General features: G+C 48.8%; 2 protein-coding genes across 2 annotated transcripts; both read right to left on the minus strand.

Annotated features, from left to right (window-relative positions):
- Window positions 1–4,088: 4,088 nt before the first annotated feature.
- PRODH2 (proline dehydrogenase 2) lies at window positions 4,089–18,904 on the minus strand. The gene is made up of 10 exons (XM_064401838.1): window positions 18,734–18,904; window positions 16,744–16,934; window positions 14,770–14,890; window positions 13,925–14,005; window positions 13,423–13,503; window positions 12,399–12,551; window positions 11,792–11,931; window positions 10,119–10,229; window positions 7,010–7,086; window positions 4,089–4,258 (listed from the first exon to the last, which is right to left on the minus strand). Exons 1-10 carry the CDS (start codon window positions 18,902–18,904, stop codon window positions 4,089–4,091), a joined length of 1,296 nt encoding a protein of 431 aa, XP_064257908.1.
- A 2,766-nt stretch (window positions 18,905–21,670) lies between these two features.
- On the minus strand, window positions 21,671–49,836 carry LOC135288447 (eukaryotic translation initiation factor 3 subunit C-like; the record flags this gene model as incomplete). The annotated part of the gene is given in 17 exon segments (XM_064401839.1): window positions 21,671–21,981; window positions 22,913–23,075; window positions 24,502–24,589; window positions 25,604–25,669; window positions 27,131–27,291; window positions 32,598–32,978; window positions 34,719–34,878; window positions 35,624–36,028; window positions 36,112–36,118; window positions 36,469–36,522; window positions 36,703–36,882; window positions 39,927–40,020; window positions 41,383–41,508; window positions 45,131–45,272; window positions 47,821–47,924; window positions 49,656–49,763; window positions 49,765–49,836. Coding segments are annotated over 17 exon segments (2,391 nt in total), but the record flags the coding sequence as incomplete, so codon positions are not given.
- Window positions 49,837–51,685: the final 1,849 nt, after the last annotated feature.

The raw sequence follows: 51,685 nt of genomic DNA on the forward strand, positions 1-51,685 counted from the left end.
AAACCAGTTTGGACCGGTATGGACCAGTACGGACCAGTAAAAACTAGTTTGGAGCAGTAAAAACCCAGTATAAACCAGTTTGGACCAGTATAAACCAGTTTGGAGCAATAAAAAACCAGTAAAAACCAGTTTGGACTGGTACGGACCAGTGCGGACCAGTATAAACCAGTTTGGACCAGTAAAAAAACTGTTTGGAGTGGCACGGACCAGAATAAACCAGTATAAACCAGTATGGGCCAGTTTAGACCCAGTATAGACCAACGTAGACCAGTCTGGACCAGTATGAACCAGTTTGGACTGTTATGGACCAGTATAAACCAGTTTGGAGCAGTTTGGACCAGTAAAAACCAATATGGACCAGTCTGGATGATTATGGACCAGTATAAACCAGTTTGGACCAGTATGGAGTGGTACGGACCAGTTTACACCCAGTATGGACCAGTAAAAACCAGTTTAGACCCAGTATAAACCAGTGTGGGTCAGTACAGACCAGTAACACCAGTACGGACCAGTAACACCAGTAAAACCAGTATAGACCAGTAACAGGAGCCACAGCGGTGTCGCCATCGCTCCCAGTGCTCCCAGTAACGGCTCCCAGTGCTCCCAGTAACAGCTCCCAGTGCTCCCAGTTACAGCGCCCAGTGCTCCCAGTAACGGCTCCCAGTGCTCCCAGTAACAGCTCCCAGTTACGGCTCCCAGTGCTCTCAGTAACGGCTCCCAGTGCTCCCAGTAACGGCTCCCACTGCTCCCAGTAACGGCTCCCAGTGCTCCCAGTAACGGCTCCCAGTGCTCCCAGTAACGGCTCCCAGTAACGGCTCCCAGTGCTCCCAGTAACAGCTCCCAGTGCTCCCAGTAACGGCTCCCAGTAACGGCTCCCAGTGCTCCCAGTAACGGCTCCCAGTGCTCCCAGTAAGGGCTCCCAGTGCTCCCAGTAACAGCTCCCAGTGCTCCCAGTAACGGCTCCCAGTGCTCCCAGTAACGGCTCCCAGTAACGGCTCCCAGTGCTCCCAGTTACAGCTCCCAGTGCTCCCAGTGCTCCCAGTACAGACCCATACTGGTGTCCCCATCACCCCAGTGCCACCAGTAACAGCTCCCAGTGCTCCCAGTGCTCCCAGTACAGAGCGTCACCAGTGTCCCCATCACTCCCAGTGCTCCCAGTACCAGCTCCCAGTGCTCCCAGTAACAGCACCCAGTGCTCCCAGTAACGGCTCCCAGTGCTCCCAGTAACGGCTCCCAGTGCTCCCAGTGCTCCCAGTACAGAGCGTCACCAGTGCCGCCATCACTCCCATCACTCCCAGTGCTCCCAGTGCTCCCAGTACAGACCCACACCGGTGTCCCCATCACGCCCAGTGCTCCCAGTGCTCCCAGTGCTCCCAGTACAGAGCGTCACCAGTGCCGCCATCATTCCCATCACTCCCAGTGCTCCCAGTACCAGCTCCCAGTGCTCCCAGTGCTCCCAGTATAAACCCACACCGGTGTCCCCATCACTCCCAGTGCTCCCAGTGCTCCCAGTACCAGCTCCCAGTGCTCCCAGTGCTCCCAGTACAGAGCGTCACCGGTGTCCCCATCACTCCCAGTGCTCCCAGTACCAGCTCCCAGTGCTCCCAGTGCTCCCAGTAACAGCTCCCAGTGTCACCAGTGCTCCCAGTATAAACCCACACCGGTGTCCCCATCACTCCCAGTGCTCCCAGTCCAGCCCCTCAGCCCTCCCAGTGCTCCCAGTACCAGCTCCCAGTGCTCCCAGTGCTCCCAGTCCCAGCCCCACCCCCGCCGTCCCCCACCCCCCCCAGTCCCTCCCAGTCCCTCCCAGTCCCTCCCAGTCCCCCCAGTCCGAGCCTCCCCCCACCCCCACAGCAGCCCCACCCCCCCTCCCCCCCCACCCCTCCCCCATCCCCCCCCCCCCAGCGCCGCCCCTCCCCCCACCTGGAAGATGAAGCTGCTCCAGTTCGCGGGGTCCATCTCGCGACCGAATCGCGACCGAATCGCGACCGAATCGCGGCCGGGGAGGAGGAGGAGGAGGGGGGAGGGGGAGGGGGAGGGCTGGGGGGAGGGGAGGGGGTGGGGGAGGGGAGGGGGGATCGGGTGGGGGGAGGGGCGGGGGGGCTCTGAGGGGAGGGGGGGGAGGGAGAGCGGCGTGAGGGGAGAGGTGGGCGGGGCCCCGGGGGGGGGGGCGTGGCCGGAGGCGAGGCGCTGATTGGAGGAGGCGCGCCCGCGGCGGGCGATGATTGGGCGGGGCGATTTGGCCACGCCCCTCTTTCCCCGCCTCAGGGTTTGCCGCCGCCGCGCGCCGCAAAATGGCGGCCCGCCCCCCTCGGCTCCCCTCAGGAAAGGAGGGCGCTGATTGGTGGGGGACGCGCCCGCGAGGAGAGGGGGGAGCCAATCAGGAGGCAGCGCGGCCGAGGCGCCATGTTGGGGGAGCGTTGTCATGGCAACCGCGGGGCGCGGCGTTGCTCGGGTGAAAGGGGGGGAGCGAAACCACGCCCCCTTCATCAATAAAGCCACGCCCTGTTGATTAATTGGGGAGTAATTAATTATTAATGGGGCTCCCGCGGTGTTGTGGGCACGCCCTGCCCGGGGCTCCGCCCCCGTCACGCCGAGCCACGCCCACCCCGCCGTTTTCCCCGCCATTTTTGCTCCCCCTCAGGAGCCGCCGCCATTTTGAGCCCCCCCGGCCCCTCCCGCAACGGCGCCAAAATCGCTCAAAATTCACCCAAAATCCACCAAAAAAAATCACCCAAAATTCACTTAAATCCCACAAATCCTCACCGGCAACCCCCAAAAAGGGGTTTGATCCCAAAAATTCCCCCTTTGTGAGCCAGAAATTGGATTTTTTCCCCCCCAAAATCGCCTTTTTTTGCCCCCAAAATCCAATTTTTTTACCCCAAAATTCATTTTTATTACCCAAAATTCATACTTTCCCCACAATATTTGATTTCCTCCCCGAAATCTTATTTTTTTATGTCAAAACTCACTTTTTTTGTCCCAAAATCATCATTTTTCACACCAAAATCTGCATTTTCCCCACAAGATCTGATTTCCTTTCCCAAAATCTTCCTTTTTTCCCCAAAAAAATCCCATTTTTCACCCCAAATCCTTTTTTCCCCCCTCATTCTTTTCCCAAAAATTCCGACTTGGGAAAAAAATCGGGAATTTTGGGGAGAAAATTTTTTGGAATTTGGAAAATTTTTGGGCATCTATCCCAATTTTGGGACATTTTTAATGGAATTTTTGTTATTTTTGGGTAGAAATTCCAGGGGATTTTGTGAATTTTTGGGGAATTTGGGGGAATTTTCCTCCTATGGGCGGAGCCTCCACTGAGGCCACGCCCACATCCACACCCACTTCCATATATGGGCACATCCGGGTGGTTTTAATGCAAAATTTTTAACTCAATTTTGGGTGTTTTAAACGGGATTTTTTTTATTTTTGAGTACAAATTTCATGATTTTTTTGGGAATTTTGATAATTTTTGGGGTAATTTCGGTAATTTTTTGGGGTTCAGCCCCAGGGGCGGAGCCTCCACCAAAGCCCCACCCACTCCATGTTTTTACCTCAATTTTGGGTGTTTTTAACGGGATTTTTTTTATTTTTGAGTAGAAATTTCAGGGTTTTTTTGGGGTAATTTCGGGAATTTTTGGAATTCAGTCCCGGGGCGGAGCCTCCACAGAAGCCCCGCCCACTCTGGGGTTTTACCTCAATTTTGGGTGTTTTTAACGGGATTTTTTCTATTTTTGAGTGCAAATTTCGGGATTTTTTGGGGGAAATTTTGGGGTTCAGGCCCAGGGGTGGAGCCTTCACCAAAGCCCCGCCCACAGCCCCGCCCACTCTGGGTTTTTACCTCATTTTTGGGTGTTTTTAACGGGATTTTTTTTATTTTTGAGTAGAAATTTCAGGGTTTTTTTTGGGTAATTTCGGGAATTTTTGGAATTCAGTCCCAGGGGCGGAGCCTCCACAGAAGCCCCGCCCACTCTGGGTTTTTACCTCATTTTTGGGTGTTTTTAACGGGATTTTTTTTATTTTTGAGTAGAAATTTCGGGATTTTTTTGGGGAATTTCGGGATTTTTTGGGGTAATTTCAGGAAATGGGGTTCAGCCCCAGGGGCGGAGCCTGCGCCGGAGCTCCGCCCACATCAGCTGCCGCTCGCGCCTGGCCCCGCCCAGGGCCCCGCGGTTCTCGGCCGCGCGCCGCGCCAGGTACGGGATCGTCACCTCGGGGGGCCCCAGCGCCACCGACTTGTACACGGGGAGGCCCCCGGCGCCTGCCGGACACAGCGCGGTCACTCGCGGTCACTCGGGGTCATTGTGGTCACTCAGGGGTCACTCAGGGTCACTCAGGGTCAGTTTGGGGTCATTTAATGGGATTTTTAGGGGTTTTTTTGAGAATTTTGGGATTTTTTGGGGGGATTTGGGGTCACTCGCGGTCACTCAGTGGTCATTGTGGTCACTCAGGGTCACTCGGGGTCACTCGGGGTCACTCGGGGTCACTCGCGGTCATTTGTGGTCAGTTTGGGGTCATTTAATGGGATTTTTAGGGGATTTTTTTTGAGATTTTGGGATTTTTGGGGGGATTTGGGGTCACTCGTGGTCACTCAGGGGTCATTTGGGGTCACTCAGGGGTCACTCAGTGGTCGTTGTGGTCACTCGGGGTCACTGGGGGTCATTTAAAGGAATTTTGGGGGATTTTTTTTATTTTTAGGGATTTTTTTTTGAGAATTTTGGGAATTTTGGGGATTTGGGGGGGTTTTGGGGGATTTGGGGTCACTCAGGGGTCACTCAAGGGTCATTTGGGGTCAATCAGGGTCAGTTTGGGGTCATTTAAGGGAATTTTTGGGGATTTTGGGGGATTTTTTTGGGCATTTTTTTGAGAATTTTTGGGATTTGGGGAGAATTTTTGGGGATTTCTTTGGGAACTTTTGGGGATTTGGAGTCACGCAGGGTCACTCAGTGGTCACTCAGGGTCACTCAGTGGTCACTCAGGGTCATTGTGGTCACTCAGGGGTTCATTTGGGGTCACTCAGGGTCAGTTTGGGGTCATTTAAGGGGATTTTTAGGGGTTTTTTTGAGAATTTTGGGATTTTTGGGGGATTTGGGGTCACTCGTGGTCACTCAGGGGTCATTGTGGTCACTCAGGGTCACTCGTGGTCACTCGGGGTCACTCGTGGTCACTCAGGGGTCACTCAGGGTCATTTGAGGGATTTTGGGGGATTTTGGTGGATTTTTTTGAGAATTTTTGGGATTTGGGGAGATTTTTTGGGGATTTTTTTGGGAACTTTTGGGGATTTGTGGTCACTCAGGGTCACTCACTGGTCACTGAAGGGTCACTCACTGGTCACTTGGGTCACTCAGGGGTCAGCTTGGGGTCATTTAAGGGGATTTTGGGGGATTTTTTTTTGGAATTTTGGGGGTTTTTTATTGGGGGGATTTGGGGTCACTCAGTGGTCACTCAGTGGTCACTCAGTGGTCACTCATTGGTCAGTGGTCACTCAGTGGTCACTCAGTGGTCACTCACAGTTCATTGGTCACTCAGTGGTCACTCAGTGGTCACTCAGTGGTCACTCAGTGGTCACTCTCAGTTCATTGGTCACTCAGTGGTCACTCAGTGGTCACTCAGTGGTCACTCAGGGGTCAGTGGTCACTCAGTGGTCACTCTCAGTTCATTGGTCACTCAGTGGTCACTCAGGGTGGGTCAGTGGTCACTCAGTGGTCACTCATTGGTCAGTGGTCACTCAGTGGTCACTCTGTGGTCACTCTCAGTTCATTGGTCACTCAGTGGTCACTCAGTGGTCACTCATTGGTCAGTGGTCACTCAGTGGTCACTCTCAGTTCATTGGTCACTCAGGATGGGTCAGTGGTCACTCAGTGGTCAGTTGGTCACTCACCCAGGGCCAGGCTCAGGTGCTCGCCCATCCCCTGCAGTCACTCAGGGGTCACTCAGTGGTCAGTGGTCACTCAGTGGTCACTCAGTGGTCACTCACAGTTCATTGGTCACTCAGTGGTCACTCAGTGGTCACTCAGTGGTCACTCAGTGGTCACTCTCAGTTCATTGGTCACTCAGTGGTCACTCAGTGGTCACTCAGTGGTCACTCAGGGGTCAGTGGTCACTCAGTGGTCACTCTCTCAGTTCATTGGTCACTCAGTGGTCACTCAGGGTGGGTCAGTGGTCACTCAGTGGTCACTCATTGGTCAGTGGTCACTCAGTGGTCACTCTCAGTTCATTGGTCACTCAGGATGGGTCAGTGGTCACTCAGTGGTCAGTTGGTCACTCACCCAGGGCCAGGCTCAGGTGCTCGCCCATCCCCTGCAGTCACTCAGGGGTCACTCAGTGGTCAGTGGTCACTCAGTGGTCACTCAGGGTGGGTCAGTGGTCACTCAGGGTGGGTCAGTGGTCACTCAGTGGTCACTCAGTGGTCAGTGGTCACTCATTGGTCACTCAGTGGTCACTCAGTGGTCAGTGGTCACTCAGGGTGGGTCAGTGGTCACTCAGTGGTCACTCAGTGGTCACTCACCCAGGGCCAGGCTCAGGTGCTCGCCCATCCCCTGCAGTCACTCAGGGTGGGTCAGTGGTCACTCAGGGGTCACTCAGTGGTCACTCACAGTTCATTGGTCACTCAGTGGTCACTCAGGGTGGGTCAGTGGTCAGTGGTCACTCAGTAGTCAGTGGTCACTCAGTGGTCACTCAGGGTGGGTCAGTGGTCAGTGGTCACTCAGTGGTCACTCAGTGGTCACTCAGGGTGGGTCAGTGGTCAGTGGTCACTCAGGGTGGGTCAGTGGTCACTCAGGGGTCACTCAGTGGTCACTCACAGTTCATTGGTCACTCAGTGGTCACTCAGGGTGGGTCAGTGGTCAGTGGTCACTCAGTGGTCAGTGGTCACTCAGTGGTCACTCAGTGGTCAGTGGTCACTCAGTGGTCACTCAGTGGTCACTCAGGGTGGGTCAGTGGTCACTCAGTGGTCACTCAGTGGTCAGTGGTCACTCAGTGGTCACTCAGTGGTCACTCAGTGGTCACTCACCCAGGGCCAGGCTCAGGTGCTCGCCCATCCCCTGCAGTTGCCCGAAGCAAACGGAGCCGGGCGGGACCCGCGGCAGCCTGGGGGGGTTTGGGGGGAAATCGGCAGGGTTTGGGGCTGCCACAAAATCACCCCCAAATCACCCCAAATCACCCCAAAATCACCCCAAAATCACCCCAAAATCACCCCAAAAATACCCCAAAATCACCCCAAAATCAGCCCAAAATTAACCCCAAAATTGCCTCAAAAATACCCCAAAATCACCCCAAATCACCCCCAAATCACCCCAAAAATCACCCAAAATCACCCCAAAATCACCCCAAAAATACCCCAAAATCACCCCAAAATTAACCCAAAAATTGCCTCAAAAATACCCCAAAATTAACCCCAAAATCACCCCAAAAATACCCAAAAATTAACCCTAAAATTACCTCAAAAATACCCAAAAATTCACCCAAAATTAACAAAAACCACCCCAAAATTACCCAAAAAAACCCCCAAATTCACCTCTAAATTAACAGAAATCACACCAAAATTATCAAAAAAACCCCAAAATTAACCCCAAATTACCCCCAAAATTACCCTAAAATGACCCCAAAATTAACAAAAATTAACCCAAAATCACCCCAAAAATACAAAAAAATACCGAAAAGTTAACCCAAAAATTCACAAAAATTAACCCAAAAATACCTAAATTTCACCCCAAAATTAACCCCAAATTAGCCCCAAAATTACCCTAAAATCACCCCAAAATTAACCAAAATTACCTCAAAATTACCCCAAAATTAACCCAAAAATTCCCGCCAAAATTAACAAAAATTACCTCAAAAATACCCCAAAATTAACAAAAACTACCCCAAAAATTCACCCCAAAATTAACAAAAATTAACCCAAAATCACCATACAATTAACAAAAATTAACCCAAAATCACCCCAAAAATACCCCAAAATCACCCCAAATTTAACCCAAAAATTGCCTCAAAAATACCCCAAAATTAACCCCAAAATCACCCCAAAATCACCCCAAAAATTAACAAAAATTAACCCCAAAACACCTAAAAGTTAACCCAAAAATACCCAAAAATTAACCAAAAAATACGCAAAAATTCACCCCAAAATTAACAACAATTACCTCAAAAATACCCAAAAATTGACCACAAAATCACCCCAAAATTAATAAAATTAATCCAAAAGTATGCAAAAATTAACCCAAAAATTCACCCCAAAATTAACAGAAATTACTTCAAAAATACCCAAAAAGTCACTCCAAAATACCCAAAAATTAACCCCAAAATCACCCCAAAAATACCCCAAAAAATTCACCCCAAAATACCCAAAAATTCACCCTAAAAATAACAAAAATTAACCCCAAAATTACCCCGAAATCACCCCAAAAATACAAAAAAATTCACCCCAAAATTAACAAAAATTAACCCAAAATCCCCATTTTTTGCCCAAAATCCCCATTTTTCGCCCCATTTTTACCACCGCAGCGCTTCCAGCACCGATCCCTCGTTGTGTGAGGCCACCATGAGCCGCAGGCCAAAATCCCCAAAAAATGTCCCCAAAATCCCCATTTTTTGCCCCCAAAGCCCCAAAATCCCCATTTTTTGCCCCAAATCCCCATTTTTTGCCCAAAATTCCCTTTTTTTGCCTCATTTTTCACTGATCCCTCGTTGTGTGAGGCCACCATGAGCCGCAGGTGAAAACCCCCATAAAATGCCCCAAAATTCCCATTTTTTGCCCCAAAATCCTAATTTTTTGCCCAAAATTCCCACTTTTTGCCCCAAAAAGCCCCAAAATTCCCATTTTTCACCCCATTTTTCACCACGCCCTCGTTGTGTGAGGCCACCATGAGCCACAGGCCAAAATCCCCATAAAATGCCCCAAAAATGCCCCAAAAATGCCCCAAAATTCCCATTTTTTGCCCCAAATCCCCATTTTTTGCCCCAAATTCCCATTTTTTGCCCAAAATCCCCATTTTTTGCCCAAAATCCCCATTTTTCGCCCCATTTTTACCACCGCAGCGCTTCCAGCACCGAGCCCTCGTTGTGCAAGGCCACCGTGAGCTGCAGCCAAAAACCCCCATAAAATGCCCCAAAAATGCCCCAAAATCCCCATTTTTTGCCCCAAAATCCCCATTTTTTGCCCCAAATTCCCTTTTTTCGCCCCATTTTTCACTGATTCCTCGTTGTGTGAGGCCACCATGAGCCACAGGGGAAAATCCCCATAAAATGCCCCAAAAATGCCCCAAAATCCCCATTTTTTGCCCAAAATCCCCATTTTTCGCCCCATTCTCACCACCGCAGCGCTTCCAGCACCGAGCCCTCGTTGTGCGAGGCCACCATGAGCCGCAGGCCAAAAACCCCATAAATTGTCCCAAAAAAAGCCCCAAAATCCCCATTTTTTTCCCAAAATTCACATTTTTTGCCCAAAATTCCCACTTTTTGACCCAAAATCCCCATTTTTTGCCCCATTCTCACCATCCTCGTTGTGCGAGGCCACCATGAGCCGCAGGGGAAAATCCCCATAAAATGCCCCAAAAATGCCCCAAAATCCCCATTTTTTGCCCCAAATCCCCATTTTTTGCCCAAAATTCCCTTTTTTTGCCTCATTTTTCACTGATTCCTCGTTGTGTGAGGCCACCATGAGCCGCAGGAGAAAATCCCCATAAAATGCCCCAAAATTCCCATTTTTTTACCCAAAATTCCCATTTTTTCCCAAAATCCCCATTTTTTGACCCAAAATCCCCATTTTTTGCCCAAAATCCCCATTTTTCGCCCCATTTTTACCACCGCAGCGCTTCCAGCACCGAGCCCTCGTTATGCGAGGCCACCATGAGCCGCAGCCAAAATCCCCAAAAAATGTCCCAAAAAAAGCCCCAAAATCCCCATTTTTTTCCCAAAATTCACATTTTTTGCCCAAAATTCCCAATTTTTGACCCAAAATCCCCATTTTTTGCCCCATTCTCACCATCCTCGTTGTGCGAGGCCACCATGAGCCGCAGGGGAAAATCCCCATAAAATGCCCCAAAAATGCCCCAAAATCCCCATTTTTTGCCCCAAAATCCCCATTTTTTGCCCAAAATCCCCATTTTTCGCCCCATTCTTACCACCGCAGCGCTTGCAGCACCGAGCCCTCGTTGTGCGAGGCCACCATGAGCCGCAGGCGCGAGCCCGGCCGCGCCAGCGCCGCCAGGACGAGCCGCAGGCAGCGCTCGTAGCTGGGGAGACCCAAAATCGGGGGAATTCACCCCAAAAATCAGAGGAAATTCAGCCAAAAATATATCCGAAATTCAGCAGGAATTCACTCAAAATCGGCCTGAAATTGGCCCAAAATCAGGGGGAATTCACCCAAAATCAGTGGAAATTCACCCAAAATCTGCCCAAAATCAGAGGAAATTCACCCAAAATCAGCGGAAATTCACAAAAAAATCAGTCTGAAAATGGAGGAAATTCACCCAAAAATCATCAGAAATCAGCACAAAATTCATCAGAAATTCAGCCCAAAATCTGCGGGAATTCACCCAAAATCAGCAGAAATTCAGCGCAAAATTTACCCAAAATCAGCAGAAATTCACCCCAAAATCTGCCCGAAATTCAGCAGAAATTCACCCAAAAATTCACCCCAAAATTGGCCCGAAATCAAAGGGAATTAACCCAAAAATCTGCCCGAAATTCAGCAGAAATTCACCCAAAGATCAGCCCAAAATCAGAGGAAATTCACCCAGAAGCCAAAAATCACCCAAAAGTAACACAAAATTCACCCAAAAATCACAAAAAATTCACCTAAAAATCATTAAAAAATCATCCAAAAATCACAAAAAAATCACAAAAAAATCACCCAAAAATCACCCAAAATTCACCCAAAATTCACCCAAAAAATCACCCAAAATTCACCAAAAAATTACCCAAAATTCACCCAAAAATCACAAAAAATTCACCCAAAAATCACGAAAAATTCATCCAAAAATCACAAAAAATTCACCCAAAAATCATAAAAAAATCATCCAAAATTCATCCAAAAATCACAAAAAATCACCCAAAAATCACCCAAAATTCACCCAAAAATCACCAAAAAATCACCCAAAAATCCTCCAAAATTCACCGAAAAATCACCCAAAAATCACCAGAAATTCACCCAAAAATCACCCAAAATTACTGCAAAATTAACTCAAAAATCACCCAAAAATCACCAAAAATCACCCAAAAATCCCTCAAAATTCACCCAAAAATCACAAAAAATCACCCAAAAATCACCCAAAATGAACGCAAAATTAATCTAAAATTAACCCAAAAGTCACCCAAAATTACTCTAAATTTAATCCAAAAATCACCCAAAAGTAACACAAAATTCACCCAAAAATCACTCAAAAATCACCAAAAAATCACCAAAAAATCACGCAAAAATCACCGAAAATTCACCCAAAAATCACTCAAAAATCACCAAAAAATCACCAAAAAAATCACACAAAAATCACCCAAAATTCACCCAACAATCACTCAAAAATCACCAAAAAATCACCAAAAAATCACGCAAAATTCACCCAAAATTCACCCAAAAATCCCTCAAAAATCACCAAAAAATCAAAAAAAATCACGCAAAAATCACCCAAAATTCACCCAAAAATCACTCAAAAATCACCAAAAAAATCACCAAAAAATCACGCAAAAATCACCAAAAATTCACCCCAAAAATCCCCCAAAATTAACCCAAAATTCACCCAAAAATCACCCAAAAATCCCCAAAAAATCCCCAAATCCCCCAAATCCCCCCGGTTCTCACCTGGCCGAGGTGTGCTCAGGTGAGTCCCAGGTGGGGCCGCGCTCCTGCTCCAGGTACGCCCCCCGCACCAGCTTCACCCCGCAGCTCAGCCCGGCCCCGCCCGCCTGCGCCAGGTGCGCGCCCAGCCGGGCCTCGGTGTCCTGGGGGGGGACAGGTGTGCTCAGGTGTGCCCAGGTGTGCCCAGGTGTGCCTAACATACCCCCAGGTGTGCCCAGGTGTGCCCAGGTGTGTCTAACATACCCCCAGGTGTGCCCAGGTGTGCTCAGGTGTGCTCAGGTGTGCCCAGGTGTGCCCAGGTGTGCCCAGGTGTGTCTAACATACCCCCAGGTGTGCCCAGGTGTGCCCAGGTGTGTCCAAAATACCCCCAGGTGTGACCCAGGAACCCCAAAATGAGGCTCAGGTACCCCCCCACGTGTGCCCAGGTGTGCCCAGGTACCCCAAAATGTGGCTCAGGTGTGCCCCAGGTGTGTCTAAAGTAGCCTCAGGTGTGCCCAGGTGAGCTCGGGTGTGCCCAGGTACCCCAAAATATGACCCAGGTGCCCCCAGGTGTGCCCAGGTACCCCCAGGTGCCCCCAGGTGTGCCCAGGTGTGCCCCAGGTGCGCTCACCCTCAGGTAGGCCTGCCAGGTGTTCCAGATGTGGGGGCGGGGCCCGCGGCGGTTGTGGCGCCACATCAGCCCCCAGGTGAGGCAGGTGAGGGCGGGGTTCAGGTGAGAGAGCTCGGCGTCCACCAGCACCTGCACAGCCCCGCCCACTGCCGCCTGCGCAGGGGAGAGACACGGGAGACAGGTGAGACAGGTGAGACAGGTGAGAGACAGGTGAGAGAGGTGAGAGACAGGTGAGAGACAGGTGAGAGACAGGTGAGAGACAGGTGAGACAGGTGAGAGACAGGTGAGACAGGTGAGACACAGGTGAGGGACAGGTGAGAGGTGAGACAAGTGAGAGACAGGTGAGACAGGTGAGAGACAGGTGAGACAGGTGTGCACAGGTGTGCCCAGGTGAGCTCAGGTGTGGCTCAGGTGTCCCCAGGTGAGCTCGGGTGAGTCCCCAGGTGTGTCCAGGTGTGCCAAGCTACCAAAAAATCTGACCCAGGTAACCAAAATATGCCCCAGGTGTGCCTCACCTGCGCCACCCTCTCCAGCCCCCTCAGGCCCCGCCCCCTCCCCTGAGGCCCCGCCCCCTCACCTGCGCCACCCTCTCCAGCCTGCTCAGGCCCCGCCCCCTCAGGCCCCGCCCCCTCATCTGTGCCACCCTCTCCAGCCCCCTCAGGCCCCGCCCCCTCAGGCCCCTCCCCCTCAGGCCCCGCCCCCTCAGGCCCCGCCCCCTCACCTGCGCCACCCTCTCCAGCCTGCTCATGCCCCGCCCCCTCAGGCCCCGCCCCCTCAGGCCCCGCCCCCTCACCTGTGCCACCCTCTCCAGCCTGCTCAGGCCCCGCCCCCCCAGGCCCCGCCCCCTCACCTGCGCCACCCTCTCCAGCCTGCTCAGGCCCCGCCCCCTCAGGCCCCTCCCCCTCAGGCCCCGCCCCCTCAGGCCCCGCCCCCTCACCTGTGCCACCCTCTCCAGCCTGCTCAGGCCCCGCCCCCTCAGGCCCCTCCCCCTCAGGCCCCGCCCCCTCAGGCCCCGCCCCCTCACCTGCGCCACCCTCTCCAGCCTGCTCAGGCCCCGCCCCAGGTGCTCGTTCTCGGCCGGGCTGAGCCAGGGCAGCTCCGGCACCTGCGGGGGGCGTGGCCAGGGAAAGGGGCGTGGTTTAGGTAAAAACGAGTGTGGTTTGGGTAAAAATGGGCGTGGTTTGGGTAAAATGGGCGTGGTTCTGGTAAAAAGGGGCACAGTTTAGTTAAAAATGGGCGTGGTTTGGGTAAATGGGCGTGGTTTTGGTTAAAGGGGGCGTGGTTTAGTAAAAAGGGGGCGTGGTTCATGTAAAAGGGGGCATGGTTCGAGTAAAAGGGGCGTAGTTTGGGTAAAATTGGGCGTGGTTCATGTAAAAATGGGCGTGGCCATGTAAAAGGGGAGTGACCCAGGGAAAATGGGCGTGGTTTAGGTAAAAAGGGGCGTGTCCAGGTAAAAGGGGCGTGGTTTGGGTACAAAGGGGCGTGGTTTAGGTAAAAGGGGCGTGGTCAATTCAGGGAGGGGTTACCTGGCCGCCCAACATGGCCGCCACTTGTTCTGGGTTAAGCCCCGCCCCTTCCGGCTCGGCCAATCGCAGTGAGATTTTCTCCTGGGGGGCGTGGCCAGAGAGGGGACGGGCTGAAAATCTGCCCCACACACCCGAAATCTGCCCCAGGGACCCCAAATCTGCCCCACAGATCCCAATCCTGCCCCACGGACCCCAAATCTGCCCCAGGGACCCCAAATCTGCCCCACAGACCCCAAATCTGCCCCAGGGACCCCAAATCTGCCCCACAGATCCCAAATCTGCCCCAGGGACCCCAAATCTGCCCCACAGACCCCAAATCTGCCCCACGGACCCCAAATCTGCCCCAGGGACCCCAAATCTGCCCCACAGATCCCAAATCTGCCCCACGGATCCCAAATCTGCCCCACAGATCCCAAATCTGCCCCACATCCCCACAGACCCCACAGCCCCACAGATCCCAAATCTGCCCCACAGATCCCAGCCCCACAGACCCCACAAACCCCACAGACCCCACAGACCCCACAGACCCCACAGATCCCACCCTCTAAATTCCTGCCCCACAGACCCCACTGACCCCACAGACCCCATAGATCCCACCCCATAGACCCCATAGACCCCACAGACCCCACAGATCCCACCCTCTAAATTCCTGCCCCACTGACCCCACAGACCCCATAGATCCCACCCCATAACCCCACAGACCCCACAGACCCCACAGACCCCACAGCCCCACAGACCCCACAGCCCCACTGACCCCACATCCCCACATCCCCACATCCCCACAGACCCCACAGACCCCACAGCCCCACAGACTCCACAGCCCCACAGATCCCAGCCCCACTCACGCAGAGCCGCTGGCTCAGCAGCGCCGTCACCTTGAGCTGCATGGCGGGCTCGGGGCCCGCGGCGGCCGCCAGCCCCACACACTGCAGGGCTGCCCCACAGTTCTGCTCGAACCAGGCCTCGCTGCCCCACGGGGACCCCAAAACCATCAGTGACCCCATCAGTGACCCCACACACTGCAGGGCTGCCCCACAGTTCTGCTCGAACCAGGCCTCGCTGCCCCACGGGGACCCCAAAACCATCAGTGACCCTAAAACCCCATCAGTGACCCGAAAACCCCATAAATTACCCCAAAACCCCATCAGTGACCCCACACACTGCAGGGCTGCCCCACAGTTCTGCTCGAACCAGGCCTCGCTGCCCCACGGGGACCCCAAAACCATCAGTGACCCCAAAACATCACATGTGACCCCATAAGTGACCCCCAAACCCCATCAGTGACCCTTACACCCCATAAATTACCCCAAAACCCCATCAGTGACCCCCAAACACTGCGTTACCCCATAAGTGACCCTAAAACCCCATAAATTACCCCAAAACTGCCCCATAAGTGACCTCCACACCCCATAAGTGACCTAAAAGTGACTCCAGACCACAAGAACGCCGTAAGTGACCCCAAACACCACATGTGACCCCATAAGTGACCCCCAAACCCCATCAGTGACCCACAAGTGACCCCAAAACCCCATCAGTGACCCCACACACTGCAGCACTGCCCCACAGGGAACCCGAACCATCAGTGACCCCAAACATCACATGTGACCCCATTAGTGACCCCAGAACTCCATAAGGGACCCACAATGACCCTAAAACCCCACAAGTGACCCACAAGTGACCAAAAACCCCATCAGTGACCCTAAAACTTCATCAGTGACCCACAATGACCCTAAAACCCCATCAGTGACCCCAAAACTGCCCCATAAGTGACCCCCAAACCCCCGTATGTGACCCACAAGTGACCCTAAAACCCCACAAGTGACCAAAAACCCCATAAGTGACCCTAAAACCCCGCATGTGACCCCGTAAGTGACCCCAAACACCACGTGACCCCATAAGTGACCCTAAAACCCCATAAATTACCCCAAAACCCCCAAAGTGACCCTAAAACTGCCCCATAAGTGACCCCCACACCCCATAAGTGACTCACAAGTGACCAAAAACCCCATAAGTGACCCCAGAACTCCATAAGGGACCCACAAGTGACCCTAAAACCCCATTAATGACCCCAGGACTGCCCCATAAGTGACGACCACACCCCATAAGTGACCCCCACATCCCATAAATGACCCCAAAACCCCATAAGTGACTCCAGAACTGTTCCATAAGTGACCCCCATACCCCATAAATGACCCCAAAACCCCATAAATGACCCCAAAACCCCATAAGTGACCCCAGAACTGCCCCATAAGTGACCCCAAAACCCCATAAGTGACCCTCACCACACATAAATTACCCCAAAACCTCACAAGTGACCCCACATCCCATAAGTGACCCCCAAACCCCATAAGTGACCCACAAGTGACCCCAGGACACCATTAGTGACCCTAAAACCCCATAAGTGACACTAAAACCCCATAAGTGACCCACAAGTGGCCCTAAAACCCCATAAGTGACCCTCAAGTGACAAAAAATCCCCATAAATGACCCCAGAACTGCCCCATAAGTGAGCCCCAAAACCTCATAAGTGACCCCAAAACCCCATAAGTGACCCCAAAACTGCCCCATAAGTGACCCCCAAAACCTTGTAAGTGACCTAAAAGTGACCCCAAGACACCATGAGTGACCCTAAAACCCCGTAAGTGACCCCGGAACTGCCCCATAAGTGACCCCCACACCCCATAAGTGACTCACAAGTGACCCCAGGACTGCTCCATAAGTGACCCTAAAACCCCATACGTGACCCCCACATCCCATAAATGACCCCAAAACCCCGTAAGTGACCCCATAAGTGACCCCCAGAGGTGACCCCAGCTCACCCCTCGCCGTCGGGTCCCTCGCCCTCGATGGGCAGGGCCAGCAAAGGGCGCAGGCCACGCGCCCGGAGCCGCTGGCCCAGCTCCCGCACGGCCGCCGGGCTCCGGCCGACCGCAAACTGTCCCCAGAGGGACACGGAGAGAAGGGCCCGCCACAGGCGGGCACCCAGGACCCGGCGGGATGCCCGCAGGAGCTGCGGGGAATGGCGGGAGGTCGGGGTGGGATGGGAAAATGGCGGGGGTGCGTGAGGGGGAAAGGGCGGGAAAGTGTGAGGGGAGAAAATGGCAGAGTGTGAGGGGGGAAAATGGTGGGGGAGTGTGAGGGGGGAAAATGGTGGGGGAGTGTGAGGGGGGAAAATGGTGGGAAAGTGTGAGGGGAGAAAAGGGCAGGAAAATGTGAGGGGAAAAAAAGGCGGGAAAGTGTGAGGGGAAGGAAATGGGGGAGTGTGAGGGGGAAAAATGGTGGAGGAGTGTGAGGGGAAAAAAAGGCGGGAAAGTGTGAGGGGAAGGAAATGGGGGAGTGTGAGGGGGGAAAATGGTGGGGGAGTGTGAGGGGGGAAAAGGGCGGGAAAGTGTGAGGGGAAGGAAATGGGGGAGTGTGAGGGGGGAAAATGGTGGGAAAGTGTGAGGGGAGAAAATGGTGGGAAAGTGTGAGGGGAGAAAAGGGCAGGAAAATGTGAGGGGGAAAAAAGGCGGGAAAGTGTGAGGGGAAGGAAATGGGCGAGTGTGAGGGGGGAAAATGGTGGAGGAGTGTGAGGGGAAAAGGGCGGGAAAGTGTGAGGGGAGGAAATGGGGGAGTGTGAGGGGGGAAAATGGTGGGGGAGTGTGAAGGGGGAAAAGGGCGGGAAAGTGTGAGGGGAGAAAATGGTGGGAAAGTGTGAGGGGGGAAAATGGTGGGAAAGTGTGAGGGGGGAAAATGGGGGAGTGTGAGGGGAAAAAGGCTGGGAAAGTGTGAGGGGAGAAAGTGATGAGGGAGTATGAGGGAAAAGAAATGGCAGGAAACTGTGAGAGGAAGAAAATAGGGGAGTGTGAGGGGGAGCAGGGTGGGAAAGTGTGAGGGGAAAAAGGCTGGGAAAGTGTGAGGGGAGGAAATGGTGGGGGAGTGTGAGGGGGGAAAATGGTGGGAAAGTGTGAGGGGAAAAACCAGTGAGAAGATGAGGGAAGAAAATGTTGGGGGAGTGTGAAGGGAGAAAATGCAGGGGAAATGTGAGGGAAAAATGGACAGGAAACAGTGAAGGGAGGAAATGGTGAGAAAATGTGAGGGGAGGAAATGGGGGAGTGTGGGAGAGGAAATTGAGGGAAATGGTGAGGGGAGAGAATGGTGAGAAAGTGTGAGGGGAGACAAGGGCAGGAAACTGTGAGGGGAAAAAAATGGAGCGAAACTGAGGGGAGAAAATAGTGGGCAAATGTGAGGGGAGGAAATGGGGGAGTGTGAGGGGAGAAAATGGCAGGGGAGCGTGAGGGGAGGAAATGGAGGGGGAGTGTGAAAGGAAAAAAGAGCGGGAAACTGCAAGGGGAGGAAATGGCGGGAAAATATGAAGGAAGAAAATGACAGGAAACAGTGAGGGGACAGGAAGAAAGAAATCCCTAAATGGATAAAAAGGCCTGATATGTGAGGGAAGAAAATGAGGGAGCCATGAGGGAACAGGATGAAGGGGATGCCCCACTTTCCCCCAACAGCTGCTCCAGAGGGACACAGCCCAGGACCCGCCATGACTGTGAGGAGCGGGGGTGAGTTTTGGGGTTCACTTATGGGGTTTGGGAGCAGGTTATGGGGCAGAGACTAGGGGTGGGTTTGGAGATTTAGGGGTCACTTATGGGGCTGGGGGGGATTATGGGGCAAGGGAGGGGTTTGGAGGTCACAGTTTGTGAGGGCAGAAAATGGTGGGAAGCCCTGAGGGTGCCTCTATGTTGTTATGGGGGGGGAGGTCTCTATGGGTCAGGGGTCTCTAATTGGGGTGGGGGTCCCCCATTTTTGGGGAGGGGGTCTCACCGCCTCGGGGTCCTGCTGCAGCCGGGGGTGGGAGCAGAGGGCGAACACCAGCAGGCCCCGGAGCAGCTCCCACCATCCCAGGGCCGCCAGGGCCCGGCCGTCCCTCACCTGCGCCTCCACCTGCTCCTGCAATGGCGACCCCTCCCCGCCTTCTGAGTCCCCCTGCCCCATAGATCCCCCCAGAGACCCCTCCTGCCCCACGGATTTACCCCCAGGATTCTCCTGCCCCACAGAACTTCCCTGCCCCATGGATCTCCACAGGGACCCCCTCCAAACTTTGGTCTCTCCCTGCCCCATAGATCGACCCTCAGAGCGCCCCTGCCCCAGAGATCCCCCCATAAATCCTGCCAGGGATCTGCCCTGCCCCATAGATCCCCCCATAACTGCCCCCAAGGATCTCCCCTGCCCTACAGATCCCCCCCAAAATCCCCCCAGGGATCTGCCCTGCCCCATAGATCCCCCCATAAATGCCCCCAAGGATCTGCCCTGTCCCATAAATCCCCCCAAGGACCTCCCCTGCCCCATAGATCCCCTCATAAATCCCCCCAGGGACCTCCCCTGCCTCATAGATCCCCCCATAAATGCCCCCAGGGACCTCCCCTGCCCCATAAATCCCTCCAAGGATCTCCCCTGCCCCATAGATCCCCCCAAGGACCTTCCCTGCCCCATAGATCCCCTTATAAATGCCCCCAAGGACCTCCCCTGCCCCATAGATCCCCCCAAGGACCTTCCCTGCCCCATAGATCCCCCCATAAATCCCCCCAAGGATCTCCCCTGCCCCATAGATGCCCCCATAAATGCCCCCAGGGACCTCCCCTGCCCCATAAATGCCCCCAAGGATCTCCCCTGCCCCATAAATCCCCCCAAGGATCTCCCCTGCCCCATAGACCTCCACAGGGACGCCCCCTGCCCCATGGCGGCCCCAGGAGGACCCTGAGGGAGGTGGGGGAGAGATGAATTTATCCCCCAACCCCCGCTTCAAGTCATTCATTAACGGGGTTAATTAGTGAGGGATTAATGAGAGGCAAAGCCGCCCCTCCCCCCAGCCTCGTCACTCATTAACGAGGGTTTTTTTTTAATGAGTAATTAATGGCTGAATGTTTTTTGGGGCACTGTCATGGGGGAGGGTGCATCCCCTTGTTGCTCATTAACAAGGGTTGATTGATTAATTAGTAATTTGAAGGAATTAATTCATGTTTTCATCTTTCAATTAATTAATTTTATCAAAATGGGGAGTTATGGGAGAGGTTATGGGACAGATTATTGGGCGGGGAACACCCCCTTGCTGCTCACTAAGAAATTGTAAATTACTAAGTAATCATTTAATTAATTCACAATTTTATCACTCCATTAATTCATTTTATTAAAATGGGGCAAAATCTCTGGAGAAAACTGCAGGGCAGGGGATACCGTTAATTAATGAGGGATAATTAATTATTTAAGGATTTAAAGTAATTTTTTTTTTTTAATTAGGAGTTATGGGGTAGAATCTGTGGGTCACACAGAGGGGAGAAAATGGAGGGAAGCTGTGAGGGGACAAAATGGAGGGAAGCTGTGAGGGGAGAAAATGGGGAGAAACTGTGAGGGGAGAAAATGGGGAGAAACTGTGAGGGGAGAAAATGGAGGGAAGCTGTGAGGGGAGAAAATGGAGGGAAGCCGTGAGGGGAGAAAATGGAGGGAAGCCGTGAGGGGAGAAAATGGAGGGAAGCTGTGAGTGGAAAAAAATGGAGGCAAGCTGGGAGGGGACAAAATGGCAAGAAACCGTGAGGGGAGGAAGAGGTGGAGCAGCCATGAGAGGACAAACTGAAGGGAAGCCATGAAGCGACAAAAATGCAAGAAATTGTGAGGGGAGGAAATGGTGGAAAACTGTGAGGAGACAGGGAGAAGGGAAGCCATGAAGGGGACAAAATGGTGGATAATTGTGAGGGGACAAAATGGTGGAAAACTGTGAGGGGACAGGGAGAAAGGAAGCCATGATGGGACAAAATGGGGGGCGCCATGAGGGAACAAGGAAATGGAGCAGCCGTAAGAGAAGAAAATGGTGGAAAATTGTGAGGGGACAAAATGGTGGAAAACTGAGGAGAGAAAATATCCACATCCCTGAGAGCAAAAAATGTTTGGAGCCATGAAGGAAAAATATTAAGATGGAGAAGAGGGCGGCCATGAAGGGACAGAGTGAATGGAGGCCATGGTGGGAAAAAAAAGTGGGAAAATATGAAGGAAAAAAAAATGTCAAAAAACGTGAAGGAGAAAAAAGGTGGGAAAACGTGGGGGGAGAAAAGGGTGGGAAAACGTGAGGGGAGAAAAAATGGCAGGAAAATGTGAGGGGGGAAAAAAGGCGGGAAAGCGTGAGGGGAGAAAAAAGGTGGGAAAACGTGAGGGGAGAAAAAGGCGGGAAAACGTGAGGGGAGAAAAAAGGCGGGAAAACGTGAGGGGAGAAAAAAGGGCGGGAAAACGTGAGGGGAGAAAAAGGCAAGAAAACATGAGGGGGAAAAAGGCGGGAAAACGTGAGGGGTGGAAAAAAAGGCAGGAAAATGTGAGGGGACAAAAAAAGGCGGGAAAACGTGAGGGGAGGAAAAAAGGCAGGAAAACATGAGAGGACATAAAAGGTGGGAAAACGTGAGAGGAGAAAAAAAGGCGGGAAAACGTGACGGGAGAAAAAAAAGGCGGGAAAACGTGAGGGGTGGAAAAAAAGGCGGGAAAACGTGAGAGGACATAAAAGGTGGGAAAACGTGAGGGAAGAAAAAAGGCAGGAAAATGTGGGGAGAAAAAAAAGGCGGGAAAACGTGAGGGGTGAAAAAAGGCGGGAAAACGTGAGGGGAGAAAAAAGGCGGGAAAACGTGAGGGGAGACGCTTTGGGGTCACTGACGGAGCAGAGCGAGAATCTATGGGGCAGGCCCTGCCCCGGCACTCATTAACGCACCAATTAACACCTCATTAACGCACTCTTTAATAATTCATTTATTGCTTTCCGACCGGCGGGACCCTCGATGTAACAGGTGAGGGATCTGTGGGGCAGGGGAGGGATCTGTGGGGCAGGTGAGGCCTCTGTGGGGCAGGTAATGGATCTATGGGGCAGGTAATGGATCCATGGGGCAGGTGAGGTCTCCGTGGGGCAGGTGAGGGTCCCGCGGCGGGCCAGGTGTGTCTCTGCTCCCCAGGTGTGCCTCAGTAGTTGCTGCGCTCCTGCCGGAAGCCGCCGCGCCGCAGGTAGCCGTCGCCCTTGCGGTATCCGCCATCTTTCTGGTCTGGAGGGAGGGATGGGACAGGTGAGAGCAGGGTGGGGCTCAGGTGGGCCCAGGTGTCTCCAGGTGTGCCCTGGACACCTCCATGTTCCCCCAGGTGTGTCCCTGAGTAACCCAGGTGTGTTCCGGTGTGTCCCACCCCGCTCAGGTGCATCCAGGTGTATCCAGGTGTGCCCAGGTGTATCCAGGTGTACCCAGGTGTGTTCCTGAGTAACTCAGGTATATCCAGGTGTATCCAGGTGTACCCAGGTGTGTCCCTGAGTACCTCAAGTGTATCCAGGTGTACCCAGGTGTGCCCAGGTGTGTCCCTGAGTACCTCAGGTGTATCCAGGTGTGCCCAGGTGTGTCCCTGAGTACCTCAGGTGTATCCAGGTGTGCCCAGGTGTGTCCCTGAGTAACTCAGGTGTATCCAGGTGTATCCAGGTGTGCACAGGTTTGTCCCTGAGTAACCCAGGTGTATCCAGGTGTGCCCAGGTGTATCCCAGGTGTGTCCCTGAGTAACCCAGGTGTGCCCAGGTGTGTCCCACCCCCCTCAGGTGTGTCTGTGAGTACCTCAGGTGTATCCAGGTGTGCCCGGGTGTATCCCAGACACCTCCACCACCCCCAGGTGTGTCCCTGAGAACCCCACGTATATCCAGGTGTGCCCCAGGTGTGCCCAAGTGTATCCAGGTGTATTCAGGTGTATCCCACCTCCCTCAGGTGTATCCCTGAGTACCTCAGGTGTATCCAGGTGTGCCCAGGTGTATCCAGGTGTGCCCAGGTGTGTCCCATCCCTCTCAGGTGTATCCCTGAGAACCCCACGTGTATCCCTGAGGACCTCAGGTGTATCCAGGTGTGCCCCAGGTGTGTCCTATCCCTCTCAGGTGTATCCAGGTGTGCCCCAGGTGTGTCCTATCCCTCTCAGGTGTATCCAGGTGTGCCCAGGTGCGCTCACCTCTGAAGTAGCCCCCGTAGGCGCCCTGCCGCTGGTCCAGCACCCGCTCGTTGTTCTCCACCAGGTTCCCCAACTTCTCGGCCAACTGCAGCGCCAGGTTCTGCGTGGCCGTCGGCTCCGTCCGGTGCATCATCACCGTGGCCGTGGGCTGGTCCAGCGAGGCCTGCAGGTGGGCACAGGTGAGCTCACCTGGGCTCCAGGTAACCCCAAAAAACCCGCCTAAAATGGCCCCAAAATGGCACCAAATGGGCCCAAAATGGCGCCAAACCTGCCCCAAATGGACCCAAATTACCCCAAAATGGCCCCAAACGGGGTCTCCCCATCATCACAGGTGTGCACAGGTGAGCTCACCTGGTCTGCAGGTAACCCCAAAAACCACACATGGATCCTGCCCAAAATGGCGCCAAACAGGCCCAAAATGGCGCCAAACCTGCCCAAAATGGCCCCAAGTGACCCCAAGATGGCCCCAAACGGGGTCTCCCTATCATCAGAAGTGGGCACAGGTGAGCTCACCTGGGCTCCAGGTAACCCCAAAAAACCCGCCTAAAATGGCCCCAAAATGGCGCCAAACGGGCCCAAAATGGCGCCAAACCTGCCCAAAATGGCCCCAAATCACCCCAAAATGGCCCCAAACGGGGTCTCCCCATCATCACAGGTGTGCACAGGTGAGCTCACCTGGTCTGCAGGTAACCCCAAAAAAACTGCCTGAAACCGGCCCAAAATGGCCCCAAATCTCCCCCCAGGTGAGGTCACACCTGTCCCAGTTGAGGTCACGCCTGTCCCCACGTGCCACCACACCTGGCCACACAGGTAACCCCAAAACTGCCCCAAAATGACCTTAAATTGACCCAAAATGGCCCCAAATCACCCAAACTGATCCCAAATCTCCCCCCAGGTGAGGTCACACCTGTCCCAGGTGAGGTCACACCTGTCCCCAGGTGAGGTCACACCTGTCCCCAGGTGAGGTCACACCTGTTCCAGGTGAGGCCACGCCCCCTGTCCCAGGTGAGGTCACACCTGTCCCAGGTGAGGTCACACCTGGCCACACAGGTGAGGTCACACCTGTCCCAGGTGAGGTCACACTTGTTCCAGGTGAGGCCACGCCCCCTGTCCCAGGTGAGGTCACACCTGTCCCAGGTGAGGTCACACCTGTCCCCAGGTGAGGTCACACCTGTTCCAGGTGAGGTCACACCTGTTCCAGGTGAGGCCACGCCCCCTGTCCCAGGCGAGGTCACACCTGTCCCCAGCTGAGGTCACACCTGCCCCCAGGTGAGATCACACCTGCCCCCAGGTGAGGTCACACCTGTCCCCAGCTGAGGTCACACCTGTCCCAGGTGAGGTCACACCTGTCCCAGGTGAGGTCACACCTGTCCCCAGCTGAGGTCACACCTGCCCCCAGGTGAGGTCACACCTGTCCCCAGCTGAGGTCACACCTGCCCCCAGGTGAGATCACACCTGCCCCCAGGTGAGGTCACACCTGTCCCCAGCTGAGGTCACACCTGCCCCCAGGTGAGATCACACCTGTCCCAGGTGAGGTCACACCTGTCCCCAGGTGCCACGCCCCCCGTCCCAGGTGTCCCCGCGCTCACCATCAGCTCCTCGTTGATGATCATCTTGCTGATGATGCCGTGCACCGTGGGCAGGTCCAGCTCAAACATGGCCGCCAGCGTCTCCATGCTGGGGAACCCAAATTTCACCTTTTTTAACCCAAAATCTGCTTTTTTTAATTAAAAGTAATTTTTACCTTAAAATTCCTAAGTTTCTAAGTAAAAAATTCACAATTCTTACATTAAAATTCGCCATTTTTTGTCTCAAAATTCAGAAATTTTTACCTCAAAATTCAGAAATTTTTAAGTAAAAAATTCACGATTTTTACATCAAAATTCACCATTTTTTAAACTAAAATTTGCCATTTTTTATCTCAAAATTTGTAATTTTTTAGGTAAAAAATTCACAATTTTTACGTCAAAATTCACGGTTTTTTATACCAAAATATGCCATTTTTTACCTCAAAATTCAGAAATTTTTACCTCAAAAATTCCCAATTTTTACCTAAAAATTCTCAATTTTTTACCTCAGATTTCATGTATTTTTACCTAAAAATTACTAATTTTTATCTCAAAATTTCTGCTTTTTTACCTCAGAAATTCACAATTTTTTAGTTCAATATTCACAATCTTTTATTTCTAAAAGTCCCAATTTTTACCTCAAAATTCCTGATTTTTCCCTCAAAAATTCAGAATTTTTACCTCAAAATTCCCAATTTTTTACCTCAAAAATTCCCAATTTTTACCTCAAAAATTCCCAATTTCTTAGTTCAAAAATTCCCAATTTTTACCTCGAAAATTCACTATTTTAACCTCAAAACTCCTGATTTTTTTACCTCAAAAATTCCCAATTTTTTTACCTCAAAAACTCCCAATTTTTACCTCAATTTTTTTCCCTCAAAATTCCTGATTTTTTCCTCAAAAACTCACAATTTTTTACTTCAAATTTCACACATTTTAAACTCAGAATTCTCATTTTTTTTCCTTCAAATTTCACCTATTTTTCCCTTAAAAATCCCCAATTTTTACCTCAAAACTCCCGATTTTTTACCTCAAAAATTCCCATTTTTTACCCCAAAACTCGCCTTTTTTTTTCACCTCCCAATTCAGGGGTTTTTGCCCCAAATCCGCGTTTTTTGCCCACCTGATGGAGTCGTAGACGCTGCTGTAGGTGAACAGGTACGTGCGGAGCGACTCCTCCTGGATCTTCCTGCGGAGGGACACGGGGGTCACCCCTGGCACGCCAAAAACCCCAAAATCACCCAAAATTGCCCCAAAATAACCCAAATATGGCTGAAAATGACCCAAAAATGGCTGAAAATGACCCAAAAATGGCTGAAAATGGGCCCAGAAACCCCCAAATTCCCTTACCTGGGCACCCCGAAAAACCCAAAATCACCCAAAATAACCCCAAAATCACCAAAAATTACCACAAAATAACCCAAAATCACCCAAAAATAACCCAAAATAACCCAAAAAATTGCTGAAAATGACCCAAAAATGGCCAAAATGGCTGAAAATTGCCCCAAAATGGCTGAAAATGGCCCCAAAATGACACAAATTCCGTTACCTGGGCACCCACAAAAAAACTCAAAATGGGCCCAAAATAACCCAAAAAATGGCTGAAAATGGCACAAAACGATCCAAATTCTCTTACCTGGGCGCCCCCAAAAGCCCAAAAATAACCCAAAATATCCCAAAATGGCCCCAAAATAACCCAAAATGGCTGAAAAGGGGCCCAATTTGGCCCCTAAGTGACCCCAAATGGTCCCAAAATGGCTGAAAATGGCCCCAAAATGACCCAAATTCCCTTCTCTGGGCACCCCAAAATCCCCAAAATGGCCCCAAAATAGCCCAAAAAATTGCTGAAAATGGGCCCAAAAATGGCAGAAAATGGCCCCAAAATGGCTGAAAAATGGCCCCAAAATTGCTGAAAATGGCCCCAAAATGGTGGAAAATGGGCCCAAAATGGCTGAAAATGGCCGCAAAATAACCCAAAATGGGCCCAAAAATGGCGGAAAATGGTCCCAAAATGGCCTAAAATGGGCCCAAAACGGCTGAAAATGATGCCAAAATAACCCAAAAATGGCCCCAAAATAGCCCCAAAATAGCCCCAAAATGGCCCCAAAATGGCCAAAAATGGGCCCAAAATGGCCAAAAATTGGCCCAAAATGGCAGAAAATGGCTGAAAATGGAGGAAAATAGGCCCAAAATGGCCCCAAAATGGCCGAAAATGGCCCCAAAATGGCCGAAAATGGCCCAAAAATGCCCCAGATTGTTTCACCTGCCCAGGTGAGACTTACCTGAGACTCACCTGGACACCCCAAATCCTCATTTTTTACCCTAAATACCCCCAAAAATCCACATAAAAACCCCAAAAAGTCACCCTAAAATGACCAAAAGAAGACCAAAAATCACCCAAAAATGGCCCAAATTTTCCCAAAATCCCTAAATTTTTTACCTGCCCAGGTGAGACTCACCTGAGACTCACCTGAGCACCTCAAATCCTCATTTTTAACCCTAAATAACCCCCAAAAATCCACATAAAAACCTCAAAAAATCACCTAAAAACCCCCAAAAATCACCCAAAAATCTCCAAAAAATCCCCAAAAATCGCCCAAATTTTCCCAAAATCCCCGTTTTTCGTTACCTGTGCCCAGGCGGGGCTCACCTGACGAGCATGGCGCGCACCTGGTCGGCCTCGGGGAACAGGTCCCACACTTTGCCGTTCATCTTCTCGTTGACCACGAAGCGGTGGCAGCGGCGCCAGTCGCCCGTCTTCATGGCCTTGGAGGCGGCCACCACGTGCTCCCGCATCGACTCGGGGGGGACCTGGTGCGGGGGACGAGGTTTTGGGGTGAAAAACGCCAATTTTGGTAAAAAAAAAAAGTCAATTTTGGTAAAAAAAAATGGAATTTTTTGGGATTAAAATGGGATTTTAGAGGTCACAAAATGGCGGATCTCCAGGACTTGAGAGGGCCTGGGACAGGTGGGACACAGGTGACACAGCTGGGGACAGGTGAGAAGGTTTTGGGGTGAAAAATGCCGATTTTGGTAAAAAAAAAAGGACTTTTGGGGAAAAAAATGGAGTTTTTGGGAAAAAAATGGAATTTTTTGGGATTAAAAATGGGAGTTTTGGAGGTCACAAAATGGCGGCCACCACCAGCAGGTCCATGGTGGACTCGGGGGGACCTGGGATGGGGGACGAGGTTTTGGGGTGAAAAATGGCGATTTTGGTAAAAAAATGGAGTTTTTGGGCAAAAAAATTGAGTTTTTGGGCAAGAAAATGGAGTTTTTGAGACTAAAATGGGGTTTTGGAGGTCACAAAATGGCCGCCACCACGTGCTCCCGCATCGACTCGGGGGGACCTGGCACCAGGTTTTGGGGTTGAAAAACGGCGATTTTGGTAAAAAAATTGAGGTTTTGGGCAAAAAAATGGAGTTTTTGGGCAAGAAAATGGAGGTTTTGGGAGTAAAATGGGGTTTTGGAAGTCACAAAATGGCCGCCACCAGGAGGTCCAGGGTGGACTTGGGGGGACCTGGGACAGGTGAGAAGGTTTTGGGGTGAAAAATGGTGTTTTTGGTAAAAAAAGGTCAGTTTTGGTAAAAAAATGTTAATTTTTGGTAAAAAAATGTCAATTTTGGGGATTTTGGAGGTCACAAGATGGCCGCCACCACGTGCTCCCACATTGACTCGGGGGGACCTGGCGCGGGGGACGAGGTTTTGGGGTGAAAAACGCCGGTTTTGGTAAAAAAATGGAGTTTTCAGGCAAAAAAAATGGAGTTTTTGGGCAAGAAAATGGAGTTTTTTGGGATTAAAAGGGGATTTTTAGAGGTCACAAAATGGCGGCCACCACCAGCAGGTCCATGGTGGACTCGGGGGGACCTGGGATGGGGGACGAGGTTTTGGGGTGAAAAACGGCGGTTTTGGTAAAAAAATGGAGATTTTGGGTAAAGAAGGGGAGTTTTTGGGCAAGAAAATGTCAATTTTTGGCACTAAAAATGGGGTTTTGGAAGTCACAAAATGGCAGCCACCACGTGCTCCCACAGGACTCGGGGGGACCTGGGACCAGGTTTTGGGGTGAAAAACGGCGATTTTGGTAAAAAAATGGAGTTTTTGGGCAAGAAAATGTCAATTTTGGAGGTCACAAAATGGCAGCATCTCCAGGACTTGAGAGGACCTGGGACAGGTGGGACACAGGTGACAACCCCGAGCACAGGTGAGAAGATTTTGGGGTGAAAAACGGCGATTTTGGTAAAAAAAAATGGAGTTTTTGGTAAAAAAAATGGAATTTCTAAAATTAAAATAGGGATTTTTGGAGGTCAGAAAATGGCAGCCACCAGCAGGTCCAGGGTGGACTTGGAGGGACCTGGGACAGGTAGGACATGGGTGAGAAGGTTTTGGGGTGAAAAAAGGCGATTTTGGTTTAAAAAATGGAGGTTTTGGGCAAAAATATGGAGTTTTTGGGGCTGGAAATGGCATTTTGGAGGTCACAAAATGACCTGGGACAGGTGGGACACAGGGGACACAGCTGGGGACAGGTGAGAAGGTTTTGGGGTGAAAAATGCCTATTTTGGTAAAAAGATTTCAATTTTGGTCCAAAAATTCCTATTTTTGGGACTAAGGAAGCGAATTTTGGGTGAGGAGACCCAAAAATCCCAAATTTTGGAGTGGAGGCACCAAATCAAGAGTGGATTAAGGTAATTGTGGACCTCAAGAAGAAAATTTTGGGTCAAAATTCCTGGATTTTGGTCAAAAAGGGCTCATTTTGGGCAAAAAAATAGATTTTGGACTGAGGAACATCAGAAAGATCTAAAACCGCCATTTTAAGAGATAGAAACACCAAATAAAAACTGAATTAAGGTAATTATGGACCTCAAGAACCCAATTCTGGGTCAAAATCCCCCGATTTTGGTCAACAGAACCAACTTTGGTGTGAGGAACATCAAGAAGCTCTAGAAACTCCATTTTAAGAGATAGAAACACCAAACCAAGACTGAATTAAGGTAATCACGGATCTCAAGAACCCGATTTGGGTCAAAATCCCCAGATTTTCCTCAAAAGCACCAATTTTGGTCTGAGGAACATCAAAAACATCTAAAACCCGCCATTTTAAGAGATAGAAACACCAAACCAAGACTAAATTTTGATAATTATGGACCCCAGAACTCCATTTTTGACCTCAAAACCCCCAAATCTCAACCTAAACCACCCAAATTTTGACATAAAATCCCCAAATTTTGGGTCAAAATCTCAACATTTTGGTCAAAACCACCAACTATGGTCTGAGGAACCCCAAGAAGATCTAAAACCGCCATTTTAAGAGATAAAAAAACCAAACCAAGACTGAATCAAGGTAATTATGGACCTCAAGAACACAATTTTGGGTCAAAATCTCAACATTTTGGTTAAAACAACTAATTTTGGTCTGAGGAACATCAAAAACATCTAAAACCGCCATTTTAAGAGATAGAAACACCAAACCAAGATGGAATTAAGGTAATTATGGACCTCAGAACTCCATTTTTGACCTCAAAATCCCCAAATCTCAACCTAAAACACCAAAATGTTGACATAAAATCCCCAAATTTTGACGTAAAATCCTCAAATTTTGACGCAAAACTCCCAAATTTTGACCTAATACCCCAAATTTTGGTTCAACCCCCCGAATCTCGCCGTACCCAGCAGGGCTGCCTCTCCCCGACGCGCAGCTGGTGGTGGAACTGCTTGCTGATCATCCTGCGGCGGGCGTCGAACTCGTGCGCCGCCATGTAGGGGATCTCCAGCAGCATGGCCGCCACCAGCCGCCCCCGATTCGGGGCAAAAAGCGGCGAGTTTGGGGCCAAAGAGGGCGATTTTGGGACAAATTTGCCGATTTTGGGGCCAAACAGGACGGTTTTGGGTCAATGAGGTGATCTGGACATCAAGGAGAGAGAGAAGCTCCAAATTTTAGAGTGGTAGCGCCAAACTAAGAGTGCATTAAGGTAATTGTGGATGTCAAGAACTCAATTTTGGGTCAAAATCTCAAAATTTTGGTCAAAAAGGGCTTGTTTTGGGTAAAACCCACCGATTTTGGTGTGAGGAACATCAAGAACATCTAAAACCGCCATTTTAAGAGATAGAAACACCAAATAAAAACTGAATTAAGGTAATTATGGACCTCAAGAACACAATTTTAGGTCAAAATCCCCAGATTTTGGACAAAAACCCAGATTTTTGCCTGAGGAACATCAGAAAGATCTAAAACCACCATTTAAAGGCATAGAAACACCAAATAAAAACTGAATTAAGGTACTTATGGACCTCAAGAACACAATTTTAGGTCAAAACTTCCAAAATTTGGTCAAAAGAACCGATTTTGGTCTGAGGAACATCAAGAAGATCTAGAACCTCCATTTTAAAAGATAGAAACACCAAACCAAGAGTGAACTAAAGTAATTATGGACCTCAAGAACCCGATTTTGGGTCAAAACCTCAAAATTTTCGTCAACAGAACTGATTTTGGTCTGAGGAACATCAAAAACATCTAAAACTGCCATTTTAAGAGATAGAAACACCAAACCAAGACTGAATTAAGGTAATTATGGACCTCAGAACTCCATTTTTTACCTCAAAACCCCCAAATCTCAACCTAAACCACCCAAATTTTCACGTAAAATCTTCAAATTTTGACCTAAAATGCCCAAATTTTGACGTAAAATCCTCAAATTTTGACCTAAACCCCCCAAATTTTGACCTAAACCCCCAAATTTGGACCTAAAACTCCCAAATTTTGGGTCAAAATCCCCAAATCTCAACCCCAAACTCCCAAATCTTAACCCAAAACCCCCAAATCTCAACCTAAACCACCCAAATTTTGACCTAAAACCCCCAAATTCTGACCTAAAACCCCTAATTTTGATGTAAAATCTTCAAATTTTGACCTAAAACCCCCAAATTTTGACCTAAAACTCCCAAATTTTGGGTCAAAACCCCCAAATCTCAACCCCAAACTCCCAAATCTTAACCCAAAACCCCCAAATCTCAACCTAAACCACCCAAATCTCAATGTAAAACCCACAAATTTTGACCTAAAACCCCCAAATTTTGACGTAAAACCCCCAAATTTTGACGTAAAACCCCCAAATTTTGACCTAAAACCCCCAAATTTTGATCTAAAATCCTCAAATTTTGACCTAAAACACCCAAATTTTGACCTAAAACTCCCAAATTTTGACCGATTCAGGGCAAAAAGCGGCGAGTTTGGGGCCAAAGAGGGCGATTTTGGGACAAATTTGCCGATTTTGGGGCCAAACAGGATGGTTTTGGGTCAATGAGGTGATTTGGATGTCAAGGAGAGAGAGAAGCTCCAAATTTTGGAGTGGAAGCACCAAACTAAGAGTGGATTAAGGTAATTGTGGACCTCAAGAACCCGATTTTGGGTCAAAATCTCAAAATTTTGGTCAAAAAGGGTTTGTTTTGGGTAAAACCACCGATTTTGGTGTGAGGAACATCAAGAACATCTAAGACCGCCATTTTAAGAGATAGAAACACCAAATAAAAACTGAATTAAGGTAATTATGGACCTCAAGAACACAATTTTAGGTCAAAATCCCCAAATTTTGGACAAAAACCCAGATTTTTGCCTGAGGAACATCAGAAAGATCTAAAACCACCATTTTAAGGCATAGAAACACCAAATAAAAACTAAATCAAGGTAATTATGGACCTCAAGAACACAATTTTAGGTCAAAACTTCCAAAATTTGGTCAAAAGAACCGATTTTGGTCTGAGGAACATCAAGAAGATCTAGAACCTCCATTTTAAAAGATAGAAACACCAAACCAAGAGTGAACTAAAGTAATTATGGACCTCAAGAACCCGATTTTGGGTCAAAACCTCAAAATTTTCGTCAACAGAACTGATTTTGGTCTGAGGAACATCAAAAACATCTAAAACTGCCATTTTAAGAGATAGAAACACCAAACCAAGATGGAATTAAGGTAATAATGGACCTCAGAACTCCATTTTTGACCTCAAAACCCCCAAATCTCAACCTAAAACCCCCAAATCTCAACCTAAAACCCCCAAATTTTGACCTAAAAGCCCCAAATTTTGACCTAAAACTCCCAAATTTTGACACAAAAAAATCACGGAACCCCGAATCTCCCCCTACCGAGGAGCGGCTGCCTCTCCCCGACGCGCAGCTGGTGGTGGAACTGCTTGCTGATCATCCTGCGGCGGGCGTCGAACTCGTGCGCCGCCATGTAGGGGATCTCCAGCAGCATGGCGGCCACCAGGTAGACGCACTCGAGCAGCTCCAGGTTGACGTGCATGTGGAAGGGCACCTGGCGGCGCTTCTCCACCTTCTCCTGCTCGGCGTTGCGCTCCTGCAGGCTGCGCAGGAGCAGCCCCTGGCCCAGCAGCTCCTTGGCGCGGCCGGAGCTCTGGATGTCCAGCAGGGCGTTGTGCGCGTCCTTGATCAGGCCCTGGCGGAAGGCGCAGATGCCCAGCTGCACCATGGTGCGGTTGTAGAGGATCTGCGGGGAGGGGGGGACAGGTGAGGGACAGGTGAGACAGGTGAGATGAAAAAAAAGCCAAAAAACCCCAAGATTTTATCCCAAAATTTGAATAAATTTGCGTTATTTCACTCACATTCCCAGGTGTATTTAACCCCCTCAGGTGTATCAGACTCACATTTCCAGGTGTGTGATCTACCTTCCCAGGTGTGTGTTTAACCCCTCAGGTGTATCTTTACCTGCCCAGGTGTGTGTTTAACCCCTCAGGTGTGTGATTTACCTGCCCAGGTGTGTGATTTACCTGCACAGGTGTGTGTTTAACCCCTCACCTGCACAGGTGGGTCGGCGTGCTGGATGTTGTCCTGCAGGTGTGTGTTTAACCCTTTCAGGTACATGTTTAACCCCTCAGGTGTATCTTTACCTGCCCAGGTGTGTGATTTACCTGCCCAGGTGTGTGATTTACCTGCCCAGGTGTGTGATTACCTGCACAGGTGTATCTTTACCTGCCCAGGTGTGTCTCACCTGCCCAGGTGTGTGTTTAACCCCCTCAGGTGTGTGTTTAACCCCTCAGGTGTGTGATTTACCTGCACAGGTGGGTCTGTAACCCCTCAGGTGTGTGTTTAACCCCCCAGGTGTGTGTTTAACCCCTCAGGTGTGTCTCACCTGCCCAGGTGTGTGATTTACCTGCCCAGGTGTGTGATTTACCTGCCCAGGTGTGTGATTTACCTGCACAGGTGTATGTTTACCTGCACAGGTGGGTGGGCGTGCTGGATGTTGTCCTGCAGGTGTGTGTCTCACCTGCCCAGGTGTGTCTCACCTGCCCAGATGCGTGTTTAACCCCTCAGGTGTGTCATTCACCTGCCCAGGTGTGTGTTTAACCCCTTCAGGTACATGTTTAACTCCTTCAGGTGTGTGTTTACCTGCCCAGGTGTGTGATTCACCTGCCCAGGTGTGTGTTTAACCCCTCACCTGCACAGGTGGGTTGGCGCGCTGGATGTTGTCCTGCAGGTGTGTGTTTAACCCTTTCAGGTACATGTTTAACCCCTCAGGTGTATCAGGTCACATTCCCAGGTGTGTTTAACCCCTTCAGGTGTGTGTCTCACCTGCCCAGGTGTGTGTTTAACCCCTCAGGTGTGTGTCTCACCTGCCCAGGTGTGTGTTTAACCCCTCAGGTGTATCTTTACCTGCCCAGATGTGTGATTTACCTGCCCAGGTGTGTCTCACCTGCCCAGGTGTGTGTTTAACCCCTCAGGTGTGTGTTTAACCCCTTCAGCTGTGTGTCTCACCTGCACAGGTGGGTCGGCGTGCTGGATGTTGTCCTGCAGGTGTGTGTTTAACCCTTTCAGGTACATGTTTAACCCCTCAGCTGTATGATTTACCTGCCCAGGTGTGTGTCTCACCTGCCCAGGTGTGTGTTTAACCCCTCAGGTGTGTGTCTCACCTGCCCAGGTGTGTGTTTAACCCCTTCAGGTGTGTGATTCACCTGCCCAGGTGTGTGATTCACCTGCCCAGGTGTATCTTTACCTGCACAGGTGGGTCGGCGTGCTGGATGTTGTCCTGCAGGTGTGTGTTTAACCCCCCAGGTGTGTGTTTAACACCTTCAGGTGTGTGATTTACCTGCCCAGGTGTGTGATTCACCTGCCCAGGTGTGTGATTCACCTGCCCAGGTGTGTGATTCACCTGCCCAGGTGTGTGATTTACCTGCCCAGGTGTGTCTCACCTGCCCAGGTGTGTGATTCACCTGCCCAGGTGTATCCTCACCTGCACAGGTGGGTCGGCGTGCTGGATGTTGTCCTGCAGGTGCGACATGAGCATGAGGTCGCGGGCGCGGTACCAGCGGCTGTGCAGGGCGTGGTGGTAGATGTGGCACAGGATGGCGCAGGTGCGGATCCGGTCCGTGCGGTCCTTGGCGTACACGAACCTGGGCGGGGACACGCGTCAGCGCACCTGGCCAGGGGAGGGACCCAAAATCCCCACAATTTGACCCAAAATCCCCAGGTTTGAACCACACAATCCCAAGATCTCAACCCCAAAATCCTGAGATTTCAACCCCAAAATCCTGAGATTTCAGGCACAGGTGAGGCGCATCTGGGCAGGTGAGAGACACAAAATCCACAGATTTGAACCCCAAAATTCCCCAGAATTTGAGCCAAAAATCCCGAGAATTCAACCCCAAAAAATCCGAGATTCCAACCCTAAAATCCCAAGATTTCAACCCCAAAATGCCCAAATTTCAACCCCAAAATCCCAGAATTTTATCCCCAAAATCCTGAAATTTTAAACCCAAAATCTTGAGATTTCAACCCCAAAAACCCCAAAATTTTATCCCCAAATCCCGAAGTTCCAAACCCAAAATCCCAACATTTCAATTCCAAAATCCCCAAATTTCAACCCCAAAATCCCAATTTGAACCCCAAAATCCTAAAATTTAATCCCCAAAATCCTGAAATTTCAACCCAAAACCCCCCAAGATTTCAACCCCAAAATCCCAAGATTTCAACCCCAAAATCCTGAAATTTCAACCCAAAACCCCCCAAGATTTCAACCCCAAAATCCCCAGATTTCAACCCCAAAATCCCCAAATTTCAACCCCAAAATCCCCAGATTTCAACCCAAACCCCCCAGGTGTGTCCAGGTGTGTCCCCGCCCCCGGCCACGCCCCTCACCTGCACAGCCTCTCCATCAGCGCCTCCGAATCTTCCTCCTCCTCCTCTTCCTCCTTCACCTGTCCGTCACTCTTCACCTGTCCGTCACTCTTCACCTGTCCGTCACTCTTCACCTGTCCGTCATCCTTCACCTGTCCGTCATCCTTCACCTGTCCGTCATCTTTCACCTGTCCGTCATCTTTCACCTGTCCATCATTCTGTCCGTCCTTCTGTCCGTCCTTTTCTTGTCCATCTTCTTTCTCTTGGCCGTCGTCGCTCACCTGGGCGGGGCTCACCTGGGCGGGGCTCACCTGGGCGTGGCTCTCCTGGTTTGAGCTCACCTGGGCGGGGCTCACCTGGTTTGATCCCACCTGGTTTGAGCTCACCTGGGCAGAGATCACCTGGTTTGAGCTCACCTGGTTTGAGCTCACCTGAGAGCTCACCTGAGAGCTCACCTGAGAGCTCACCTGGTTTGAGCTCACCTGGTTTGAGCTCACCTGAGAGCTCACCTGAGAGCTCACCTGAGAGCTCACCTGAGAGCTCACCTGAGAGCTCACCTGGTTTGAGCTCACCTGAGAGCTCACCTGAGAGCTCACCTGAGAGCTCACCTGGTTTGAGCTCACCTGAGAGCTCACCTGAGAGCTCACCTGAGAGCTCACCTGAGAGCTCACCTGAGAGCTCACCTGGTTTGAGCTCACCTGAGAGCTCACCTAAGAGCTCACCTGAGAGCTCACCTGGTTTGATCCCACCTGGTTTGAGCTCACCTGAGAGCTCACCTGGTTTGAGCTCACCTGAGAGCTCACCTGAGAGCTCACCTGGTTTGAGCTCACCTGAGAGCTCACCTGAGAGCTCACCTGAGAGCTCACCTGAGAGCTCACCTGAGAGCTCACCTGGTTTGATCCCACCTGGTTTGAGCTCACCTGGTTTGAGCTCACCTGAGAGCTCACCTGAGAGCTCACCTGGTTTGAGCTCACCTGAGAGCTCACCTGAGAGCTCACCTGGTTTGAGCTCACCTGAGAGCTCACCTGGTTTGATCCCACCTGGTTTGACCCCCCCTGGTTTGAGCCCCCCTGGGCGTGGCCCACCTGGGCGTGGCTCACCTGGCCGGCCCCGCCCCTTTTTGCGGGCGGCGCCGTAGTCGAACTTGTAGTAGGTGTGCAGGACGCGGCGCAGGTAGACGCGGCACAGCTCCTCGGGGCTGCCCTTGCCCTGCAGGTAACGCTGCAGCCGCGCGATGATGGCGCAGACCCGGCCCTCGTCCTTCAGGTGCTCCACGTACTCTGCAAACACACCTGGGTTACTCACCTGGGCACACCTGGGCACACCTGTCTGACAGGTGAGGCCTTAAAACCCAAAAAATCCCATCCAGGTGAGCCCCAGGTGAGGATCTGGGTCCTTCAGCTGCTCCAGGTACTCTGCGAACGCACCTGGGTCACCTGGGGAGCTCACCTGGGCTCATTAAAACTCCATAAAAACCCCCAAAATCCCATCCAGGTGAGCCCCAGGTGAGGGTCTGGGTCCTTCAGGTGCTCCAGGTGTTCTGAGGTCACACCTGAGCTCACCTGGGCTCATTAAAACCCCATAAAAACCCCAAAAATCCCATCCAGGTGAGCCCCAGGTGCTCCACGTACTCTGCAAACACACCTGGGTTACCTGGGCACACCTGTCTGACAGGTGAAGCCTTAAAACCCAAAAAAAACCCCATCCAGGTGAGCCCCAGGTGAGGATCTGGGTCCTTCAGGTGCTCCAGGTACTCTGCGAACGCACCTGGGTTACCTGGGGAGCTCACCTGGGCACACCTGAGTTCACTAAAACATTTTAAATTCCCCCAAAAAGCCCATCCAGGTGAGCTCCAGGTGCTCCACGTACTCTGCAAACGCACCTGGGTCACCTGGGCACACCTGACAGGTGAGGCCTTAAAACCCAAAAAAAACCCAACCAGGTGAGCCCCAGGTGAGGATCTGGGTCCTTCAGGTGCTCCAGGTATTCTGCAAACACACCTGGGTTACCTGGGGAGCTCACCTGGGCTCATTAAAACTCCATAAAAACCCCCAAAATCCCATCCAGGTGAGCCCCAGGTGAGGGTCTGGGTCCTTCAGGTGCTCCAGGTATTCTGCAAACACACCTGGGTTACCTGGGGAGCTCACCTGGGCTCACCTGGGCTCATAAAAACTCCTTAAAACCTCTTAAAACCCCATAAAAAGACCAAAAAATCCCATCCAGGTGAGCCCCAGGTGAGCCCCAGGTGAGGATCTGGGTCCTTCAGCTGCTCCAGGTACTCTGCAAACGCACCTGGGTTACCTGGGGGGCACACCTGGGCTCACCTGTCTGACAGGTGAGGCCTTAAAACCCCAAAAAAATCCCATCCAGGTGAGCCCCCAGGTGAGTCTCAAATGATGGACATGGTCCAGAGACTCACCTGGGCACACCTGGGCTCATTAAAACCCCAGAAAAACCCCAAAAATCCCATCCAGGTGAGCTCCAGGTGCTCCACGTACTCTGCAAACGCACCTGGGTTACCTGGGCACACCTGTCTGACAGGTGAGGCCTTAAAACCCAAAAAAAACCCCATCCAGGTGAGCCCCAGGTGAGGATCTGGGTCCTTCAGGTGCTCCAGGTACTCTGCAAACACACCTGGGTTACTCACCTGGGCACACCTGGGCTCACCTGGGCTCATTAAAACCCCATAAAAACCCCAAAAATTCCATCCAGGTGAGCCCCAGGTGAAGATCAGGTGCTCCAGGTACTCTGGAAAAAGCTGGGTTACCTGGGGAGCTCACCTGGGCTCACCTGGGCTCATTAAAACCCCATAAAAACCCCAAAAATCCCATCCAGGTGAGCTCCAGGTGCTCCACGTACTCTGCAAACGCACCTGGGTTACCTGGGCTCACCTGTCTGACAGGTGAGGCCTTAAAACCCAAAAAAAACCCCATCCAGGTGAGCCCCAGGTGAGGATCTGGGTCCTTCAGGTGCTCCAGGTACTCTGCAAACGCACCTGGGTTACCTGGGGAGCTCACCTGGGCTCATTAAAACCCCATAAAAACCCCAAAAATCCCATCCAGGTGAGCCCCAGGTGCTCCACGTACTCTGCAAACACACCTGGGTTACCTGGGCACACCTGGGCACACCTGTCTGACAGGTGAGGCCTTAAATCCCAAAAAATCCCATGCAGGTGAGCCCCAGGTGAGGATCTGGGTCCTTCAGGTGCTCCAGGTACTCTGCAAACGCACCTGGGTTACCTGGGGAGCTCACCTGGGCACACCTGAGCTCACCTGGGCACACCTGTCTGACAGGTGAGGCCTTAAAACCCAAAAAACCCAAAAAAATCCCCAAAAAATGACGAAAATTGGCTAAAAAATTGTCAAAAATTCTTTTTTTTTTTGAGATTTTTTTGTTTTTTTCCTTGGTTTTTTTTTGAGTTTTTTCATTCATGGGGTCGAGCTCTGCCCCAACATTCTCCCAGCCCCACAGAAACCCCAAATTTGGGGCGAAAAAGAACAAAATTGGGCAAAAAATGCCAAAATAAGTCAAAAATCGCCAAAAACTGACATTTTCTGAAATTTTTGGGTTATTTTTAATAATTTTTGGGGTTTTTTTTGGGTTTTTGAACTTAGGAGATTGACCTCTGCCCCACATCTCCGCAACCCCACAGAAACAACAAATTTCGGGTGAAAAAGACCAAAATTAGCCAAAAAAAGGCAAAATTTGGGCAAAAAAAGACCAAAATTCACATTTTAAAGAATTTTTAGGATTTTTGGTGTTCTTATGAGGTTTTTTTTTGGCTTTTTGAATTTATGGGGTTGAGCTCTGCCCCACATCTCCCCTGCACCACAGAACCCCAAATTTGGGGCAAAACCCCCCAAAATTGGCTAAAAATGCCAAAATTTGGGCAAAAAAAAGACCAAAATTCACATTTTTAAAGAATTTTTTAGGATTTTTGGTGTTCTTATGAGGGTTTTTTTTGGCTTTTTGAATTTATGGGGTTGAGCTCTGTCCGACATCCTCCTAGACCCACAGAAACCCCAAATTTGGGGCAAAAACCCCCAAAATTGGCTAAAAAAATCACCAAAAATTGAAATTTTCTGAAATTTTTGGGGTTTTTTCCTGGTTTTTTGGGGTTTTTAAAATTTATGGGGTCGAGCTTTCACCCACACCCCCTGAGCTCCACAGAAACCACAAATTAGGGGCGAAAAACCCCAAAATTGGCTGAAAAATCACCAAAAATTCACATTTTTTGGTATTTTTTTCAAATTTTTGGTGTTTTTTGGGGGGATTTTTTTGGGGTTTCCCAAAATTTGTCTCCCCAACCCCAAAGGTGACCCACCCTGGGAGTGGGGGTCGGTGTTCTGCATGATCTTGGTGAACTCCTCGTCCATGCGCTCCACCAGGGTCAGGACGCAGCCCCGGACACGGAACGGCTGAAAACGACCCAAAATTAACCAAATTAACCAAAATTACCCTAAATTATCCTAAAAGAATCCAGAATTATCCAAAAATTATGGAAAAATCAGCCCAAAAGTGACCCCAAAGTGACCCCTCAGCTCCAGCAGGGTCAGGACGCAGCCCCGGACACGGAACGGCTGAAAATGACCCAAAATGACCCAAAATTACCCCAAAAAATCACCCAAATTAATCCCAAAAATGGCCTGAAAATGACCCCAAAAGACAAAAATTACCCAAAAACCCCAAAAATGACCCCAAAAGTGACCCCAAAGTGACCCCTCAGCTCCACCAGGGTCAGGACGCAGCCCTGGACACAAAATGGCTGAAAATGACCCAAAATCAACCAAAATTAACCCAAAATTATCCAAAATGATCCTAAAAGAATCCAAAATTAACCCAAAGTTATCCAAAATTGACCAAAAATGACCCCAAAAGTGACCCCAAAGTGACCCCTCAGCTCCAGTAGGGTCAGGACGCAGCCCCGGACACAAAACGGCTGAAAATGACCCAAAATTAACCAATATTATCCAAAATTACCCAAATTTTGGGTGATTCACCCCAAAAATTGGCCTGAAAATGACCCCAAAAGGCAAAAATTACCCAAAAACCCTATAAATGACCCTAAAAGTGATCCCTCAGCTCCAGCAGGGTCAGGACGCAGCCCCAGACACGGAACGGCTGAAAATGACCCAAAATCACCCAAAATTAACCAAAACAATCCAAAATTATCCCAAAATTCTCGCAAAAAGTGACCCTAAAACCCCAAAACTGACCCCAAAACCCCACAAGTGACGCCAAAACCCCAGAAATTACCTCAAAAGTGACCGCAAAACCCCAAAACTGACCCCAAAAACCACTCAAGTGACCCCAAAACCACCCTGAAAACCTCACAAATGACCCCAAAACCCCAAAACCAACCCCAAAAACCCCACAAGTGACCCCAAAAGTTCCCACCTGCTCGGGGTTGCTGAGGTTCTCTGACTCCTCCAGGACGTCCCCAAAACCCCCAAAACCCCAAAAACCCCACAAGTGACCCCATAAATCCCCACCTGCTCGGGGTTGCTGAGGTTCCCCCGACTCCTCCAGGACGTTCCCAAAACCCCAAAAACCCCACAAACGACCCCAAAAACCCCAAAAACCCCATAACTGACCCCAAACCCCACCTGCTCGGGGTTGCTGAGGTTCTCCGACTCCTCCAGGACATTCCCCAAAACCCCAAAACCCCAAAAACCCCATAAATGACCCCAAAACCCCAAAAACCCCACAAATGACCCCAAAACCCCAAAAACCCCATAACTGACCCCAAAAACCCCATAACTGACCCCATAAATCCCCACCTGCTCGGGGTTGCTGAGGTTCTCGGACTCCTCCAGGACGTTCTCGCCCACGAAGATCTCGGGGTGGGCAAAGAGCAGCTCCAGCAGCTCCTCGATGCAGCCCAGGCACTTCTGCCACAGCTCGGGCTGGGGAGAGACCCAAAAGTCCCAAATCTGACCCCAAAAACAAAGCCAGGTCCCAAAAACCCCAAAAAACCCGATTCGGAACCCAAAAACCCCAAAAATCCCAATACTGCCTCAAAAATGCCAGCCCCGACCCCAGAGCTCAGCCCAGGCACTTCTGCCACAGCTCGGGCTGGGGAAAATCCCAAAAGTCCCAAATCTGACCCCAAAAATGGGTCCCGACCCCAAAAACCCCAAAAAAACCAATTCTGATCCCAAAAACCCCAAAAATCCCAACGCAATCCAAAAATCCCAACCCTGAAACAAAAAACCCTAAAAATCCCAAATCTGACCCCAAAAATCCCAAATCTGACCCCAAAAATGGGTCTGGACCCCAAAAACTCCATCCTGATCCCAAAATCCCAAAAATCCCAACGCAAATCCAAAAATCCCAACCCTGAAACAAAAAACCCCAAAAATCCCAAATCTGACCCCAAAAATCCCAAATCTGACCCCAAAAACCCAAAAAACCCCAAATCTGACCCCAAAACCCCCAAATCTGACCCCAAAAATCCCAAATCTAACCCCAAAAACCCCAAAAACCCCAAATCTGACCCAAAAACTCCAAATCTGACCCCAAAAACCCCAAAAATGCCAGCCCTGACCCCAGAGCTCAGCCCAAGCACTTCTGCCACAGCTCGGGCTGAGAAAAATCCCAAAAAATCCCAAATCTGACCCCAAAATGCCAAATCTGACCCCAAAAATCCCAAATCTGACCCCAAAAATGAGCCCTGACCCCAAAAACCCCAAAAATCCCAAACCAGATCCCAAAAAACCCCAAAAATCCCAGCCCCGACCCCAGAGCTCAGCCCAGGCACTTCTGCCACAGCTCGGGCTGGGGAGAGACCCAAAAGTCACAAATCTGACCCCAAAAATGGGTCCCGACCCCAAAAACCCCAAAAAAACCAATTCTGATCCCAAAAACCCCAAAAATCCCAACGCAAATCCAAAAATCCCAACCCTGAAACAAAAAACCCTAAAAATCCCAAATCTGACCCCAAAAATCCCAAATCTGACCCCAAAAATCCCAAATCTGACCCCAAAAACCCCAAAAACCCCAAATCTGACCAAAAACCCCAAATCTGACCCAAAAACCCCAAAAATGCCAGCCCCGACCCCAGAGCTCAGCCCAGGCACTTCTGCCACAGCTCGGGCTGGGGAGAGACCCAAAAATCCCAAATCTGACCCCAAAAATCCCAAATCTGACCCCAAAAATGGGTCCTGACGCCAAAAATCCCAATTCTGATTTTAAAAAACCCAAAAATCCTGATTCTTATCCCAAAAATCCCAAATCTGACCCCAAAAATCCCAATCCTGCCTCAAAAACCCCAAAAATCCTAAATTTGACCCCCAAAACCCCAAATCTGACCCCAAAAATCCCAATTCTGACCCCAAAAATCCCAATTCTGACCCCAAAAACGGGTCCTGACGCCAAAAAAACCCCAAAAAACCTGGTTCTGATCCAAAAAAACCCCAAAAATCCCAATAATCCCAAACCTGACCTCGAAAATCCCAACCCAGACCCAAAAATCCCAACCCTGAAAGCAAAAACCCCAAAAACCCCAAATCTGACCCCAAAAACCCCAAATCTGACCCCAAAAACGAGGCTGTGTCCCAAAAACCCCAAAAATCCTGGTTCTGATCCCAAAAACCCCAAAAATGGCAATCGTGAAACAAAAACCCCCAAAAATCCCAATTCTGACCCTGAAAATCCCAAATCTGACCCCAAAATCCCAAATCTGACCCTCAAAACCCCAAAAATCCCAATCCTGCCTCAAAAACCCCAAAAATCCTAAACTTGACCCCCAAAATCCCAAATCTGACCCCAAAAACCCCAAATCTGACCCCAAAACCCCAAGTCTGACACCAAAAACCCCAAATCTGACCCCAAAAACCCCAAATCTGACCCCAAAAATCCCAAATCTGACCCCAAAAATCCCAAATCTGACCCCAAAAACCCCAAAAATCCTAAACTTGACCCCCAAAAACCCCAAATCTGACCCAAAAAATCCCAAATCTGACCCAAAAACCCCAAATCTGACCCAAAAACCCCAAATCTGACCCCAAAAACCCCAAATCTGACCCAAAAACCCCAAATCTGACCCAAAAATCCCAAATCTAACCCCAAAATCCCAAATCTGACCCAAAAACCCCAAATCTGACCCAAAAATCCCAAATCTAACCCCAAAATCCCAAATCTGACCCCAAAACCCCCAAATCTGACCTAAAAACCCCAAATCTGACCCAAAAACCCCAAATCTGACCCCAAAACCCCAAAAACCCCAAATCTGACCCAAAAATCCCAAATCTGACCCAAAAAATCCCAAATCTGACCCAAAACCCCAAATCTGACCCCAAAACCCCCAAATCTGACCCCAAAACCCCAAATCTGACCCCAAAACCCCAAATCAATCCCGTTTTTAATCCCATTTTTTGCCCATTTTTATCCAGTTTTCCCCCCCAATTTTTTTCCATTTCTCCCCCAATTTTCACCCAATTTTTTCCAAATTTTCACCAATTTCCCCCCCAATTTTTTCCCATTTTTTTCAATTTTTTCCCAAAATTTTCCCCATTTTTAACCCTTTCTTTACCTCACTTTAAGCTCAAAAATTCCAAATAAATCCCATTTTTAACCCCATTTTCCCCCCAAGTTTCAGCTATTTTTTCCAAATTTTTTCCAAATTTTCTACCCAATTTTTTCCCATTTTTCTCTATTTTTAACCCATTTTTTCTCCATTTTTAACCCTTTCTTTACCTTCACATAAACTCAAAAAAATCCAAAATAAATCCCATTTTTTTCCCCGTTTCTCCCCCAAATTTCACCCAATTTTTTCCAAATTTTCACCAAATTTCCCCCCAATTTTTTCCCAAAATTTCCCGAATTTTTCCTAAATTTTTTCCCAATTTTTCCCATTTTTAACCCTTTCTTTACCTCTCTTTAAGCTCAAAAATTCCAAATAAATCCCATTTTTAACCCCATTTTTGCCCCAAATTTTCACCAAAATTGTTTCCCAATTTTCCCAAATTTTCCCCAAAATTTCCCAATTTTTTCCCATTTTTAACCCTTTCTTTACCTCACATTAAGCTCAAAAATTCCAAATAAATCCCATTTTTAACCCCATTTTTCCGTTTCTCCCCCAAATTTCACCCAATTTTTTCCAAATTTTTTCCAAATTTCCCCCCAAATTTTTCCCATTTTTTACTCAAATTTTTCCCATTTTTAACCCTTTCCTTACCTTCACATAAACTCAAAAAAATCCAAAATAAATCCCATTTTTTCCCCATTTTTCCCCATTTCTCCCCCAAATTTCACCCAATTTTTTCCAAATTTTCCCCCAATTTTTCCCAAAATTTCCCGAATTTTTCCTAATTTTTCCCTTTTTTTCCCCATTTTTAACCCTTTCTTTACCTCACTTTAAGCTCAAAAAATCCAAAATAAATCCCATTTTTTCCCCCATTTTTCCCCCGTTTCTCCCCCAAATTTCACCCAAATTTTCCCAAATTTTCACCAAATTTCCCCCCAATTTCCCCCCAAATTTCCCACCCCTTTTTGCCCGTTTTCCGCCCTTTTTTGCCCCATTCCCACCTTCATGTAGGCGGCCAGGTTGGGGTTGTAGTCGTAGAGCGAGGCCACGATGTTGAACTTGATCTTCAGCTCCAGGGGCACCCCCAGGTTGTGCTCGTGGGCCACGGCCACCAGGTGCTGCAGCAGCTCGATCTGGGCAGCCCTGGAACGAAATTTGGGGTGAAAAATGGGGATTTTGGTAAAAAATTGTGAAAATTGTGAAAAAATGGGAAAAAAGGGTTAAAAATGGGGGAAAAAGGGTTAAAAAGGATCCCAGGTTGTGCTCGTGGCCAGCAGGTGCTGCAGCAGCTCCATCTGGGCAGCCCTGCACCACAATTTGGGGTGAAAAATGGGGATTTTGGTAAAAAATTGTGAAAATTGTGAAAAAAGGGGAAAAAAAGGGTTAAAAATGGGGAAAAAGGGTTAAAAAGGGGCCCAGGTTGTGCTCGTGGGCCACGGCCAGCAGGTGCTGCAGCAGCTCCATCTGGGCGGCCCTGCAACGGAATTTGGGGTGAAAAATGCAAAAATTGGTAAAAAATTGTAAAAAAATGGTAAAAAATGGTAAAAAAAGGGTTAAAAATGGGGGGGAAAAGGGTTAAAAAGGGGCCCAAGTTGTGCTCGTGGCCAGCAGATGCTGCAGCAGCTCGATCTGGGCGGCCCTGCACCAGAATTTGGGGTGAAAAATGGGGATTTTGGTAAAAAATGGGTGAAAAATTGGAAATTTGGTTAAAAATACTGAAAAAAGGGTTAAAAATGGGGGAAAAAAGGGTTAAAAAGGGGCCCAGGTTGTGCTCGTGGCCAGCAGGTGCTGCAGCAGCTCCATCTGGGCGGCCCTGCGACGGAATTTGGGGTGAAAAATGGGGATTTTGGTAAAAAATTGTGAAAATTGTGAAAAAATGAAGAAAAATGGTGAAAAAAGGGTTAAAAATGGGGGAAAAGGGTTAAAAAGGATCCCAAGTTGTGCTCGTGGGCCACGGCCACCAGGTGCTGCAGCAGCTCGATCTGGGCGGCCCTGGAATGAAATTTGGGGTGAAAAATGGGGATTTTGGTAAAAAATGGGTGAAAAATGTGAAATTTGCTTAAAAATGGGGGAAAAAAAGTTAAAAATAGGAAAAAAAAAGTTAAAAATGGGAAAAAGGAGTTAAAAATGCGGGGAAATGGTTTCAAAGGGGAGAACGTTTTTTGGGTGAATTTCAGGAGAATTTGGGGCGAATTTTGGAGATTTTGGGGTTGGTTTGAGTGAATTTTGGGGTTTTTTGGGGTAATTTTTGGGTGAATTTTAGGCCATTTTTGGGGTGAATTTTGGCTTTTTTCGGTGCAAATTTTGGGGGCTTTTTTGTGAATTTTAAGACAATTTCAGGGTGAATTTTGGGTGAATTTGAGGCCATTTTTGGGGTGAATTTGGGGGTGAATTTGAGGCCATTTTTGGGGTGACTTTGGGGTGAGTTTTTGGTCACTTTTGGGGTGAGTTTTGGGTGAATTTGAGGCCCTTCTTGGGGTAAATTTTGGGGTTTTTTTGGACAAATTTGGGGTGAATTTTAGGCCACTTTTGGGGTGATTTTGGGGTGAATTTTGGCTTTTTTCGGTGCAAATTTTGGGGGCTTTTTTTGTGAATTTTAAGACAATTTCAGGGTGAATTTGGGGTGAATTTTGGGTGAATTTTAGGTCACTTTACAGGTGATTTTGGGGTGAATTTGGGGTGAATTTTAAGACAATTTCAGTGAGATTTTGGGGCAATTTTTGGGGTAAATTTTGGGGTGAGTTTTGGGGTTAATTTGGGGTGAATTTTTCTTTTTTGGGGTGAATGTTGGCTGAATTTTAGGCCATTTTTGGGGTGAATTTTGGCTTTTTTTTTGGGTGCAAATTTTGGAGGCTTTTTTTGTGAATTTTAGGACAATTTCAGGGTGAATTTTGGGTGAATTTGAGGCCATTTTTGGGGTGACTTTGGGGTGAATTTGGGTGAATTTGAGGCCATTTTTGGGGTGACTTTGGGGTGAATTTTGGGTGAATTTGAGGCCATTTTTGGGGTGAATTTGGGTGAATTTTGGGTGAATTTGAAGCCATTTTTGGGGTAAATTTTGGGGTGAATTTTTTGTTTTTTTGGGGTGAATTTTGGGTGAATTTTAGGCCACTTTTGGGGTGATTTTGGGGTGAATTTTGGCTTTTTTCCGTGCAAATTTTGGGGGCTTTTTTTGTGAATTTTAAGACAATTTCAGGGTGAATTTGGGGTGAATTTTGGGTAAATTTTAGGCCATTTTTGGGGTGAATTTGGGGTGAATTTTGGGTGAATTTTAGGCCATTTTTGGGGTGAATTTTGGGTGAATTTTGGGTGAATTTTAGGCCATTTTTGGGGTGAATTTTGGGTGAATTTTGGGTGAATTTTAGGCCATTTTTGGGGTGAATTTGGGGTGAATTTTTTGTTTTTTTGGGGTGAATTTTGGGTGAATTTGAGGCCACTTTTGGGGTGATTTTGGGGTGAATTTTGGCTTTTTTCCGTGCAAATTTTCGGGGCTTTTTTTGTGAATTTTAAGACAATTTCAGGGTGAATTTGGGGTGAATTTTGGGTAAATTTGAGGCCATTTCTGGGGTGATTTTGGGTGAATTTTGGGTAAATTTTAGACCATTTTTGGGGTGACTTTGGGGTGACTTTGAGGCCATTTCTGGGGTGATTCTGGGGTGATTTTGGGGTGAATTTGGGTTTTTTTCCCCACCTGTCGGTGCCCTTCTTGCCGCGGGCCTGCAGGATCTCGTTGAGTTTCTTCACCACGAGCCCCACGGTGATCTCGGTGCCCTTGGCAAACATCTTGGGCTTCTCCTGCCCCAAAAAAGGCAAAAATAGCCCCAAAATATCAATCAAACATCATCCAAAAATCCCGCAAAAATTTAAAAAAAAAATTCTCAAAATTCCCCCCAAAAATCCTAAAAAATCTCCAGAGTCTTTTCCCAAAAAATCCCATTTTCCCCCCAAAATTCCCATTTTTTCCCCAAAAACTCCTTTCTCCCCCCCAAATCCATTTTCCCCCCAAAAAATTCAACTTTTTTCCCTAAAAATCCAATTTTTTCCCCAAAAATCCCATTTTTCCCCCCAAAAGTCCAATTTTTTTCCCCAAAATCCCTATTTTTTCCCCAAAAAATTATTTTTTTTCTTAAATTTCCCATTTTTCCCCAAAAACATTCAGTTTTTTTTCCTCCCCAAAAATACCATTTTTTTCACTAAAAAAATCCATTTTTGACAAAAAACCTCCAATTTCCCCCCAAAAATCCCCATTTTTTTTCCCCAAAATCCCCATTTTTTCCCCAAAAATTTCTTTTTTTTCCTTAAATTTCCCATGTTTTCCTGCCCAAAATTCAATTCTTCCCAAAATTCCCATTTTTTCTCCAGAAATTCCCATTTTTTCCCCCAAAACTCCTTTTTCCCCCTCAAAAAATCAACCTTTTTCCCTAAAAATCCAATTTTTTCCCCCCAAAAATTCAGTTTTTTCCCCCAAAAAATTCAATACTTTGCCTCAAAAAATTCAATCTTTCCCTAAAAAATCCTATTTTTTTAGAAACAAATCCCATTTTTCCTCAAAAAATTCCCTTTTTTCCATAAAATTTTCAATTTTTTTCCCAAAAAATTCTTTGTTTTTCAAAAAATTCTTTTTTTCCCCCAAAATTTCTATTTTTCCCCCAAAAAATCCCATTTTTTTACCCCAAAAATTTCTATTTTTTCCTTTAAAATCTCTTTTTTTACCAAAAAATCCTATTTCTCCCCAGAGTTCAATTTTTCTCCCCCAAAAATTCCATTTTTCCCCCAAAAAATTCTTTTTTTCCTTAAATTTTCCATATTTCTCCCCAAAAAATTCAATTTTTCCCAAATTTCCTGATTTTTTCCCCCAAAAATTCAATTTTTGCCAAAAAATTTGATTTTTTCCCCAAAATTGGTTTTTTACCCCAAAATCCCATTTTTTTCCCTAAAAAAATTCATTTTTCCCCAAATAAGTACATTTTTTCCCCAAAAAGTCCCATTTTTCCCCAAAATCCCCATTTTCCCCCAAAAAAACCCCCCATTTTTTCCCTGAAAAATACCATTCTTTTCCCAAAACTCCCATTTCCCCCCCAAAATTATCATTTCCCCCCCAAAATCTCATTTTTTTCCAAAATATTCTCTTTTTTTCCCCAAAAAACCCCATTTTTCTTCGAAAAATCTCAATTTTTTCCCTAAAAAAATTCAATTTCTTTACCAAAAAACCCCCATTTCTTCCCCAAAAACTTCAATATTTTGCCTCAAAAAATTGGGTTTTTCCCCAAAAAATCCAATTTTTTTTACCAAAAATCCCATTTTTTTCCCAAAAAATTCTTTTTTTCCCCAAAAACCCCCATTTTTCCCAAAAAAATCCAATTTTTTTCCCACATAAACCCCATTTCTCCCCAAAAAATCCCATTTTTCTTTGAAAAAATCTCAATTTTTTTCCCCAAAACCCCCAATTTTTTCCCCAAAAAATCCATTTTTTTTCCCCCAAGCCCATTTTTTCCCCAAATCCCGTTTTTTTGCCCCATTCCCCACCTTGATGAGCGGCACGCCGCCCTTGACCTTCTCCCACTCCCCTCCTTCCTCCTCCTCCTCCTCCTCCTCGCGCCGGCTCTTCCTCTCCAGCTTCTTCTTGGCCTTCTCCCTCGCGCCGCCGCTCCGCCCCGCGCCGCTCCTCGTCCCTGCCAAAAAATTCGGGATCAAATTCCCAAAATTCCCAAAATTCCCACGAAAATACCAAAAAATGGCAAAAAAATTGAAAAAAAATCCCATTTTTGGGGCATTTTTAAGTGATTTTTGGGGAATTTTTAGCCCAGTTTTGGGCCCTGTGCTGCTCTTCATTCCTGCCTAAAAATTTGCGATCAGATTCCCAAAATTCCCAAGATTCCCCAAAAATTCCCCAAAAACTCCCCCAAAATTTCCATGAAAATCCCACAAGAATCCCATTTTTGGGGCATTTTTAAGCGATTTTTGGGGGATTTTTTGCCCATTTTTGGGTCCCCGCTCCGCCCCGCGCCGCTCCTCGTCCCTGGCAGGAAAATTGGGATGGAATTCCCAAAATTCCCAAAATTTCCCCCAAAATTCCCCAAAAATCCCCACCAAAATACCAAAAAATGGCAAAAAAATGGCAAAAAAATCCCATCTTTGGGGCATTTTTAAGCGATTTTTGGGGGATTTTTGACCCATTTTTGAGTGATCTCGTCCCGGCAAAAAAATCTGGGATGGAATTCCCAAAAAAATTCCAAAAATTCCCAAAAAATTCTCCAAAATTTCCATGAAAAATCCCACAAAAAAAAAAAAAAAAAAGCATTTTTAGGTCAATTTTAACGCATTTTTGGGTCCCGCTCCGCCCCGCGCCGCTCCTTGTCCCTGGGCAGAGAATTCGGGATCGAATTCCCAAAATTCCCAAAATTTCCCCCCAAATTCCCCAAAAATCCCCACCAAAATACCAAAAAATGGCAAAAAAAATCCCATTTTTGGGGCATTTTTGGGTCATTTTTAAGCCATTTTTGGGCCCCGCGCCGCTCCTCGTCCCTGCCAAAACATTTGGGATGGAATTCCCAAAATTCCCAAAAATTTGAACCAAAATTCCCAAAAAATCCCCCAGAATTTCCATGAAAATCCCCAAAATAATCCATTTTTTGCTGCATTTTTAGGTCATTTTTGGGGCATTTATAAGCAATTTTTGGGCCCCGCGCCCCTCCTCATCCCTGCCAGCAAAATCGGGATCGGATTCCCAAAATTCCCAAAATTTCCCCCAAAATTCCCCAAAAATCCCCACCAAAATACAAAAAAAATGGCAAAAAATGGCAAAAAAACCCCCATTTTTGGGGCATTTTAAAGTGATTTTTGGGCCCTACTCCGCCCCGCGCCGCTCCTCGTCCCTGCCAGGAAAATTCAGGATCGAATTCCCAAAATTCCCAAAATTTCCCCCAAAATTCCCAAAAATTCCCCCAAAATTTCCATGAAAATCCCACAAAACTCCCATTTTTGGGGCATTTTTGGGGCATTTTTAAGCGATTTTTGGGCCCTGCGACGCTCCTCATCCCTGAGAGGAAAATTTGGGATCAGATTCCCAAAATTCCAAAAATTCCCAAAAATTTCCCCAAAAAACTCCCACAAAAGAACCAAAAAATCCCCCAAAATTGGAAAAAAAATCCCATTTTTGGGGCATTTTTAGGTCATTTTTAACCCATTTTTGGGTCCCGCTCCGCCCCGTGCCGCTCCTCGTCCCTGCCAAAAAGTTCGGGATTGAATTCCCAAAATTCCCAAAATTTCCCCCAAAATTCCAAAAAAAATACCCAAAAATCACAAAAAAAATCCCATAAAAATCCCATTTTTGGGGCATTTTTAAGCCATTTTTAGGTCATTTTTGAGTCCCGCTCCGCCCCGCGCCGCTCCTCGTCCCTGGGCAGGAAAATTTGGGATGAGATTCCCAAAATTCCCAAAATTCCCAAAATTTCCCCCAAAATTCCCAAAAAATTCCCACCAAAATACCAAAAAATGGCAAAAAAAATGGCAAAAAAAATCCCATTTTTGGGGCATTTTTAGGTCATTTTTAACCC

The sequence above is a fragment of the Passer domesticus genome, chromosome 33, assembly GCF_036417665.1.
Source record: "Passer domesticus isolate bPasDom1 chromosome 33, bPasDom1.hap1, whole genome shotgun sequence".
In the NCBI taxonomy this organism is placed as follows: Eukaryota; Metazoa; Chordata; class Aves; order Passeriformes; family Passeridae; genus Passer; species Passer domesticus.

What these genes read in the sequence shown, in the direction of transcription:
- PRODH2 (XM_064401838.1), bottom strand. Translation starts at nt 18,904, where the DNA reads ATGGGGCAGGGGGACTCAGAAGGCGGGGAGGGGTCGCCATTGCAGGAG. An exon ending in GTGCTGCAAGCGCTGCGGTG is followed by an intron (nt 7,087 to 10,118) that starts GTAAGAATGGGG and finishes AAACCCCCCCAG; the next exon opens with GCTGCCGCGGGTCCCGCCCG. An exon ending in GCACCTGAGCCTGGCCCTGG is followed by an intron (nt 4,259 to 7,009) that starts GTGAGTGACCAC and finishes TGTGTCCGGCAG; the next exon opens with GCGCCGGGGGCCTCCCCGTG.